Source organism: Azolla caroliniana, unplaced genomic scaffold, assembly GCF_043228905.1.
Source record: "Azolla caroliniana isolate FFs.n. ecotype wild unplaced genomic scaffold, voAzoCaro1.0.p SCAF_8, whole genome shotgun sequence".
NCBI lineage: Eukaryota > Viridiplantae > Streptophyta > Polypodiopsida > Salviniales > Salviniaceae > Azolla > Azolla caroliniana.
The window spans coordinates 14,175,525-14,247,613 of NW_028230443.1; the positions used below are offsets into that span (position 1 = coordinate 14,175,525).

The 72,089-nt window shown below is 42.3% G+C and overlaps 3 protein-coding genes across 5 annotated transcripts; 1 reads left to right on the forward strand and 2 right to left on the reverse strand.

Moving 5' to 3' along the window:
• Positions 1-16,129: 16,129 nt before the first annotated feature.
• On the reverse strand, positions 16,130-19,958 carry LOC147861051 (thaumatin-like protein 1b). 2 transcript variants are annotated; one of them, XM_087323813.1, is made up of 3 exons: positions 19,769-19,924; positions 18,547-19,444; positions 16,130-16,784 (listed from the first exon to the last, which is right to left on the reverse strand). In XM_087323813.1, exons 1-3 carry the CDS (start codon positions 19,836-19,838, stop codon positions 16,676-16,678), a joined length of 1,077 nt encoding a protein of 358 aa, XP_087179939.1. In that variant the 5' UTR covers positions 19,839-19,924; the 3' UTR covers positions 16,130-16,675. The 2 variants fall into 2 exon arrangements, with proteins under 2 accessions (XP_087179939.1, XP_087179940.1); XM_087323814.1 differs by lacking the exon at positions 16,130-16,784 and adding an exon at positions 16,811-18,242 and having other exon boundaries at positions 19,769-19,958.
• A 3,329-nt stretch (positions 19,959-23,287) lies between these two features.
• Positions 23,288-29,463, reverse strand: LOC147861052 (putative mediator of RNA polymerase II transcription subunit 26b). Of its 2 annotated transcripts, none has more exons than XM_087323812.1 (9): positions 28,734-29,463; positions 27,843-27,911; positions 27,673-27,755; positions 27,199-27,266; positions 26,937-27,052; positions 26,805-26,832; positions 24,494-24,735; positions 24,160-24,235; positions 23,288-23,906 (listed from the first exon to the last, which is right to left on the reverse strand). In XM_087323812.1, the coding sequence occupies exons 1-9, from the start codon at positions 29,379-29,381 to the stop codon at positions 23,770-23,772; spliced, it is 1,467 nt and encodes a 488-aa protein (XP_087179938.1). In that variant the 5' UTR covers positions 29,382-29,463; the 3' UTR covers positions 23,288-23,769. The 2 variants fall into 2 exon arrangements, with proteins under 2 accessions (XP_087179938.1, XP_087179937.1); XM_087323811.1 differs by having other exon boundaries at positions 24,494-24,741; positions 28,734-29,462.
• Positions 29,464-57,752: 28,289 nt separating this feature from the next.
• Positions 57,753-62,326, forward strand: LOC147861053 (photosystem II 22 kDa protein, chloroplastic-like). The gene is made up of 4 exons (XM_087323783.1): positions 57,753-57,983; positions 58,389-58,519; positions 61,566-61,850; positions 62,098-62,326. Exons 1-4 carry the CDS (start codon positions 57,809-57,811, stop codon positions 62,149-62,151), a joined length of 645 nt encoding a protein of 214 aa, XP_087179909.1. The 5' UTR covers positions 57,753-57,808; the 3' UTR covers positions 62,152-62,326.
• The last annotated feature ends 9,763 nt before the right edge of the window (positions 62,327-72,089 follow it).

Below are 72,089 nucleotides of genomic sequence, written 5' to 3' on the forward strand. Positions count from 1 at the left end.
GGACGCAGGACCCGGCGACCATCACAACCTTTGCAGAATTAAAAGCAAAATTCTTGCATTTTTTCCACAAGGAGGTCGACCAGACGACAATGGTGGGCCTGTTTTATACGATCCGGCAGGAGGCAGGGGAAAGCATTCCCCAATTCTTCATCCGTTTCCAACGAATGCATAGCCAGCTTGCCCGTGCACCCCCGGAGGAGGAATTACGGACGATATTTCTAAACGCACTCCGGGAACCGTTACGCACGGTGTGTACGGTAATCGACTTTCGAGGATGCACCATCGACCAGGTCATTGACCGGGTCAGAGAAATGGAAAAGACAAGCTCATGGCTTACGCTGGGAACACTGCAACGGGCGTTACCCACCGAGGAAGATCTCCGGTTCCGGCAGGCAATTCAATGCACAATCTGCTTGAATGCCGGACACTCGGCAGTAGAGTGCACCATGCGCACTCAGTGTGTGATTTGTCAATCCAAGAGTCATACAACGGACCGGTGCGAGTACAACCTGTTAAATCGACAAGCACCACCCGTCCGACGGATCGAGCCAAGAAGCAGCCGAGACGAAGATGACGATCGTTGGCAAAGAATGAACCGGTACCCACCGGCACAGGATGTCCGGTACGGGGACAGGCAAGAGAATGATGGCCGGTACGGGAATCGGCGTGATAACTACGACCGGTATGAGCGATCGGACCGTTATCGGGAGCCCAACAGACGACACGAGCAATACGACAGAGACCATTCCCCGGGTTACCGAAGGCACCAGGAGGACTACGGCCGATTTTACGATCTACCACGACCGGACTACCGAAATAAAAATAAGAATAATAAGAAACGTAATTTCAAGAAAGGTGGTCACACTAGGGACCCGGAACAGGGAACCCCAAGGAGCCAACCGGCACAGAACGCACCACTCACTACGGGACCGACTCCGGCTACCAGCAATGCTGAATCCAGCAATACCCGTAAAGAGTACTGCTACTACTGCAGGCAGGAAGGCCACTACAGTAACCAGTGCCCGGTAAAGAGCTACGAGAAACGACCAGCAGTTAATATGGTGGTTCCGGAAGTGGCGGATTTACAGCAAGTAACCACACGGTCGAAAGGCATGGCCAAAGAGTGGGAAACACAAGAGGCCATACGAAAACAGGCGACGGAATGGGTGAAGGAAGCCAATGAAAGGAACGTCGCGGACGCGGAACGGCAAAAGGCGAATACCATAGGGAGTGCCGGCGGTAGCCACCCAGAAAACGAGACATGGCAAGCACTGCAAGAATGCCAGATCACGTTACCATTAGGAAGACTCTTGCAGCTCGTGCCGCGGTTCACAGAAGGACTAAAAACGGTCATGACAGACGGTATAGCCCCACCGGCACCAGTCCTCTTCTCGAATCCAGAGGAGGGACCGACGGTGGTGGACACTAGTAGTCCGGTGATCACAGCTATTGTCAAAGGGCACGAACTTCCCGGCACAGTAATCAATGGAGGTTCCGGAGTGAACGTAATAAGCCTCCGCACGTGTGATGCCTTGGGTATACATGAATGGGAGCCATGTCCGTTCTGGCTACGGATGGCGGATACGAGCTCTGTACGGCCAACGGGCTTAATACGGAAATTGGAAGTCACCATAGGAGGCCACACATTTCACATCTCGGCTGTAGTGCTGCAGCTACAGGCGCAAGGCGCGTACCCACTGTTGCTGGGCAGACCATGGTTGAAAACAGCACACATCAAGCAAAATTGGCGGAAAAATATGATTACCTTCCGGTGCGGAAAAGCCAAGGTCCGGGTTCCGACACAACCACGGACGAGCAACGGTAAGGAATGCACACCGCTGTATGCGGAATGTGTGAACATGCTTGAAGGATTCGCAGACGACGAAGAAGCCCAGTACTTGGAGGAACACCCGAAGATCGTACCACTCTTCGAGATCGACGTAGCTGAAGCCGTAGCCCCATACTTGCCGCAGCGGGACGACACCGAAGCCGAACCAGACAAAGATGCGATTCGGGAATTACGGCAAGCACAGGAAGCGTTGGAACGGGAAATGGCCGTTTCCCAACGGGTAAAAGCATCCCAGCTCGACGAAGTGAACCTAGGAAGCAAGGATGAATCAAAGCCGGTACACATCGCCAAAGAAATGAAGCCGGAAGATAAAGCGGCGATGATCAAACTTCTTATGGAGTTTCGCGACGTATTCGCCTGGTCATACGAGGACATGCGAGGGCTGGACCCTCAATTATATCAGCATCAGATCCACTTAGGCAAGGACGCGAAACCAGTGGCGCAAAGACGATACCGAATGAACCCCAACTACGCCGCCAAAGTGAAGGAGGAAATCGACAAACTCCTAAGAGTGGGCTTCATCCGGCCGGTAAAGAAAGCGACGTGGCTGAGCCCCATCGTCGTCGTCCCAAAGAAGAACGGTAAAATCCGTGTGTGTGTAGATTACAGGAAACTAAATGCCGCCACAATTACGGATGCATTCCCTCTTCCGTTCACGGATGGAGTACTGGATGCCGTCGCCGGCCATGAAGTTTATAGCTTTTTAGACGGCTTCAGCGGATACAATCAAATCCGGATGCACCCCGACGACCAGGAGAAGACAGCGTTCGTCACCGAATGGGGGGTGTTTGTGGCCGAAGTCATGATGTTCGGCCTAAAAACGGCACCAGCAACGTTCCAGCGAATCATCATGGAGATCTTCGGCGAATACATTCCTGCTTTCATGCAAGTTTTCCTGGATGATTTTGCAGTCTATAGCCGGGGAAAAGACCATTTGCAGCACCTACGGTTATGCCTTGAAAAGTGTAGGTTATACCGGCTAAGCTTAAACCCAGCAAAATGCATCTTTGGGGTTTCAAGTGGAATATTGTTGGGACACATTGTAAGTAAGGAGGGCATTGCGGTCGACCCGGACAAAGTAAACGCCATACTAGGGGCACCGGCGCCGAAAACGGCCAAAGCACTAAGCCGATTCTTAGGACAGATCCGGTGGCACAGCCGGATGCTCCGTCACTTGGCTGACTTGGCTACACCATTACACGCCGCGGTACATCGGACACCGTTCCAATGGACGGATACGGAGGATAAGGCATACAATGCCCTGAAGGTACTTTTGTCGCAAGCACCCGTCGTGCAGCCGCCGGATTGGAGCAAGGAATTTCACGTGTTCGTTGACGCGTCCGACATCGCTAATGGCAGCGCCTTAATGCAACTTACGGAGCCTAAATGGTACCAGCCGGTATATTACGCCAGCCGGAAGCTGTCCCAAGCGGAAAAGAACTATTCAACGACAGAACGGGAGGCCCTGGGCATGATCTACAGTGTAACAAAGTTTCGTCATTACCTATTGGGAAGGAAGTTCTCCTTCCATGTGGATCACTCGGCGCTCCTGTACTTAGTGTCCAAGGCGTCCTTGACCGGTAAGTTGGCCCGTTGGACCTTGCTGTTGCAGGAGTTCGAATTCGAGATCTTCCACCGGCCCGGTATCCAGCATGCCGTAGCAGACTACCTGAGCCGGTTAGAGTCCGGAGAAGCAGGCGACGGAGTAGCGGATGAATTCCCGGACGCAGAGTTATTCCGTATCACCCCGGAAACGGCAACGGACGACACGGTGGCATCGGAAGATAGGTGGCTGACAAACATGCACCAGTTCCTAAGCACGAGCCTGCCACCAGAGGAAATGAACCGGGACGAGAGGAAACGACTGGCGGTGCAGAGCCGCAATTTCTGCCTGTTACGGGACACTCTCTACCACAAGGGAGCAGATGGAATATGGAGACGGGCAGTCCGTAGTGACGAGATAGAAGTAATCTTATGGGAAGCACACTGTGGGGTTGCCGGAGGACATTACGCCGGGGAAGCGACGGCAAGGAAAGTATGGCAGAGCGGCTTATGGTGGCCCACGACGTTAAAAGACGCCGTCAAGTATGCTAAGGAATGTGACCTATGCCAACGAATGGGCCAGCCTACGGAGCAAGCACGGATGCCACACCAACCGGTACTTCCACTAGAGCCATTCCAGAAGTGGGGGTTGGATTTTGTCGGACCGTTCAAGCCACCGGCAATGAGAACGGGTAACCGTTATGTCATCGTGGCAACGGATTATTGCACTAAATGGGTGGAGGCTAAGGCCTTGAGAGACAATACCGCGTCATCCACAGCAAAATTCCTGTACGAGAACATTTGGTGCCGATATGGATGTCCGATTGAACTAATCAGTGACCAAGGAGGGCACTTCCTCGGCCAGGTAGTGGAAAGCTTAACAACGTTCTATGCCGTGGTTCATAAACGAAGCACACCGTACTACCCACAAGCGAACGGGTTAGCAGAATCCACCAACAAAACGCTGCAGAACATTCTCCGCAAAATTATCAATGAAAACCGGACGGACTGGGACACAAAGCTCCATAGCGCGCTATGGGCGTACAGAACGGCATACAAAACAAGTATCCGGACAACGCCGTTCCGGTTAGCATTCGGCTTAGAAGCGGTCATGCCGGTGGAATTTCAGGTACCAAGCTTACGGATCCAACTACGGGAACGGCTGAATGAAAAGAAGTCGGAGGAAATGCGGCTAGCAGCACTATGCGAACTGGAGGAGCAACGGCTGGCCAGCATCCTACACATGGAACTGGAGCAACGACGACGGAAAGCGTTCGTTGACCGTCACCGGAAAGGTAATGAGAAGATGTTCGAAATCGGAAAGCCGGTGCTAGTATTCCAAACGAGGATGGGCAAGATGCCGGGTAAACTCCGGTTCAGATGGACAGGCCTGTATTGGCTGACATGGGAATACAACGGGTCCTATCAGATAGGGACACTTGCCGGTAAAGTACTAGGCAAGTGGGTGAACGGATTTCGACTAAAGCCCTATAAAGGACCGATGCCAAAGAACCCGTTTATGCAGCTCACCGGCACTACACCGGGGAACCTGTCCGGGATCGGTACGGATCGGTCCGGAAGAAAAAGACGACGGGGAACCAGTAGCAGAGGCGAAGGAAGACACGGCAACCCGTAAGGAAAACGGTAAGGGTCCAAGGGGACCTACGGATGTGTAAGGTCACACACCGTCATTAAAAAAAAAAAAAAAAAAAAAAAAAAACATTAAAAATCGAGGTATGAACGGACGTGAAAGCAAGGCGCGAAAAGGTACGTAGTGGGCATTTAAGAGCCGCCACGTACTTAATACTAAATCGGTACACGACGTGCGCATGCTCGAAAAAAGGCGCCAAGACGCACAGAGAAAAAGAAGAGCGCATGGAGACCTTCTTTTTTCGCGAGCCAAGAAGCACAGAAGCACCAAGGCAGTGGAAGCTGAGCAAACACGAACCTGCACGCAGAGAACCCCCGCGCTCAGAACGCTCTCTCTCTCGCTCTCACTCTCATCACCACTCTACTTCGCCATCTTCCCTCGACCTTGAAGCAGACATGGAACCACAAACGCTGTCGGAAGCGGCCAGGAAATGGTTCAGGCAACACGGACTGGAGGGGTTCTTCGCCATCATGGAGGCACCGCCGCACAGAGAAGCCGACCGGGTCATCAAGGAGCTTGCCACAGAGGTCATCACCGAGGAAGCGATCCGTGCGCTAACAGGCCTTCCGGAGGGAGGAATCTTTCAGATCGATAACCCAACCTCGGAGCAACTCATCCGATATTTCAGTGAGTACTCTGTTGCCGGCAAAGGCTATCGGACGCAGGGCGGCGAAGATCCGCTATTCAGGGAGATAGCTCGAGTGCTCCATGAGTACGGCCACGTGTACCCCCGACCCCCTGTCATGCCAAAAAATCGGGCAGGGATGATCATAGCCACCTATGAAGGGATCAAGGTGGACTGGCCGGTGTTGATTGCAGACGGTTTGTGCACGGCAATCGACATGGTACGAGGAAAGGACGGCAAGGAGGGCCGGAAGCTGTGGCACGCCGTAGCTCAATGGATAACATTGCTCGTGCCGCCGGTCGAGACCGTCCAGCCAAAGAAGCGGCCAAGAGTATCGGAAGGAAGCACCTCGAAGCCGGCGTACAAACGATAGCAGCTGCTGGCGTCGAAGGCGACGAAAGGGAAGAAACGGGTCCCAGAACCGGAGGAGGTGTCACCGGTTCGACCCGTCAAGATAACCATACGGAGACCGGGACAGAAGGAACCGGAACCCTTGACGGCACAGAAACATGCCGTGACGCAGGAAGAGGAAACGGAGGAGCCAGAAGAGCACCTCCAACGACGGTCAAGAAGTAGGACCGCCGAGACAGGAGGGGAGCGGTCGTACCCGCGAGAGGCAGAAACGCCCCCAACTCAACCTGAGCAAACCACAAGGGAGGAACCGGAACCGGTGCGTAGGGAACCGGTCTTGTCGACTTCTATAGAAGAAGTCATTCCAACGGCTCCGGAGACGGCGAGAACCGGAACTCAACAGCCGGCGAGCCCAGCCAGAACACACGGCGGCCAAGCAGTAGAACCAGAACGGCATATGCAGGCACTCAGGCCAGACAATTCCACAGTGAATGAGCCGACCCGACCAGTACAGCAACAAGGCACCAGTAGCATGTGGCTACGGTGGGTAGGCGAGCAAATCGCCGGAGTGGTCGAGTATATAGAGGCGGAGGAGAGAGCGCACCAGGAACGGTTGCTCGTCACAACCGTAGATCTAGAAACGGCCCGGTCCAAAATCCGGAGCCTTGAACAAGACTTGGACAGGGTCACAAGGGAAATGGCTCAAGTGGCTTTGACAACACAAGTCCAAGCACCGGTGACTCCGGGCAATGTACAGAATAAAGCGGCAGATCAACCTGTACATAGCAATCAGACCCCGGCAACGGAAACCGTTCCGGAGAGAAATGCGGCACAAGCCCAAGAGCTTGCGGATTTAAAGGATGAGCTAGCTGCCCAAGAAGCGCTGAGGAGCCGCGAAAGAGAATTGAAGACGGCAGCGGAGGCAGAACTCAAAAAGACTGCTGAGAATCTACGCCGGGCCGAGGAGAGCTTACGGAAAGGCCACCAAGCGTACGACCGGCTCAAGGAGGAGAAGGAGAAAATGCTGCAAGAGAAGGAGAGACTCCGGAGGAACGCCGAAACAGAAGTAGAGCGCCTGAAGGAGGAACTCCGGCAGGTAAAGGACCGGGAGGACCGGAACCATCGCCAGATCAACGGCAAGCTCAAACAAAAGACGGAGGAATTTGAGCAATTGCACCGGGAGTATAAACGGTGTTGGGATTTTCGGTCCCTCCGGATGGGATGTCCGGAGATGAATGACGGCAAGCCTGGTTGCGGTTACGGAACCGGAGGATGAAGAGAAGACCCCGGCTACGGAGCCGGATGACGAAGACCCGGCTACGGAGCCAGATGATGAAGACCCCGGCTACGGAGCCGGATGACGAAGACCCGGCTACGGAGCCGGATGATGAAGACCTCGGCTACGGAGCCGGATGACGAAGAGAAGACCCCGGCTACGGAGCCGGATGATGAATGTACCCGGAGAGAGATCCGGATGCGGGGACATATTTGTGAATATGTTTGCCAAGGGCCCTTGAGGCTATATTTGTAAATAGCCCGAAAGTCATATGTGTATAAATATGACTTAGGGCAAACAGTTTAAGTTGTTGCTTATTTTTCTTGTTTCACTCAGAGAGAGAAAAGAGAGCAGCCGAGAGAGAGAGAGAGAGAGAGAGAGAGAGAGACGAAGAGGTCGTTGCCTCTGTGTATTACCGCCGCCTGTGGCGAAGACAGTGAGTTCAAGGTTGTTGCCTTGAAGCTTCACCATTGTACATCTCTGTTCATAGTGATAGTTGGAGTTTGAGGACTCCCGTGGTTTTTTCCCATTTAGGGTTTTCCACGTAAAATATCCTGTGTACTCTTCTCTCTATTGTCTTCGTGTACTTTGTATTTCCTATTTTCTGTGAGTTGATCCTATTCCTCGGTTGTGGCCGAGCACCGTGAGCAACAAATTGGTATCAGAGCGACGGTAACACAGAAAATGGAAGGCGGCGGTAGTGGGCCTCCGGGCATGATGGTGTTGAACTCATAGAACTACGCCGACTGGAAGATAAAGATGGAAGACCTTCTCATCGTCCGAGACCTGTACGAACCGATCGACAATGCCGAGATACCCAAGGGGGTAATAGAGTCGGAGTGGAAGCTCCTGAACCGGAAAGCCGTAGCGACGATCCGGCAATATGTCGATGTAAGTGTCCTGCAACATGTGACGAACGATACGAACGCCTATGAGATGTGGAAGAAGCTGTCGGGCCTCTATGAGAGGAAGAATGCGTTGAACCGGACCTCCCTGATGAGGAAGATAGTGAACCTCAAGTACCGGGACGGCGAGAATATGGTGGAACACGTGAGCACGTTCATGGGATTCGTGAACCAGCTTGCGGCGATCAAGTTCCCGTTGGAGGATGCAATGCAAGCCATCATTCTGATGTGTACATTGCCAGAAAGCTGGGAGAACTTGGTGGTGACTCTCAGCACCTCCTGCACCGAAGATAACTTGTCCCTACAAACGGTAAAGACAAGTATTTTGAATGAAGAAGCGCGTCGGAGAGATAAAGAACCGGCCTCCGATCCGAAGATGCTGCTTACCGAATCGGATCGGGGAAGACAACGGAACCGGAGTCCGCAAAGACGGGAGAAGTCGGGGACCCGGTCGCAGTCAAGAGGAAGACCCACATGTTTCCACTGTGGGAAGCCGGGGCACTTCCGGAAGAATTGTCGGTATTACCGAAAGGACAACGGAGCCGACGACACCGATTCGAAGAAGTCACCGGAGCGAAACGGTGCATACCGGGGAGCCACGGACCGGAGAGGTCCGGATCGGCGAGGGCAAGACCGAAAAGGAACGACGGCACTCGCGGCAAGTGAAGAAGAGATAATGCTCATTACCGAAGAGAGGGAGCTGAACCTTGCCAGTGAAGAGATGACCTGGGTGGTCGATTCCGGAGCGTCGTTCCACCTGACCCCGGAGAAGAAATACTTCTCATCCTACACAGCCGGTGAGCATGGCTGTGTCCGGATGGGAAATGAAGGTACATGCCGGATTGCCGGCATAGGAGACGTGTGGCTGATGACATCAACCGGATGCAAGATGCTGCTGAAGGATGTACGACACGTTCCGGAGGTCCGATTGAACCTGATTTCGGCCGGGAGGCTAGACGATGAAGGCTACACGGGTAGCATCCGGAACGGTGTCATGAAGTTCAGCAAAGGGAGCCTGGTAGTGGCTCGGGCCCGGAAGGTCAACACACTGTACCTGATGAATTCTCGGCTATGTCCGGAGGAGCTGAACGTGGCAGCCGATACTGCCGGTGAGCTGTGGCACAAGAGACTGTGTCACATGAGTGAGAAGGGGATGAAGAGGCTTGCAGAAGACAACCTTATTCCAGTGAAGCATGTGCACCTGGAGAAGTGCACCGATTGCCTGGCCGGTAAGCACAACCGGACCTCCTTCCGCTCAAGACCACCGATGAGACGTAGTGTACCATTGGAGTTGGTACACACTGATGTGTGCCAGGTAGAAACGAAGTCACATGGCGGAGCCCAGTACTTCGTAACATTCATAGATGACCATAGCCGGAAGCTGTGGACGGCACCGTTGAAGACAAAGGACCAAGTATTGTCCGTCTTCAAAGAACTCCACGCGAGAGTGGAAAGGGAATCCGGCAGGGAGCTGAAAGCGATACGAGCGGATAACGGAGGGGAATACCGGGGGCAGTTCCAGGAGTACTGTCGCTCGAAGGGAATCCGGCTCGAGTTTACTGTGCCGAAGACGCCGGAACTGAACGGGCTGGCCGAGAGGATGAACCGGACCATAATGGAGAGGGTCCGGAGTATGTTAGCACATGCGAAATTACCCAAGGGACTTTGGGCTGAGGCAATGTCGACGGCGACATATGTGATAAATAGATCACCCTCAGTACCCCTGGATGGAGACACGCCACAGAGAGTGTGGACCGGTAAGGAAGTGTCCTACCGGCATCTGAAGGTGTTCGGGTGTCTCGCATACGTGCATGTGGCAAAGGACCGGAGAGGAAAGTTAGATCCAAAGACCCGGCCATGCATATTCCTCGGTTACGGCGACGACGAGTTCGGCTACCGAGTATGGGACCCGGTCGACAAGAAGATATTCAGGAGTCGAGATATCATCTTCATGGAGGACAAGACACTCGCCAACTGGGAGTCGGAGAAGAAGATGAAGAGCTCCAAGTCGACCAGTGAGAATCAACTCTACGAGGAGCAGTCCCGACCGGCAAGGGACCGGTTAGCACTCGAGGATCCGGCCGAAGACGGTGAAGAAACAGAACCGGCCGAGGAAGATGAAACAGATACCGGAACCGGCCCCGATCCCGAAATGGATTCGGATGAAGAGGAAACGGAGGAGCCGGTTACCGAAGCTCCGGAACGGAGATATCCTCTAAGAGAGAGAAGGGCCCCCCGGAGATTTCCGGAACCAGAACACGTGCTGCTAACCGACGAGGGGGAGCCGGAGAGTCTTGAAGAAGCAAAGCTTGACACCCATAGCCGCAGGTGGTTAAGTGCCATGCAGGAGGAGATGGATTCTCTGCATGAGAATCACACATATGAACTTGTGGAGTTGCCGAAAGGAAAGCGGGCACTTCGAAACAAGTGGGTGTTCAAGCTGAAACCGGGAGATACAAAGCCAGGATCGTGGTGAAGGGGTTCCAGCAGAAGAAGGGCGTCGACTTCGACGAGATATTTGCCCCGGTAGTGAAGATGACCTCCATCCGGACGGTGCTGAGCATAGCGGCAAGCATGGACCTCGAGGTAGAACAGATGGACGTGAAGACGGCATTCCTTCACGGTAACCTCGAAGAAGAGATCTACATGCAACAACCGGAAGGATTCGAGAAGAAAGGGAAGGAGCACCTGGTATGCCGGTTGAAGAAGAGCCTTTACGGACTGAAGCAGGCTCCCCGGCAGTGGTACCGGAAGTTCGACTCCTTCATGACCGACGAAGGGTACCACAAAACGCAGTCCGATCACTGCGTGTTTGTGAAGAAGTTCGAAGGAGGAGACTTTCTAATACTCCTCCTGTACGTGGACGACATGTTGATCGTCGGACGGGACCAGGTCAAGATACGGATGCTGAAGAAGGCTCTTCACCGAACCTTCTCAATGAAGGACCTGGGTCCGGCGAGGCAAATACTAGGCATGCACATCATCCGGGACCGGAAGAAGAAGCAGTTGTGGCTGTCACAGGAGAAGTACGTGACTAAGGTGCTTCACCGGTTCAACATGTCGGAAGCAAGACCGGTCGGGTCAACCCTCCCGGCAAACTGCAAGTTGTCCAGCAAGCAAAGCCCCAAGACAAAGGCTGAGAAGGAGGACATGATGAAAGTTCCATATGCCTCTGCCGTCGGAAGCTTGATGTACGCAATGGTGTGTACAAGACCGGACATTGGATACGCAGTCGGAGTGGTGAGCCGGTATATGAGTAATCCCGGCAAGGAGCATTGGAACGCGGTCAAATGGATACTCCGATACCTGAAAGGCACAACAAACGTGTGCCTTCGATTCGGCTCCGGTAAGCCCGAACTCGACGGCTTTACCGATTCGGATATGTCGGCTGATGCAGATACCAGCCGGTCCACATCAGGGTATGTGATGACGTATGCAGGGGGAGCTGTTTCGTGGCAGTCAAGGCTACAGAAGACGGTTGCACTGTCAACCACGGAGGCGGAGTACATGGCGGCTGTTGAAGCCGGCAAGGAAATAATATGGATGAAGGACTTCATTAGAGAGCTCGGTATCCGGCAGGAGGAGTACCGACTCTACTGCGACAGTCAGAGTGCCATCCACCTTGCGAAGAATGCGGCCTATCACTCCCGGACGAAACACATCCAGCGGAGATACCACTGGATCCGGGAAAGGATAGAAGACAAGGAGTTCGTGCTGACGAAGATCCACACGGACGAGAACGGGTCGGATATGCTGACCAAGGTACTTTCACCCGACAAGCTGGAAGCATGCCAGAAGAGGATCGGATTGGAGAGACATCCCATGCCGAAGTGAAGGGGGAGTTTGTTGGGATTTTCGGTCCCTCCGGATGGGATGTCCGGAGATGAATGACGGCAAGCCTGGTTGCGGTTACGGAACCGGAGCCAGATGATGAAGACCCCGGCTACGGAGCCGGATGACGAAGACCCGGCTATGGAGCCGGATGATGAAGACCTCGGCTACGGAGCCGGATGACGAAGAGAAGACCCCGGCTACGGAGCCGGATGATGAATGTACCCGGAGAGAGATCCGGATGCGGGGACATATTTGTGAATATGTTTGCCAAGGGCCCTTGAGGCTATATTTGTAAATAGCCCGAAAGTCATATGTGTATAAATATGACTTAGGGCAAACAGTTTAAGTTGTTGCTTATTTTTCTTGTTTCACTCAGAGAGAGAAAAGAGAGCAGCCGAGAGAGAGAGAGAGAGAGAGAGAGAGAGACGAAGAGGTCGTTGCCTCTGTGTATTACCGCCGCCTGTGGCGAAGACAGTGAGTTCAAGGTTGTTGCCTTGAAGCTTCACCATTGTACATCTCTGTTCATAGTGATAGTTGGAGTTTGAGGACTCCCGTGGTTTTTTCCCATTTAGGGTTTTCCACGTAAAATATCCTGTGTACTCTTCTCTCTATTGTCTTCGTGTACTTTGTATTTCCTATTTTCTGTGAGTTGATCCTATTCCTCGGTTGTGGCCGAGCACCGTGAACGGTGGGTAGGCGAGCAAATCGCCGGAGTGGTCGAGTATATAGAGGCGGAGGAGAGAGCGCACCAGGAACGGTTGCTCGTCACAACCGTAGATCTAGAAACGGCCCGGTCCAAAATCCGGAGCCTTGAACAAGACTTGGACAGGGTCACAAGGGAAATGGCTCAAGTGGCTTTGACAACACAAGTCCAAGCACCGGTGACTCCGAGCAATGTACAGAATAAAGCGGCAAATCAACCTGTACATAGCAATCAGACCCCGGCAACGGAAACCGTTCCGGAGAGAAATGCGGCACAAGCCCAAGAGCTTGCGGATTTAAAGGATGAGCTAGCTGCCCAAGAAGCGCTGAGGAGCCGCGAAAGAGAATTGAAGACGGCAGCGGAGGCAGAACTCAAAAAGACTGCTGAGAATCTACGCCGGGCCGAGGAGAGCTTACGGAAAGGCCACCAAGCGTACGACCGGCTCAAGGAGGAGAAGGAGAAAATGCTGCAAGAGAAGGAGAGACTCCGGAGGAACGCCGAAACAGAAGTAGAGCGCCTGAAAGAGGAACTCCGGCAAGTAAAGGACCGGGAGGACCGGAACCATCGCCAGATCAACGGCAAGCTCAAACAAAAGACGGAGGAATTTGAGCAATTGCACCGGGAGTATAAACGGTTGCAAACGGAGCACAAGGAACGGACGGATGAGCTCCGGCAAGCAGTTGATCGGACCGCAACCGCATTCGCCAAGGAACAAGCGGAAAACAGAAGACGGTTGGAAGAGGCGGAGAAGGTTCGGACAGAGCTCCTCAGGCAACAGCAGGCGGAAAAAGAAAGAGCGGCGGAGGTACTGCAGAGGCTGCAAACGACATATCAAGGGCAGCTGACGCGCTACAGAGAGCAGGCGGAGGATACGGCAAATCTCATCAAGCAGTTGAAGGAGGAGCGACAAGTGGTGGAAAGCAGAGCACAATGGGAGCAAGTCGCATCCAGGATATCATGCGGGCCTGGTTGAACCAGACCAAGAGCTTGATTGACAACGGCTCCGTCAAATGGTGGAACCAGTGGGCCACGAACGCGGCGGAACTCCAATTGCTCCGGGCCGACGTAGAGAACCGGCGGAAGGAGGGAGATGATTGCTATATGCTGAATTCTGAAGATTTCACCGGCATAAGAGATGAGCTGGCCGAAGACTTTCAAGCCTTGGCAGAGGACCAACTAGAGCAAGTCCGGCAACTTGTAGCTCAGCTGGACGACGACAGGCTGGAGGCGTAGATCCAGTTTGAAAGCTACGAGAGGTCCCGGATCCGGGGAGAGAAAGAACGAGAACCAGTTACGGTCAACCTCAGTGATGAGGAACCCTTACTGGAAGGAGACCGGACCGGAAGCAGTCAAACGGAGATGCCGGAGCCAGAGAGACAAACGGAGCAGCCGGAGTCAGCGAAACAAACGGAGCAGCAGTAGCAAGTAGAGCAGCCGGAGCAGCCTCAGTCCCAACCGCAACCACAGCAGCAGCAGCAAGCACAGCCGCAGCAACCACAACCGGAAGAACAAGTGGAAATTCTTGAACAAAGTATTTTGGACAATTTGGGTGAACAATGAAGGGGCCGAGAAGGGTTCGACGTACAAGGTACTGTCCCACGGGCGTGCCATGTGTTACCGGCCGGCAAGGAGTCCAAAATACGGAGTGAAGGAATTAATTAGATATGGTTGTAAATGAGCATAGTGTGGACGGACGGACTGGAAACGGTATGCCGTTCCAGATCCGGACGGATCCCGAATAGGTGCGAGAGGCACCGTTTTGTACTACGGGCCGGAAACCTATTTAAAGGCCCGGACCCCATTGTAATGACAGCGGATAATTAATAGAGCTTATGATGTTTATACTTCTGTCTTGATTTCCGTTCTGTAATTACTGTTATATCTTACGCGTGCAATTAACCAAAGCATTCTAATCGTGTAACTTACGTAAGTCGGTGTAATCGTCGAATCTTAATCCTATGCCGTAATCACCCTTTGGTGAAGTGTCTCCGTGACACCTTGTGTTAGGCCTTGTCCGGTCAGAGAATAACATGAGTTTGAAGGGGAGTGTTGAGTGACAAGCTCAACATGGGCCGAATCGACTGAAGAAGCCAAGAGTTGGATCAAACGAAGATCAATTAGCTAGGCCCGAATCGGTTGAATAAGTCAAAAGCCAAATCGGTTGCTGGACCTAATCGGTTGGCCGAGTCAAATGGAATCCAACAAGCCTTTAGGGGCCTATTCCTATTTAGTAAATAGGAATATTATAGGTTGTTAGTGTCAAATGCGCATTTAATGAGCATTCAAGTACTTGTCAACCCACTCATCAGGGCTTGTATAAAAAGTGCTCTATAAGCACATTGTATGTAGTTGAGTACAGAGAATATTTTCTAATAGAAGTTTTGTTGTCTTTCTTTCTTTCATTCGTTCTATCTCTCTCTCCCATCTAATTTCTGTGTATACCTAACTGTTGTATCTCCGAATTACCAACTGTGTACTCTATGTCTTGCACAACGCTTCTACACTCATCTTTTACACTATATTTCTCTAGGCACCATATTAGTTTAAAAACATCTAGTTAATATAAATTCAAATTACAAATCACTAGTTTAAAAGTCTATATCGTATTCTTGCTAGGGGCTCCGATAAATAATTATATTTAGAAGCGATTTTGAGGTGCACTTGTGGTGATCATACTTAAGCCCCAAAATGATTCTCCTTAGGAAACAAACTTTGAAATACCTTAGAGTTTTCTTTACTTAACGAAATGCTCCTAAGTTTTTGTTATTTTCCCAAATGACCTTCGTTAATCAATCTTTGCAAAAGTGGTGATGTGTGCCATTTGACGAATCAATTTTTTCTCCATTATAACTACAATATGATCAATGCATCTCCTTTAGGGTTGACCCAATGCCTTTTGTGAAAGTATTAAAAAGTTTATCCCAAAATTTTTAATATTTTCCTAAACAATTTGCATTCTTTTTAGGTTAATTGTACAAGTTGCATGAAAATTGTGAGGTCAATGGCTCTTTGCAATAAAAAAAGGTTGTTGAAGCCATAACTCATAAACCTAGATAATGGTTCTTTGTTTTCATGTAACAAAAATGAAACATACCCTTTTATCTTCTTATAAAAGCATAAAAAATATGTCATGACATTGACATAATAAAGATGCATAATATACAGAAACATCATGGCCTTTGTTGACCACCTTTTGGTTTAGTGGGAAAGTAAAAGGACTCTTCGTTTTTCTCATAATTCTCAAGAAATACATGAGTTGATGCTGAGATGTTAACATAATAAAAGATTAATTGATGCAAGCAATAATTGTGGCCTTTGATGGCCACATTTCGGGTGTCCCGCAAAGGTAGAATAATTGAGGAATCACAATCTCTTGATGGTAAACAGAATTCTAAAAGAGAATGGAATTTATTATATATACATTTACATTTTAGTTATAAAGTGAGGAGTTTTGTGAATGATAGTTGTTCATGTTCAAGGGAAATAGAATAGACCAATATCCCATGAGTTTTACCTTGGGGTTTTGCATGTTTGCTCACCGACAACATTTGGAGGGAAGTACAAAGGTCCTTTTTATAATGCCAAACAAAATGGTAATATATGAAGTCCGAGAAACTTGTTTCAAACATTGATACAATATGTCGTACCAATTGATACAATTTGAAACTCCTTGCATTACAATAATAATCTAATCTGAGACTTTTGAGCGGTTGCAATCGACAATCACCTCAATCACTTCCTCATTATTGATCCTAGTGATGCATAATTATATACATGAAATAGCTTAGTCAACAAGGTACAAGTTGAAAAACTCTGATAGGGTTTGTAGATGTGCAGTTTATTAAAGCTACTCAAAGCGAGTGGCGTCAACAAATGAGCATATCTTGGACGTTTTGAAATAGTTGGAAAATATTTGGGTGAAAGGGGCAAGGTAAGTGTTTAGAGACTGAAAAAGAAGGAAAGGAAGAAACCAAAGAAAGATTGAATGTATACATTGTTGAGGCATGAAGGAAAGGTCTTATGGGGTGCGGCATTTGCATTCATTTGACTGCCAAAAAAGAAGAACCATATTATTGCACTGGTATCATTGGACAAACTGTGTTCAACACTGATATCTACTACTTTGAATGTAGTTGAAAGTTTCCTAAAAGAAGAGCAAAATGTTCCACCACCATGTATTTTGATTCATATCATTGCACCCAAAATAAATTATTGTAAAAGGAACTTAAAAAAAGGAGGGAAAAGGAGATAGATACCTCAATACTCTATGAAAATCACTACAACAATGTGTGGAAAATACTTAGAATCGATAGGGAACAAATTTGTTACCTTACAAGAAGGAAAATACAAGAGAGAGATTCCAAAGATTGGCACTAAACTTTAGCATAATGTATTATTCTGGAATTTCTAGAAAGATAACAACGAGGATGGTTAGACAACAACCGGAAGGGTTAAACTTTGCAATGCAAAAGATAAAGCGATTTGACATTCGACAAAATGACCAAAAGATTACAACATCTCTTTGTTTTCGTGCATGACTAGTGTTTTCAACACAATCCATGTAGCAAAGGACCCACACTTATGTACATGTGTGCTCATACATGGGGGGTATTTTCACGTGAATCACACACGCGCATCTATTCGAATAGAGGGCGAGGTACTACATGATGAGCAGGCATCATGTTCTCATTGCTATATAGATGTGATGCACTCTCGAGCAGATATCATGTTCTCATTGCTATATAGATGTGTTGCACTCTCGATCAGATATCATGTTCTCATTGCTATATAGATGTGCTACACTCTCGATCAGATATCATGTTCTCATTGCTAGATAGATGTGATGCACTCTTGATCAAATATCATGTTCTCATTGCTAGATAGATGTGTTGAACCCTCAATTGTGGGATTCATGAGTAAAGTTGTGGAACATTCACATAAGTTTGAGTCAACAAGCTTCAAAGGTATCTGTGGGACATAGAAAACATTAATAATTTTGTTTGTTGTTTCATAGGGTCCCATCTTTGGGCCTTCGAAGGCCATAACAAAACATATGTATTTGTTTTTAGATTTGGGACAAGTTGAAGATACATTGGCAAACCCTTGGTGACATGGAAGAAGTAGGTACCATCTCTTGTAGTTGTAGTAACCCTAGAGAAAACCTTAACTCTTGTCTATAAACCACAAATGGTGAAATCATACCCATTTAAACCCACACCAGATAGAGAGAGATACAACCTAGAAGGCCAAAAACCCTAAAATGTGTGGATCTAAAACCCTCGTTCCCGATCTTTGGAACGCTAAAACCCTAAAAACCGAATGGAACAGCCGAACGCAGATCACAAATGTGTGGACCTAAAACCCTAGCTGCCGCCTGCCTGCTTGCCTATCGTTGGAACGCTGAAACCTTAAAAACCGAATGGAGCGCGTAATAATAAGTTGCATCAATGAGAGAGATTATGTCATGTTCAAACGGGTGATCGGAAGTAAGACTGAAACTGCAACCCTAAGAAAAAGAAAGCTATGGGAAGTAAGACAGAAACTGCAACCCTAAGAAAAAGAAAGCTATCGGAAGTAAGACTGAAATTGCAACGTCAAGAAAAGAAAGCTAATGCAATGATTCCTGCAACCCTAAGAAAAGGAAGCTAGTGCCATGGCTCCTGCAGCCCTAAGAAAAAGGAAGCTAGTGCCATGAATCCTGCAACCCTAAGAAAAAGGAAGCTAGTGCCATGATTCCTGCAACCCTAAGAAAAGGAAGAAAAGGAGAATCAAAGCCAATGTGTGTATGTAATGCATAAGAAGAATGGTACCTTAGGGAGGAGGGGGGGCAGAAGACGATGGAGTAGTTGACGATGGCGGCGGCGGAGGAGGAGGAGGAGGAGGAGGAGTAAGGAGAGCAAGTGAAGGTGCTGGTGGGGTCATCGAAGGCGTAGCTGTAGGCGGCAGGGCAGGCGCGCTTGAAAGCCTGCGCGTATGGCGATGGCGTGCAGGTGCTAGGGCTGGCGTAAGCGCCGGCGCAGCAGAAGGCGTCGGTCCCGAAGGCGAGGCAGGCGCTCTTGCAGCCGACCACCCGAGGAGGAGGAGGAGGAGGAGGAGCTGCTTCTGCTGCTGATTCCACCACCTCCACCACGTGCTGCTGCAGCTGGCTAGGGCAGGCCAGGTTCAGGTTAGTGCTGCACCCCGCCACGCCGCAGGTGTAGGAATCGGAATCATCGGAGGAGATGGAAGTGGAGGAGGAGGAGGAGGAGGAGGCGGCGTTAATGGGGACGATGGAGATGGGGAGGTTGAAGCCATCGACGAGACTGACATCGTAGAAGTCTTTGCTGCCGCCGGGGCCTGAAGCCAGGGTGAGCTCCGCCAAAGTGGCGGGCGGAGATGCGCCCATTCCTCCGCATTGGAGGCGGCCGCCGCCACAGTCTCCGGTCTGGCAGGCGGTGGCGGCGTCGGGAGGCGGCGCCGCCAAAGACGAAGTAGTAGTAGTAGTAGTATTGTTAGGGCAGCCGGTACGGCCCCAGAGTCGGCCGGACCAGCCTGCCGGCGCCTCTACGTCGCGAGAGTGGCCGGCGGGGAGCGCGAATCCCCCGCCCGCGAGCAGAGGCTGCCCCGCGTTTGGAAGCAGCCCAGGCCAGACCGTGTAGCCACACCTGTTCTCAATCCTCAGCCTCCTCTCTCCTCCTCCTCCGCCAGTGCCGCCCGCCCATTTCACACCTGACAAGTCAACGCCTCCCATCTTTTAAACCACCCCATGACCACACACACCTCTCTAATGAGACGCGCTAATTGCGTCGAATTACTGGCATGCTAATCACGCCACTCATTTTTTATCACCCGCTAATCGCCTCAAATTAATTAAGAGGACGCTAATCACGTAGTTAAAAGGACACAGCACGAATTGTATCTCTCTCTCTCTCAAAAACAAGAGATACATATAGATAGATAGATAGATTCACATGGGAATTTATTTTTAAGGGCTTCTTTTAAACCACCCCCACCCCGTCTTTACATATTTTATCCACTCACTCACTCACTCACCGCCATGTAAGGAGGACAAGGAGGTGATGATGATTAGCAGGATGATTAGCGCGCCTGCCCCCCTAAGCATATCCGGTTGATCTGAGATTTGGAGCCTTGAACCTTGGGATTAGCGTGTGGATTAGGCCGAGAAGCCAGGAGCATATATTTGTAATTATGAAATAATTGGTTACAAAAGGGTTACAAATCTCTCTAGATGTAAAAAAGAGTGTCAAAAGTTCTTTTTCTTTTGGGGGTGTAAAGCTTTCCTTATTGTGGTGTTTGTTGTTAAAAGGACCGACCCACATACGCACACACGACATGACACGAGAAGTAAGAAGATTGTTGATGGAAACCCGAAGAAACATGTACACACCTACCGGAATTAGACATCATAGCATCTTTCCTTCAAGAACAGACTGACCCGGTAGCTTCCTTGAAGAGTCGATATGCATTTCACTTATCGAGACGAGAAAATTGATCAAGTGGTTCCTTCTTCTATGTGGGCAATCATGAAACATAAAGAAATCATGGGATTTCACCATACAGCAGGTAAATCGTTAATTAAGCTTTATACGTCGTGTTTGGGATCAAATTCAAACTTTAAGAGCAACCTCACCAATAGAGTAACGTAAGTGGCTTCAAAAAAATCTTATCGAGGCAACACCAATAGGATATTCACAGTGACAACAAACATTTGATTTGCGGTTTTACCATTGTCACTTCTAAATTCTAAACATGAATGATAGCTTCCTTGCCTTGGTAACTATATCAATAACGTCATATTATCAAATAGAGCTTTCAAGGACACGGATGAAATCATCACCCAATTCTTGAGCCATCAATAGTTGTCCTTACAGAGATGTAAACTCCAACAATTTCCCCAATTCCTAGTCCACTTATGTAGTGTAGCATGAATTGAGCGAGTATAGGAATGGGCTCAATAGGAATCCACATCATGTTGACCCAAATATCAAAGCCACCACCAATAAGTTGTGACATCCTTGCACCCAACTCATTTGAAGCATAAGATTGGCACAACCAACTCATGTGCTCATATTCCTTCTCGAAGGCTAGTTGTATCATTACATTTTCTTGTTTTGATTCCTTACACAATCATTTGTATATCCACAGACTTATGAAGGATCACTTTGCAGTAAGTCCATACAATGTATGTTGGACAATGGAAGTTAGTGCCACATAAAGTCATAGATTTCCACTACCATAAGGACACAATAGAAGCAAGTTCCAATAGAAACTTAATAAAACCAACTTGATTCCAATTTCCTACCATTAATACCATTGCATTGACCTTCTACTTAATGACATTGGAGACAAAATTCCAATTTGTTAGGCGCACGCACGCACGCACTCACATACACACATGTTCTTTCCTTAAGCACAAAAGATACCTAATGACAAGTATAAGTTGCATGTGATCACTCCACTACACCAATAAAGGAGTGATTCTTATAAAGATCTTTTTAGGTCCCATGGATCATATTATCTAGCCTCCCCACGATGTTAAAATATCATTGTTATCATCTAAATCTGTGTATGTGTGTTTATTGGTGTAGTAGAATTGTACCCTAGGCGTAAACTATGTTTCTATTAATATATACACTTGAGCTTAAATCTCTCGAATTTTAATCATCTACAAGATGACACACCGAAATGTAAGGATTGAGGGACATTATCTATAGCAAGAGTGATCATTGATCACAAGCCTCACACAACCCCGCCTGACCCCATTTTGTTCACTCCATCCTATAGGTAGATACTCTTTCGTATGCAACCTATGAGAAGAAACAAACAAAACAATCGAGCATATCTATATATACACCAAGGCATGTCCATTTAATTACAAGAGAAGCTAGAGAGAGAGAGAGAGAGAGAGAGAGAGAGAAAGAGAGAGAGAATGTGCATATTGAGACTTTTGAGTGACCTTTTTATTCATTTTCTTGTTTGTTTTTGTATTCTTATTCTTCTTTCATCATCATACATTATTATTGATTCGAGGGTTTCAGGATCATATATAACATGCTAACTTTAATGTACACCATTTTGTCGTCATTGCAAACAATGTGCCCTTAACGCGGTTTAAATAATAGTAGGGTCATATGAGTCGACCTCTCTTCCCAAGTGGGCGTGCAAATGTATATATCCCACTCATGGTAACCAATCGATCATCCACATCTTATCTGATTGGGTTGTTACTTTGACAGAAATTTATCTCATACCTATATATGGCGCTGAATTAGGATTCATGAGCATTCCAAGTTGTCTCATAATTAATACTTCGATGATTTATGTATGTTAATGTGCCAATGCTCTCATAACTATACTCTTGCTAGATTATATTCCATGAAGCATCTCCACATCATACTGATATAGTTTATTCAAATTTATCTTCAAAGTCTTGCCACTTGAGTTTCAAGTCTCTCCTCATATCCAAATCATCTCGTTTCTTAGTGACTCCATTAAGTCCACATCTAGATACCTCTCAACATCTTCATGTACAAACTAAACTACATATCCTCTATCTAGCTATTACCTTGGTTCTTAAGAATTTACCCAACATTAGGCAAACAACCTTTTCCTTTGCTTGGTGTTGGGGTGTAAGATAAGGTGGAGAGATCCAAAGCTGGGTCCACCACCACATTTTCAATCAGATTATCTCATTGGATTCTTTTAAAATCTTTCGATGAACATGACACAATATTCATACAATGACATTTCGATAAAGGTCTGAAATCATTCAAATCTGATCATGATCAGTCAAACTCTAAACTGACTATTTAGCACGATAAAGACTCCCATGTACAAAAAGTTCAAAATTGAACTTTAAAAAAACAACTCTATCCAAAATGTTCCGAGTATTTAATTACCGAGGATCAACACTCCTTGACAATCATTTCCAAAACACTTCATTTCTCAAATCATGATACATGAAAAATCCACAATTTAGTGGTGCATTAACAAAGACGTACAATTTGAATCTCAATAAACATGCTCAACAGGATCATTCTGGAGGTTTCTTCATGAAGCAAAGTATGTTCAAATACCTTCTTTGAGCCCCCAAATCTATGAACTAAATAAACACCCTCCAAGACAAGTAACAATACTCGTAGAACATTGAGAAGATAGCTTGGTAAGAGATCACACAAAATGCAAACATAATGATAGTAAGAGATAAAGCACCCAGCAATGATATCAAATAAGCCAATGGATTCTCTGCATTTTTACAAGTTAAAAGAAAAAGAATTGGTGTGCATCTCCTGAAAGCAATACAAAAGTGAATTGCATTTGTACCATGACATGTTAGAGATGTCAATTCCAATCATATATTGAAGAAGGAATATATATTGTATTTATGGACAAATATCTAACAATTTGTGGTTTACCGCGCAGTTACTAAATAATGCTTACACAAATTCGCTTTTGTCGGTTAGCAGACATTCATGGTTAGGGGTTACTCGGTTAAATTCCTACATAAACATTTCTTTGTTTGTTACATGACATTAAGGGTTTAGGGCAATATCCATTAAATTCCTATAAGAATTCCCTTTTTGCTTGTTACATGACAGTTGTTCATTCATGCTTTCTGAATAATGAACTTATTTAAGGTCACATTGAATGACCTCACACAAAATCAATGACATTATCAATTTGCAATCCATTGTTTGCAGAGAGCCCTTGCAATAGGCACCATTCCTCTGTTGCTTGAAATAAATCGCAAAGTGCTGAAAAACGATATAAATCCCGCAAAGCTTCTTCTTATATACTTTTCTCATGTAAAATGTTGTTAGACCATCGACTTTCAATGGCAAAGCTCTACAAGAGTTCTAACGAATAGAGTGAAAGGACATATAAGCATCGGGCCAAGACCATTGGTCGTGATTTGGTTAATATACAATTGTTTGCTCCCTTCAATATTTTCAATCATCCACAATCAGTAAATATGGCTGGCTACTTTCACTTGTTATTATTACTCTTTTCTACATGGATTGTTATGTCTTTTATCATCGGCGTCCATGTGATTGTGATCGATGATGTGACAGTGGTTTTCCACGGATGAATTGAGGGGCCTTGGCACGCTTTGGCCCGCCCATGGGAAGCTCTTCTAAACCCATCACTTGTATAGTGCGTTGTCGTTTAGCTGCGTCCAGCACCCCCAATCGTATTATTTTCAACTTAAAAATATTCTCAAATGAACAAAAACGGAATGGTACTCAAAATGCAATCGGCTCAGAATTTGTGAGAAAATCATATTGCGAAAAGCTATGAAGTAAAGAGTGAAAAATGGCTATAAGTAAAGAATGTCCATGCTCCTTGGTATATAAACAAACATATTCGGATGCATATATTCGGTGCAATTTGCATATGAACTAGATTATTAACAATATATTTACCATTTTCGGCTTGCTGATAATTCTCTTGCAACTTCTTCTTTGCCGCAACGAGCCGTTGATCCAAGTCCGAAGGATTCTTTTGAAAAGAGGCGAACAAAATATGAGAAAGGTGGCTTCAACAGCTCCACAGTAGAACCAAACCATAAATGATGCATTGTGCTAGAAAGAGCTAAACCATGCATTGTAACGGAACAAAATACAGCACTCAAATTTTAAAATCTATACCATGCATGGACAGTGAATCCCAGAATCCTACACCCTGCACCATGTATTGTGCTAGAAAGAGCTAAACCGAAACCCTAAATTGCAATGGAAAGAGCATATTTAGACATACCAAGCATGGCCGGGATGCCTTGGGAGGAGTGACAACTTGCTTCTCTGTAGGTGGAGCTTTTCTCTCTTGCTTTTCGCGAGATTGTCTCCGATCATCAGAGGAACCATTTGTCATCTTACTATCATCTTTCTCTCTCTTACTATTAGCATTCCCTGAGCTATCACGGCGTCCATCGTGGATCCCAGGGATATGACCATTAGACTTCTTTAGTGATTGAGGTTGTGCGTTTGGATTTCCAGAACCTGTTGCTATTTTACCATTTTCCCTTATGTTAGGACTAACTAGAAATATAAATAAAGACTTGATTAACCAGATTCACTTGAACTCAAGAAAGGGATAAATTGACAGATTAACTTGAAATCTTAATAATGCCTTTAAGGAATCGGATTAACTAGAAATTGATAATATAGAATCAACAAATTGGATTCTAGAGGTAAATCAAGATTACAAAAAAGTACTATATCAGAAACTGAAGGTCTAAATTTCTTTTCCACTGCCTAATATGGACAGCAAATCTATAGAAAGGGGGAAACCTCGTAGATAGTTTTATGAAAGGACATTATTAGACAGATTATGATTGATGAGGACGCATTCGGTAATGTAATGTGCATGACACCACATGACCTCATTTAGTTTGAATATGGGTATGTGCTTATCAGATATAAATTTAAAACTTAGCATGAACCTTACCAGACATGGCATCGATATCCACCTGTAGATATCAAGGGCTACATTGGATAAAGGATTTTACACCTTGTGTTATACATTTATCACTTCCAAGATATCATTACCTTTTCGGGGTTAGTAATAGGGAAGAAGGGAACGGGAAGCAGCATCATGTGCTGTATATTCATCTCCATCCTAGTATATAATAGTGGTATTAGATCCAGTTCAAGAATATTGGCATCAGAAATACGAGGTCAAATTGCATCTTTCGAATAGCATCGTGCAGGACTAGGCATATGAAAACATAGACTAACACATTGATATTGAGTGGATAGTACTGCCATGAACAGGTCTGGGGTTAGATTGATATTGACATGGGTAATTTTTGAAACCAAAAGCTAGTTAGCACCCAAAATGCTTGCTTTACAAAAGCCAGCTAGCGATAACCTATAGCTAGATAGCATAGGTTATAGGATAGAACCATTCTCATGGTTCTATCCTATAACTTATGCACGCATCCAACAATGTTACACCTTGAATCTCAAGCCACTGAGGTGCCACTTCTTCATCGCTAGCATGGTACAAGATGGGATATTGAAGAAAAGGAAAGCCTGTACCATGGTACAGTCCCAATGCACATGACACTTTCACATCACTCTTTGCATGTGCTTTAAAATGGAGAACTTTATAATCTTCCACCCATATGGACACCTTGAGGCTCACAAACAAGAACCTAGGATCATGATGATTTTGAAGCATGTTCTTTGTAAGAGCATGTTAATCATCAAAAACAATTCGCAGCTACCTTGAAGGAAAAAGACCTGTGGAGATAAGAAACTACACAAATCTTGTGGTTTCACCCTCTGGGAACACCTATGCCCAAGTTATATGGGTCATTTCTGGAACATGAAATCACATGGCTTGAGCTAATAGAGGCAAGATTCAAGAACAACTTATCTAGATTGGATCACATTTTTACTCTCTGAGCTGTCATCAACAAAAAGCTAAAATATAGGGGACTGGGAAGTCTATCTAGTGAAGAACTGTGAGCTTAAGCAAAGCCTTTGACAGAATATAAAAAGCTAAATTTATTGCAACTTCAAACACAGTAGCATTTCAGATCAGAGATGATATGTTACTAGCATCATAGCACTATATATGAATGCATCAAAGGGAGGGGAAAGAGCACAAAGAGACTTTTCAGATGAGATTACAAACACCATGTGCATGTAACAAGTCTGCCTTGCACTCTTTCAGCTTTACATCGACGAGTTAGTGGTTTACATTACATGAGGTCGGGGGATTAGAGTCACATTAGACAAGACACTGATCACCATTCCAGCTTCTCCTGAGACATTGGGTCTCTACCATGATTGTGCCTGTAGCCGAGTTTAGAAATCTGGACTTAGCACGGTCGCATATCAGAAGCAGAGTTTCTCTAGCTTTTGGGATATATTTTCTGAAGTATGTTTACGGCATCCAAAGGAGAAACTCCACATACATAGAAATTAGTCAAGTTTGTTTACATGTATAAAAATTTCATAGAAAAAAGTATTTCACTAACAAAAAACATAAGGGCAATCAACAGCAACTTAAAGCAGAGAAGGGAACCATGTCTATAGAGTTATTGCTCAATTCAACTTACAGGTTTCATCATCCATAAAGTCGAATAGCTTCAACACCAGAGGTATACATAAGAAAAGAAAAAACATTTAGACACCATTTTGTATATTGCGTCAGCTTGTGTCTCATATAAAAAGAGATAAAAGAGTATAACCTGATACATCTCTAAAGAGGCAGTTCGTCCGGCCAATAGAGCACCTTCATCCATTGGTGGAGAAGGAAGTCCATCCTCATCATCATTGAGAGGTGATTCAATTGACAATGGCCTCCCTGGAAGCAAATAAGGAACATAATTAAGAAATTCACCTCAAATCCAATGTCAAAGTATCAAAGAGCTAATATATTGTTTGTTACTATAAAATTATGCAAACAAATAAGGAAATATCAAGAAGTGTATATATATAATGCTTCCATACCAGCCTTTGCAGCTGCAGTAACATCTTGCACACTTTTGTACCAATGCTCCGCAGTGTCCTTCCACTCACTACATAACATATGGCATATTAATGAAAACTATAGACCATTATCTTCCCTGACTGTTCAGAAATTATATGCAAATTTCTTATGTCACTCACTGACACAAAGGACCTTTGTTTGTATGGTAAAACATTAGATTTATCTAGTAGAATTGGGAATGGTCCAGATGCCTATCGAATGCCTTGAGACAATGATATTCGAGGGTCTAGAAGAATTGGGAAAGGTCTAGAATTCTTTGAATATTTTGGAACAATGATATTTGTTGGCTCTAGGACCTTCTAGCTTTTTAAACTTTTTTTCCTTCGTCCTCTGTAAGTTTTTATAACTCCTGACGTCTATGAAGAAATAGCATTCTTGGGCCACAGAGTCCCTTTCAGATGTTGTTACAACACATTCCAAGAACTCAATCATACCTCACAAGCTTTTTGGCTAGAGCTCGGACCCTTCCAGATGAATGCTTCCGAAGAGTATTCACTGTTTTTCCAATCTCAGTCTCCTGAACCCAAAAACTTCTATAAGAAAAAAAATGTATGTGACCACGTTCAAGAGAATCAAGCATCACATTTAATTGTTTGAATCTAACCTTCAATACATCAAATGATAGTTGCATGAGTTCCAACCTCTGCAATGAATCGAAAACCTCTGCTTCAGACTGCAATCAACAATCAATCAAAAAACAATATAAGTGTGTTCAAATTCCTATGAAGTTACTAGAGAATGAAATAATCAATCAAAGTTGAAAACAAAGTGGCAAACTTATCAAACAGAGGATGACACAATCAATCATCAGAGAACAAAAAAGACATCAAATTCTCATTAAACAACTATGAAGTGAATGAAACAATCAAGAAAGAACACAATTTGACCAATGTCATATCAAAAACCTTCAAACATGATGAACAACAATCAATCAAAGCAGGATGAAGATAAGTCAAAAAGTCTTATCAGTAACTATGAAGAAGATGAAACAATCCATCAAATAAAGAGTAAAAAGAACATGAACGAAATCACACCTTCAAATCCTTCGAACTATTAAGACAATCAATCAAAGAACTGCACAAATCAATCAAAGTCTTTATCAAACAACTGGAGCAAAAACAAAGTTGATAAATGCAAATATTTCGACTTTGGACTACTCACATGATAATGTAACTAAGAAGTACACAATGTGATCAATGTTTTATCTTTAAACTAGAGTAAAAGCAAAGTGGATAAAAGGAACATGCTTCTTCTCTGAATTTATACTCCTTCAATCAATAAAAGAAGAGGAGAAATTGACCAAAGTCGTGATCAAACAAGTAATGGTAAAAACTCATTGGAGAAGATCATATAAAAAAAACATCCAATTACTCGTGAGCAATAACAGACTAATCAATACCTAATGTAAAACAAAACCTTCAGAGTGCTGGTGCAATAAATCAATCAAAGAAGAACGCAAAGTGATGCAAGTTTCTTTGTAAGAAGCAACACATACCTTATAAGAGTCCAAAAGGCTTTCTTTGATCTCGACTAAATCACATTTTAAGAGAATTTCCTCTTCCATTTCATCAGTGAGGGCCTCAGCTTCATCATATTTACCCTTTCTAAGCCTATCATCATGATCATCATTATCACCATCAACAACAACATCATCAACAAAGTCATTACTATCATCATTATCGACATCAACATCATCGTCGTCGTCATCATCATCATCATCCACATAATCAACAGCATCATCATTTCCATGAATCTTAGTAAATAGACCACTCCTCTTATCTTCTTTTTCTTCATACATAGCTTTCCTTTTGCTTCTATCTCCCTCCATGGCCTTCTTTGTTCCTTTTTCTCCCTCTGGAACTTTCTCTTTCCCTTTTTCTGCCCCTGTAGCCACTTTCTTCCCTTTCTCTCCCTCCCTCACCATTTTCTTGGCTTTCTCTACCTCTACAGCTTTCCTTTTGCTGTTTTCTTGCTCCATAGCAACACAGAGCTTCTCAGGGGAATAAAGCTTTTGGGCAAATCTGTCTCTATGTGAAGGGAAATCATCGGGATGGTCAAAATAAGCAATAGCTAGAGCTCTCTCACAGATTGTCCAGAGGTCTTTCTCAGGAATCTGATCAAAATAGTCACGCCATTTCTCCATGGAAAGCTCGATCGAGCCCTCTTAAACAAGGGAGGAGCAGGAAGGAAGCAAGGGGGGATCTCTCAGAAGGGAGGCCTCTCTGTTTCTTAAGACATATATGTATGTATGTATGTATGTATGTATGTATGTATGTATGTAATGATATTAATAGCTCCTCTGTTTCTTAGAGACAAGACATACATACATACATAGATAATATGTAGCTCTAGCTCTCAATGAAGAAGGGATCTACTGAAAGGATACTTCCTTCCTTTCCGTCACTAATTTTCTTCACATATGAAGGCCTCTGTTCACACCACACCACCCCACAGCCCCACAGCACGCACGCGCACCTCTTCCGTTGCTTCGGATTTCCGATGCTCCTTCTCTCGATCGGACACACATGACATGTCACTCTGGGATCGGTTTAGAAACCATCTTGCCTCTCATGGTGAGCATTGCCAGCTTTCTGTCCGGTCCTACCATATATATAAATCTTCTAGCTCGCAACAACTTTCAAACCAAGGTCCCGTTGCATCGAAGCAAACAAGTAAGACAGGGATTCCTCCATTAGTGTCTCGTTCACTACAGATTCCCCTAACCAGCTCCCCACCCCTCTCGGACGTGAGAGTTGAGGAACCGAATCTTCTGATAATGATTGCTAGCCAACTAGGGATCTACGCATCCTCAATGTTCTAATATGTTTGTGTTGTTGCATGCAACAACCCTCATAAAGACATTGGGGTTATAGTCTAATATGTATGTGTGCATGTGAGAAATTGAATATATATCTATTACATTTTCTTGTCTTCAATAATGATATGTTATCTATTCTAGTGAACATAAGTGAGCTTGAACGAACCTTGTCAAGAATACGTGAGTATTTTTTTATTTGTTTGAAAAAAAAAATTACATTATTATGCCCCTAGATTATGGGAGTCTCAAAACACCCGAAAACACGGTTGGGACAAAAAGATGATTTATATTATAAGAAAGAGATACAAGATTCTGACAGTCCCAATGTTGGGACAAACCAAATGATATGAGGAGCTAGAGAGTGTTCAAGATTACAAAAGGTGTCAGTAGAACTCAGAAACCAGGAATCATAAAAATTTAGGAGAGGCTCCTCCTTATATAGGCCAAGATATGGCCGTTGGACTAATCGTTGGGACTAATTGATGGGTAGTCCATTGGGACTACCCTTTGGGACTAGTTGTCCCAACCTAGGGCAGCACCCCTTTTGGGATAGGAACTAGGATTGTGTCTAGCTCCTTGAGTGAGTCCCAACTCAATTTGGGGCCACTTGCCAGTTGGGAGTTTTTGAACGCACCACAACATGCTACAACTCAATGCAAAAACATGTTGCTTTTATACCTCATATAGGAGGGTTTAGACACCCCCATGTGTTATTGTTTATAGGTCTACGAGATTATGTCATTGAAATTCCAAATTTAAAATATATAAATGCAAAGGGAAAAATATGTTGTTGAATGTTGATCAACTAGGTGATAGGATACTTATCATTGGATTTATTAAGTTCTTTATTAAGTTAGATCTTTTGGCTCCTCGAGTGTCCTCATCTTAAACCTTGGGTGACTTTCGTCTAATAATCATTCCTAGGTTAGATTCATGGAGTCCTTATTTTGTAGTTTCTACCATACTCGTAAGTTGTGGCAATATACTTGTAAAAACCTAAAGAGCATAGAAAGCACAACATCCCAAAAACAACTAATATCATTTTTACATTTTGGGTTGGATTCACAATGCCCTTGTCTATTGTCTTACTTAGGTTGGATTCATGTCAACATGGAGAAACTTTATGGAAATTTTGGGTACTATTATAAGACCATAACATCACGTGTTACCTATAGTTTCATTAATAAATTTCTTTAGATATATGATAAGGGAAAAACAAAAGTGTAAGAGTGCTCTTATCCTCATAAAACCTTAGCATCACGTGTTGTGTCAAGCTTCATTACTAAATCTCTTTAGAGATATAATAAGAGCAAAAACAAAACGTGGGAGTGTGTTATAGGCATAATCTTATGGAGTAATTTTATAATTAATTTTAATGGGTTAAGAGTAAGATAGTTCGGAAACCAGTTATCCTAGGAACTAGGACAAACCCATAAGGATTAATTATAATTGGTCTAAGTGAAAGCATGGGAATGGGAACAATTAGTTGTGTCTTTGACAGAACTAATTAGCTATGCAAAAAGCTAAATGTAATTTAGTTGTTTGGCAATTTTAGGGATTATGAAAATGTGATCTCAATAATGTTGGAACTAAATGTGTACAATAAATGGTTATATTAAAAAGGTTTAACTATATTTAACAAATTCGTAGGTGTATTCAATGTCCCATTATGCAGGATCAATCACATTGGCAACATGTTTGGTATTATTACTCACTCATCATTCCTCTACAACTTTTCTTCCTTCATACATGTTCCTATCCACCTGTGTGAGTATTGTTGCTACAATCACTCCTTACTGCCTCTGTTTGCTCCTCCATTGTAATCGCCCAATATTACCTTTGTATGTATCATTTTTGTGATTGATCATTCTTGCCTCTACAAGTATTGTCGTTGACATGAATAATGGTCATGCCAAAGCTCAAACCCTCGACCTTGACACTCATCTTATAACACCTTACCCATTGGTTCATTTAGATTATGTGATAATAATTTATGTCATTATTAAGCAATGTATGCATACACCATTATAGAACATTCTGGAACATTTCAGGAAACTCATGCAAGGATGACACGTGACATTGCTTGCTCTTGCATGCGGCATCACCTGCTCCTATAAATTGAAGCCTTGCACTATTTTCAAGTCATTCTGGTTCAACACTAGTCTCAAGCCCTCTAGCCTACATTATCATTCATTCTCTTAATTCTCTACCCTAGTTGTAACATTCTCTCTTTATAATAATAAATATCACCATTCTGCTTCGACTAAACATCTCTATCTTTTTCTCTTGTTTGCATGTTGACAATTAGTTGTAACATTCTCTCTTTATAATAATAAATATCTCTATTCCACTTCTTCTAAACACCTTTATCCTTTTCTCTTGTCCGCGTGCTGACAATTGTTGCCTATAGTCATCGCGGCCACTATCCATATTTCTGCCTCAAGTACTGTCATTACACTCGCTCACTTACCACTTATGCAAGTACCACTATTGAAATGACTCCTTACACGACTCTACTAATACCACCATTGAAATTGCTAACTTACCGCCTCTACAAGTCCCACTACTGAAATCTCTCTTTACCACCATTGTGATCGCTCCTCACAATTACCCTCTTGCACGTGGTATAGTCATTTACATCTCATTCTTCTTTTTAAGTAGCTAATCAGGAATTTTCAATGGAAGAGGAATCATAGTGTTTATCAATAGCCCTCATGAATCCGAAATAAAGGGGTATGACTATTAGTACACAACAAGCGATAAGAAAGTATTGGGGAAAAAAAAGGAAACATCAACAAATTTTAAAGGGTAAGGTCGACACTTCAACTAAAGGTGAGGATAATATTGGTTGTGATGTAGATTTGAATATCACTGAGAATGGAAGAAATGAAACTAAAATCAAAGAAAGAGAGATTGTGTGTTGAGAATCAAGCTCAACATAGTGCAACATGTGAACACACCTTTTGAGAATCTATCATTACTCAAAGGTTAAGAGTCACACCATTACTCTCTACACATTAACTATGTGTCATAGAATCATATTTTATGACACATAACTAATGAGTTACATATTCCCCATGACTATGAGTCTTCACATTCCCCAAGAGAGAGTGGTTGTTGTAGTTAGTTAATGAAGAGAGAGGGTGACTATATAAAGCACCCTCCTCATACTTCACATTTAGTCGGTTATGACTCTTTGTAATGCTACATTTTGTATTTCCTATTCTACTTGTGAATATACACCTTCTTTTTTAGTATTCATTTTTCTATCTATCTTGTGTTCTCTTTTCTCTCCTCTAATTCCTCTCACACATACACATAACACATATCTCTTTCGCTACACAAGAATCATACCCGATTCTTTACATGGTATTAGAGCGGTTTGGTAGCTCGATCTAGCCCATCTGCGTGTGTTGTGTTCTACGCCGATGTTCGAGAAGAACCGGTGTATCGCTATCGTAGTGCGACTATATAGCTCGTGTTCAAAAGAGAAGGAAAAGAAGAAAGAAAGCTTCATCGACAATGAATACTCAAATGGGGAGCGTTCTCCCTAGCGAGAAGCTAGATCGAAACAACTTTGCATCTTGGGAGTACAAGATGCACCAATACCTTGTCGGCCAAGGCTATTGGGGTTATATCAAAGGAGCACAAGAAAACCGATCCGGCCCGAAAGACGTCGACTATGCAACATGGGAGCAAGAGGCAAGCCGAGTGATGTATTGCTTAGCGACATGTGTTCACGACCACATGCTCGGGTACATTCGAGAAGCCGAGACGCCAAAGGAAGCGTGGGAGAATCTACGAAAGATTTTCGCCGCCAACACAATCGCAAGAAAGCTTCAACTCCACCAAGAGTTAAACAACATTGAACAATATTGAACAAAGGGATATGTCCATCACAAGCTACACCCTGAAGATCAAGGAGCTTTGCGACTCACTCGACTCGATAAGCGTCAATGTGGACGATGATGAGATGGTGCAAATATGCCTTGCCCTCCTTCGATCTTCAATCCATGTTGTTGGTCGAAGAAAACCATGTTCGAACAAGGAGCAATGCCTCAGAAGGCCACATGCTCTACACGTTATTGCGAAAATGCGACAAGGATACGTGAACTTGAGGCAATACCCCAAGGCCTTTGATTAGAGGATATCAGATTCGTGTGTTTATACTTTTAAGAATTAACAAAAATCAGAAAGTTTGATAAATTTCATTAAGAAAGGAAAAGAAAAATTACAATCTATCCCAAGATTGGGATTACAAAAGTTTAGGTTTAAAGAGATTAATAGATAAGGAAAATTAGGGTTTTTTTAGAGATATCTTCCATAAGGAAAATTAGGGTTTATATGAGAGACAACTTCCGTAAGGAAAATTAGGGTTTTTGAGAGATAGTTTCCATAAGGAAAATTAGGCTTTATGGCTTCCATCAGAAAATTAGGGTTTTTTCCCCCAAAAGATGGCTTTGATCCCCTAAGGCCCATTAGGATCTATGGATTATCGAGAGATAGCTTTTCTCCTCCCTTCTCGCACTTGCATGAAGGAACTCCAGTTTCCATCTTGAGTCCACATGACCTTTACTGTATATAAAGTTTGACTTTAGTTGAATGCGTTCACATAACCTTTACTTTACTTTTTAGTTGGGCCACATGATAAACCCTAAACCCTAACCTTTACTTTAGTTTACTTTACTTTGGCCGCATGATCTGTCCGTCTTGACCGTCGCCCATCCGATCCGGTCCAGTTCCATTGGCAAACCCATTACAAGTAGTTAAGTCACATCCATCGATCCGAATAATTTAGCCCAAATCACCTTGAACATTCTATGCTTCACACATATACATAGGTTCTGGCTCTCCACTTATAGACTATGAGATCCAATGTTATCCTATCTACATGGGATATCTCACAGTTTTGTTTTCCTCTTCTTCTCAAACTTCACACTCATATAACTTAATACTTAGTTATTCGTTTCATGTATAATAAAATGCGTTTGGAAGCTCTTGAAGACGTCGATCTTTCCATATCAAACTATTTTAAGCTAATCTTAAATAATTATTTTACTATTTTTCATATCGTGTGTGAAGAACCACACAACAACGCATTCGAACAGAGGAAGAGGACGCGATTGAGAAAGAGGCTGATTTGGCCAAGGACGAGGCGGACGAGGTTCGACTTATGAAAACAACTCGCAATTTCAGCATCAAGATAGAAACTATCGAGGAACCTTCGGAAGAAAGGGGAGTTTCCATTCCAGTCCAAGCCGACAAAACTCGGTCGAATGTGAATATTGCGGAAAAATCGGTCACCACGAAGAATAGTGTCGTAAGAAGATACGTGAGTTAGCTTCCACAAGTCGACAACTCACCAATGATGCCACCAACTCCGATTATGGAGGAATGTTTGTGATGAAACATAGAACAAATTTTATGTCGGCTTCTACTTCAAATAACGCATCTAGTCCGGAAGACGTATGGTTCGTCGACTCCGGTGCCTCGAACCATATGACGTTTTCGTAAAGATTTTCGCCCACGGTGTGAAAATTGCATAGAATATACAAAATCGAGTGTGGTTCTTCACACACAATATGGAAAAATAATAATGAAGATATTATTTTATATCTTGGTACGAAAAGATGGATGTCTTCAAGAGCTTTTAAATGCATTTTACTACATATGAAATGGACAAATTAGTGTCAAGTTACGTGAATGTGAAGTTTGAGAAAAAAAAGAGAAAAACAAAATTGTGAGATATCCCACATAGATAGGACAACATTAGGATGTAAGAGTATATAACTAGAGGCATATCTCTTTATATTTCATTTAAGTGCTAGGAGCATAGAAGGGTTGGGTTGTATAACTTGGATGAATGGATGTAGCCAAGATATTCATATAGTGTTTTGGACAACGACGGAACCGGAACCAAACGGACGGACGACGACGGAGTTGAAATCGGACTGGATAGATCGAATCACCGGGTCGGATGCGGACCAGATAGACGGATCGATCAAATAGGTTGATCGCGACGATTTCGGTGTGATATTCATATAGTGTTTTGGACAACGACGGAGTCGAAACCGGACCGGATAGATCGGATCACCGGGTCGGATGCGGACCAGATGGACCGGATAGACGGATCGATCGAATAGGTTGATCGCGACGATTTCGGTGTCAAACGAACAAAATATCTAGATTAAAAAACCTAGTAAAAGTTTGTATATAAACGAATGCAAGCAAAGCTTGAGCCTTGCACCTCCAAGATAGGAGGCAATAGACTTACCATTAAGCTTAATCATTTCCTTAGAATTTTTTTTCTATCATTATACTTTTACATGTAAATTTTCATATTAGAGCTTGATTGAGTGACATGGTTATCATGCATCACATGTAATGCATGAGCGCCAAATGGCAAACATGCATTCCATGCATTGTATGCATGTCTTGTACCCTCACATGCATCATATGCATGGGGGCGTCTATAAAAGAGTGGATGGAGAAGAAAAATGGGAGCAATGTATTAATCAAGAAATTAAAAGTAAGAAATTCGTTATCCAATTGATGTATCAATCTTGTTCTTCAAATATAAAGTCAAGAGTTCAATCTTAATCTCTCTCAATCTAAAGTCAAGTGTTCTATCTTATCTCAATCTCTCTCTCTTTCAATCTCTCTTAATTGCTTTCTCACTAAAGCTAGTGCAAACTTTGAGTCCTTCCGGTCCAAAACCCCGGTGGTTCCGCCTCACGATCCGCGCGTAGTGACGGATCTTCACGACGTAATAAAGTGGTGAACCCGACGTGAAAGAGGCGGCAGGAAGGATCAAATCGAGGATCAACCGATACTTGGAGATGGCATCCTCTAGCAATCAAGTGAGAGAGTTCGAAAGGATGATGTTGATCATCGAACAAATGATGAGATCTCGAGACAACGATGCGAGTGTGGAGAAGGTCGTCGACCGTGTTGTGGAGCTCGAGGGTCAATTTGACGGAAGGAACATTACGAAGTTCCTTGATGCATATAGAAGGGAGATGAATCAGAGGGACGTGTCCAAAGCGCGTCAAATCACAAGTTTCAAGAGAGTGGTCGCCAATAACATCCAAAGACGCGTCATCGAGCTTCAAGAAGGGAAGACAACGTGGTTGGAGTTCGAGAAAGCGATATTAGTGGAGTTCGCGACGGAAGATTTGTTGATGATGACTCAACATGCCTTGATGAAGTGGATAGAAAAGAAGAATAAGAGGATGAGCGCTTTGAGGGTGTACAACGAGTTTGACCAAATGTTTTGTCGTCTCCTTGCTATAGACCAAGTGTTGCTTGAGGAGGACAAAACTTTGTACTTCCTAAAGGTTGTGGATATGAAGGATAGAGGAGAACTGGGTACTCTCCTCGAAGATGATACCCAAGCGAACGGGCTTGTGGCGGACTGGGTTGCGGTGAAGCGAGCATGCAATAGGCTCGACAAGCGTCGTCAGTGGGTTGATGACACCGACTTGGCGGGATCGACTGTCGCGGAGAAAACAAGACAACCGAAAGTAGTTGAGCCGCCCAAACAAAGCAGCCCAGAAGAAAAGAAGATTGATGAAGACATCATCGAAGAGCTAGCGAAGAAGTTCGAGATGGTCACGCTAGCCAACATGAATCGTCGGGGCCCCAAAGGAAAAGAACCCTTTACATGTGTGTGGTGCGATAGCATGGACCACATGAGAAGGGATTGCGCGAGCCTTCGAGAGGCCATCCAACAAAATATCATATACATGGATGACAACATGATCTGCTCGACTGAAACTCGAAGACCCCTACGGGTGAATTTCGGAAGAGGGGCAATGAATAAATCTATGGAAGATGTTGGTGTGACTCATGTGGATGCGATGCACTATGCTGCATCGGCTAGAATTAGAGTCGGAAAAGATAAAAATGAAGCTGCTAGAATGGGAACAAAGGTCCTTTCTTCGTTGAACCGTTTGGTGTTCCCACTCACGTCCTATAGATCCTCACCTCGTCGATGCTTGCCACTCCGAATACGCACGATCCATAACACTTATCATATCTAAACTAGCTAAGCTTTTTTTTATAACATGCCCCCTAGTAGCTATTTCATTTCTATGAAGGATCTCGAAATTCCGAGTGGAGAAATAAGTAGTCCAAGAACGTTCTTCCAGGATCGATTCTCATAATTGAACAAGTCTCGCAATCTTGATGAGGTCGGTCTCTCAGCCACAGGCCTAGCAAGAAAAAGATTGGGATAGGTAAAAAAAGCCCCCCCCCCCCCCCTCCGGAATCAGACAAGAGTGTTTCCCCTCATCCAGCTCGAATAACTTTATCTAAACGCAAAAATTTGTTTGAGGGTAATTTAAAGTTTTGTTTCACAGTATGATGGGTTGTTGGGATGACATAGCGCTCCCACCCCATCAATTCATCTATGGATGCAAAAATAGTTATTCGTTACTCAAGCTTCAACTGGCCTTTCTTGAGTAGTCTTGAATCCCTTTGTACGTGCCATCTACACCCCCAAAGGGAGGTTGGTTCCCCTCACTCTCTTTGGTTCAATCATGGATTGGAGAGATTTTTCTTGTCCCTAATACGATTATTACTATTCTTTGAATTTCCACTCCACCTCGATGATTACCAATTCATTTGAGAAACCTCTGCAATGATTGGATTTCTATAACCATATCTATTCTTTAAACCAGCTTTAATAAAAAGAAACCTAAAAAAAAAGGATTTGAATCGGTCTTTGATCACCGAATCGAGATTGTCAAATTAGACTTGTCTTAACGAAGCCTGATTGAAGGATTAATCCTGAAAGAGAACCTTTAGTATGTACATAATGTCAGGAGCAGTACTAAGACTGAGAAGTATTGTCACGAACAGTACTAAAACAGAGAAGGAATTAGTACTAAAAGATGAGGATTAGTACTAAGGGAGGTGTAGAACTCTCGAGAGAAGGAGAGAGAGAGAGAGAGAGAGAGAGAGAGAGAGAGAGAGAGAGAGAGAGGATAACAAAAGATATATATTATGTTAAGGGAATATACAATAGTAGCTAGGAGGCTTAAGACTGGCGTTGAACCGATTTGGTTCGAAATAATGCCTTGTACCTCCTTTTATAGTGTTCTCAGGAGCACTCCTGAAGTCTCTAGAATGTTCCAGAGAAATTTGGAATATAGATCAATTTTCTATAGTAAAACCTGAATGAAAATAATATCTTTCGTAGTACAACATATAGTCTAATGGCCAAGAGTTCAACCCATGTAACATAAGGTCATGGGTTCGAGTCTTGTCATATCATGACACTATCCCCCCATTAAAATGATGAGTGTCATGAGTCGTTTTGGATTGAGTGCCCGGTTTGTTTAGATATTGACAATGGAAGTCTTCAAGAAGAGCACGAGCATTACTCACATTCTCTATTGGTTCCCAAGTATGCTTGTTGGGATTGTATCCTAGCCAATCAACTAAATAGTAGAGCTTGTTGCGAACAATCTTGGAATCGAGGATGGTGGCAACCTCGTACTCAAGTTCATCTTCAAGCTCAATCGACGGTGGAGGTTGTTTAATACGACCTGGGATGGTGCTGTCTTGATAGGGTTTGAGGAGAGAACTATGAAACACCGGATGTATCCGAAGTTGTAAAGGTATATCGAGATGAAAAGCGACATCATTAATTTTTTCGATAATACGGAAAAGACCTAATTGCCGGTAATCCAACTTCTTGCATGGGCGAGTAGTATTGATGTGTCGTCGTAGTAGCCACACCCGATCTCCAATGTCAAAAGTGGATGGAAGCCGATGACAATCCACGTAAACCTTGTGTGTTTGTTGAGCTTGTTGTAGATGAGTAGATAAATCCTCTTGTATCTTACGTAGCCGCTCCAAACGATCCTCTGCACAAGGATTTGTGGGTAACTCTAGGAACTCTAGGGTTTCAAATACACACCACCGGGGGTGATAGCTCGTGTAAGCATAAAATGGTGTCACCTTTGTCGATGAGTGGACAGAGTTATTATACACAAATTCGGCGAAGTGGAGAATATCCGCCCAGTCATCTTGATGATAGCTTAAAAAGCACCGAAGATACTGCTCGAGCGTTTGATTTGTTCGTTCTATTGGGCCGTTTGTTTGCGGGTGGTAGCTGGAGGGGAGGTTACAAGTGACCTTAAGCATTTTAAAGAGGTGCTTCCAGAACTTTGAGACGAACTGGGGTCCACAATCGCTGATGATACTATCGGGAAGGCCATGATGCCAACATACTTCATGCATGACAATTTCGGCGGTTTCTTCACTGGAGATTTCCTTAGTACATGGTAGGAAATGGGCCATCTTCGTATATTGATCTACTACTACTAAGATCGCATCGAATCCCTTAGAGACCGGAAGATCTGTGATGAAATCTAGGGCAATGGATTGCCATGGCTTGCTTGGAATTGTTAATAGTTCTAATAAACCATATGGATGATGCCTTGGCATTTGCTCTGCAACATGTATCACAAGTCTGAACAAAATCTTCGAAAAATTGTCACATATGGGGCCACCAAAAGGATCGTTGTACTAAATCTAGTGTTTTGGTACTACCAAAATGCCCAGTTGTATATGTGTCATGAAAGTTTTGGACTACTTGAAGGCGACAAGTACCATTAGGAACATACAAGAGTTCCTTAAAGAATGGTCCCCTCTCTCTCACCGGCCTATGGCTCCCCTCCTCTACCACCCCCGCAGCACGTCGGAGTACTCCAAGATGTGAGGCTCATGGCAATTGGCTCGAGCGAAAACATCTGTCTTCAAGTCCATACGTATGGTATCGATCACGTGGGAATCAAGGGCACCTGCCGCAAGACCCTGCATTACTTGCAGTCGTTCCAGTACCAAGATTACTTGCTTTTGGTTGTCGAAAACCAACTCGCCGGGATGTGGTGCTAGATACGAAATGTCGTGATAATGCATCTGCCTTCCCTTGTTGCTTCCCCGAACGATATGTAATTTTGAAGTCGAAACGAGTGAGGAATTGGGCCCACTGAGCTTGATGTCGATTCCACACACAAGCATTCTAAAAGTAGGCAAGGTTTTTGTGATCACTGAATACGATGACTTGATCAGAAGACCCCTCTAGAAAATGCCTCCATTGCGTAAAAGAGTCCACTATTGCTAATAACTCCTTATCATGAATTTCATAGTTGATTTCCGTGGCGTCAAACTTGCGTGAATGGAAAGCCATAGGATGTAGCTTTTCATCATCGCCTTGTTGAGACAGAATGTTACCCAAGGAGAAAGCTGACGCGTCTGCTTCAATGATGAATGGTTTTTCTGGATCAACATGAGCTAAAATAGGAGCTGATGTAAATGCCTTCTTAAGACTCTCAAAAGCAATGTCCGCTTCTTCAAACCAAACAAACGATTTTCCCTTCCTGGTAAGTTGTGTGAGAGGCAAAACAAGCTTTCAGTAATCCTGTATGAACTTGCGGTAAAAATTGGCAAAGCCTAAAAAGCATTACACATCTCGCAACGAACGCGGAGTCTGCCACTCTACCACCGTTTTGACCTTAGCTGGATCCATGGAGATGCCTTCCGAGGAAATGACATAGCCCAAAAATTCTACCTGGTTACACCCGAAACTACATTTTTCCAATTTTGCATAAAGACCATGTTCTCGAAGTCGTTTTAGTACTAATAGTACATGAGAATCATGCTCTTCTTGGGTCTTCGATTAAACTAGTAGATCATCCAAATAGATGATCAAAAAATCATCCAAGAGATCTCGGAATATATCATTTGCCATGTGCTGGAAGACTGTTGGCGCATTAGTGAGGCCGAATGGCATGATTGTATACTCGAAGTGCCCATATCTGGTGCGAAACGCAGTCTTCCATTCATCTCCTGGTCGGATCCGTATGAGGTTATACGCTCCTTGTAGGTCGATCTTTGTGAAGAACCTTGCACCATTGATCCGTTCTAAAAGACTTGAGATAAGAGGAAGTGCATACCTATTCATGATGGTGACTTTATTCAACCCTTGGTAATCTATGACGAGACGAAGAGATCCATCCTTTTTCTTGACGAAGAAAATGGGTGCGCTGGCTAGAGATTTCTAATGTCAAATGAAACCATTTGCCAAATTCTCCTCTATATAGGCTCAAAGGACTTCTAGCTCGGTTGGTGACAAATTGTAGATCGGTCCCCATGGTGGCTCTTTTCCCGGTTGTAAATCGATGGGGCAATCATACGGTCGATGGTGAGGAAGTGTATTAGCTTGTACTTTATCGAACACATCGGCATAATGACGATACTTCTTTGGAAGTTGAACAGAAGACTCCGCTTTATTGATACTGGAGGGGTTTAAGAGAAACATTTCTTCCTTGCATCCTTCCTCACGTAACTGATGTAGCGAAATGGTTGCAATCTTATGAGTAGATCCTCGGGTTTGTCGACACCGTATTTCTCTTGTTCTCCAATCTATGGCTAGGTTATGTAATTCAAACCATGGTAATCCCAAAACAATGGGATGTTCTGGGATACTAATTATATTAAATGATACTACACACGCTAAGTTATCTAGGACAATATTAACGGGTTTTGACTCTTCTATAATATTCCCGGAAGCAATGGGACGACCATCAATGACTACTATAGAGGCTGGACATGGGAATTTCTTTAGGGATATCTGATGAGCTTGGGCAAAATTCCTATCCATGAAGCAAGAGTTGGCTCCGGAATCTAAAAGTGCTAAGACATGTACTGGATGAATACATTTAGTACTAACCATTACTTGAGCTAAGAACACATAGCTAACTTGCTTAGAGGAAATGGAACCACTAATGGGCTGCACAAATCTAGGGCTGTCCAACCAAACAGCTCCTATTTTGGCTCGACTTAATTGTTTAACTCTTCTTTTAGTTGACTAAGAATTTCAAATTTGTTTGAAAGGCTTGGGCTATTAGGACTATCAGACAAACCTAGAGGAATAGACTTGGGTTTAGTACTATTAGTACTAGCGGTTATTTGATTTACCTGCCTTTTCGGCTGATGGGGGCAGTTCACTACAATATGCACCGGTCCACCGCAATAAAGACATAATCAATTTTCCCTACGTCGCTGCTTTTCTTCTTTCGATAGTGGTCCGCGGCGACGTGTGGTGTCGATTTCCATTGGAGTCGGAGTATTTGTTAGAGACATATTGAATGACTCCCTTGGGAAAGGCTTTGCTACGATTGAAGCGTAGGTGGGCTCCGATCTTGTCCGTGGCATTTGGAACTGACGTTTTGAACGTCGTTCGAAGAGGCGATTATCGAATCGCACTGCACGACTGATTGCTTCTATCAATGACTTTGGCTCCTCAGGGAAAGTTAAGAGTAAATCTTTAACATCATTATGTAGGCCAAAACGAAATTGCTCCATTAGTGCCTGGTCATCCCAGGGAATATCGGTGGCGAGAAGACGGAAATCCGCAACATAAGCCGAGGCCGGCCACTCACCTTGGCGCAATCTTCAAATTTTGTTGATTGTTGTTCTAACACTGTCGGTATCTCCAAAAGAGGCTTTAAACTCAGAAATAAACTCTTCGAAATTATTTAACAAGGGAGAGCTTTTTTCTAACAGGGGGGCGAACCATGCCAAAGTCATGCCACTAAGTAGAGTGCCTACTAGTCCCACTCGTGATGCATCGGTGGGATATCGAGAAGGATGCATTTGAATGACTAATCATACCTGATTAAGGAATCCTCTAAACTGCGATCGCGTTCCATCGAATTTCATGGGAAGGTCGATCTTGGGTTCTTTATGAATCCCTTACATATTGGGTCCTTGTTGTTGCATCGCTACTAAGGTTGCTTCGAGTTGTTGCACGCGTACCACTAGTTCCCCATGTTGTTGTTGCGTATGTTGTTTTTCTAAGGAGATTTGTTGAAGATCCCCCAACAACCATTGATTTTCTTGTTCCAAAGCAAGGAACTTCAAGCATTGCAGCTCTGAGAAAACGGATTGATAATCTTGAGCGCTAACAATGGCCATAGTATGAGAGAAAAGAGGAATAAGATATTAGTATGAAGGGAGGCAGAAGTAAGAAGATAAAGGAAGAGAAGGAAGTAGAGAAAAATCGGTTCAAACTGTTAGGAGCAGTACTAAAACAGAGAAGTACCGTAAGGAACAGTACTAAAACATAGAAGGAATTAGTACTAAAAGATGAGGATTAGTACTAAGTGTTAAGTAATTAGGTAATTAACTAGGGTTAATTAGAGACTAATTATATGGTTACGTTAAGCAGCGGAAGATTAGTATGATATGCGCGTGAGAGTGTGTGAGAGGAAGAGAGAGAGAGAGAGAGAGAGAGAGAGAGGAGAGAGAGAGAGAGAGAGAGAGAGAGAGAGAGAGAGAGAGAGAGAGAGAGAGAGAGAGAGAGAGAGAGAGAGAGAGAGAGAGAGAGAGAGAGGAAGTTACACTTGAACACAAAGATAAATGGGGGATGATTGACTATATTGAAAAGTGTCATCAACATACAAAAATACCCACAATGAGGTATATATACAACCCATGTGCAAGGGTGCACATGTGTGGGTAGAACATAGGTACTTATATGTAAGTCCTACATTAAATGTACTAAGGAGTGGAGGATCTAGAATATCCTACTTAAGTACAAGGTCCTATTTAAAGGCTTAAGGTCAACACATTAACTAGATTCGATCTAGGTAACTACTAAGTTACATGTGTTGACTAACTAGATTAAACTAGTTGAGCTTGATATCTCAACACGCCCCCTCAAGCTCAAGTGTGAGGCGTCCAACGTCCGGTTTAGCTTCCTTCAGCTTCGTCGGCATCGGTGCAGCTTGCGGCTTTCTTCGGGGTGTTGCGCGGCTTTCTTCGCATCTTCGCGGCTTCGTTGCGCGTTTCTCCGCGTCTTCGCGGCCTCGTTGCTTTCTCCACGGCTCTGTTGCGCGGCTTTCTTCGCGGCTTATTCTCCCCCTAAAGCCTGTAACGAAGGCTTGGATCCTCGGGCTCTTGTTTGGCCACTACCTTCATCGCGAGGGCATAATGATGGGCCATATACTCGTTATAGGCGTAACGAGTGACTTGGGTTTTCGCTCATGATGAGCGGCGGAGTTTCTCGTTTGTCGATGTGAGCGCCTTCTTTACTCCGGGTGTCCTCATGATGGGTACACCGAACTCACTGTCTAATGAGCGAGCCGAATCATCTGAATCACGGTCGTCGGGGTGGACCTCGACTTTGTATTCGGCCATCTTACCTTTGCCTTTGTCCGATGTCGGACTTGGCCGCGATGTGTTTTCATCGCATGGAGGCTCTTGTGGGCCAATTAGCTCGGTAGAGCTTGGATTGTCCTTCGGTGGAGGACTTGGCCGAGTTTCGTCGTCCGAGTTGGCGTTCAACTCTTCCTCGATCGGGTCGGATGGAGTCGCATCGGGCTTATAACAAGATGTCGATTCGTCAAAAACGACGTCGCGACTTATCCGCACCACTTAGGTCGAAGGGTTGAAGCACTTGTATGCCTTTTTCGCGGACAAGTATCCTATGAGGATACATTCTTCTGACTTCGCGTCGGGCTTCTCTCGACTTTCGTTCGGGATGCGTACATTCGCAATGCTTCCGAACACCTTGAGGTGCGAGAGGATGGGCTTTCTTCCAACGAAGATCTCGTATGGAATAAGCTCGTGCACGCTATTTGTGGTGCATCGATTCATGAGATAGACAGCCGTGGATGCCGCTTCCGCCCAATAGAAGTTCGGCATGTGCTTCTCACGCATCATGGCGCGTGCTACCTCGAGTATTTGCCGATTCTTTCTCTCGGCTACTCCGTTTTGTTGGGGAGTGTGTCGGCATGAGAATTCGCTACGAATGCCTTCACCTTGGAGGTAAGAGGTGAACTCGTCGGAGAAGTACTCCTTTCCTCCGTCCGATCGTAGGCATCGAATGTGCCGACCGGTTTCTTTCTCCACTTGGCTTTTGAGCCTTTGAAAGTGGGAGAGCACTTCGCTCTTCTTCTTCATCGGGTATATCCACGCATAGCGCGAGTGGTCGTCGATGAAGGTGACGTAGTAGCGGCATCCGCCGACCGTCGGCGTTTGAGCTGGTTCCCATACATCCGAGTGTATGACATCGAGGAGGCCTTTGCTTGTGGAGCTCTCCTTCGGGAATGGGAGTCGATGTTGTTTGCCGAGTTGGCATGCTTCACACACTCGGTCGACTCGTTTCGATTCGAAGGCCGGGAGTCCGATTACGACTCCCTTTGACTGCATTCTGCGAAGCCGTTGGAGGTTTACGTGGCCGATTTGCTTGTGCCACAACTCGATGTTTGTCTCGGTCTTGAGACCTTTGGCGTACATGGCCGATTTTACCTCTTTTGAGTCGAGGATAAACAAGCGACCATCTCTCCGTCCCTTGGCTATGAGTCGGCCGTCTTTCTCGATGAAGCAACCTTCATTGTTGAAGCGGACTTGCATGCCTTGCTCCACGATTTGGCCGATTGAGACCAAATTCTTTGTTATTGTGGGCACGTGCAAGACATTCTTGATGCAAGTTTGCTCGCCTTCTTTCCCGAATGGGACATCGCTGATGTGCCGAATGGGATGTGGAGTGTCGTCTCCGGTCTCTATGTAGCCGGGTCGATCCGGCGTTCGCAAGTCACGAAACCACTCTTGGTGTGACGTCATGTGGTGCGAGGCGCCGGAGTCTATGAACCACGCGTGTTCGGAGTTGGAAGTGCTTGCGGAGTTTGCGGGATCGGAGGCCATTATATAGTTCGCTCTATGCCTCATCACGAAGAGTCCGCTGTAGTCCGCGTATTCCGCGTTCGCGGCGTAATTTGTGAGTTGCCGGCTTATTGAGGCCGACTCGCTTCGTCTTTTTCAGCACTCCTCTTCGCGATGGCCGATTTTGCCGCAATAGTTGCACATAGGTGGTGTCGTTCGCCAACCTTGTTCGGCGTGGAAGCTCCCCCTTCTTGTGAAGGTTCCTTGATGGCTTCCGCTTCCTTGCCGAAATTGTGAATTCCCTTCGTGGGATAGGTCAAATTGACCTCTTCCGCGTCGACCTCGTCTATGGGCACCATCCGTATCGGAGAAGAGCATTTGTCCTTCCGATGTGTTGGTCTTTGGATGAACGTGGTTTTCTTCGACCAATAGCATTGATTGGAGGTTGAAGAACGAGGGAGGGGTATCTCTCGCCAAGATTGCCGTTCTCAACGGGTTGAATCGTTGTGCGAGGCCACCCAAGCATACTTGCACCATCTCGTCCTCGTCGATGTTGACGTTGATGGAGCCAAGCGAGTCGCAAATGCTCTTGATCTTGGCGGTGTAGTCCGTCACGGACATTTCTTTTTGTCGTATGTTGTTCAACTCTTGCTGGAGTTGAAGCTTGCGCGCGGATGTGTTCGCGGCGAAAATCTTCTTGAGATTTTCCCACGCCTCTTTGGGCGTCTTGGCGTCACGAATGTGGCTAAGCATGTGGTCGTTTACACATGTTGCCAAGCAATACATTACCCGACTCACGCCTTGCTCCCACGTTGGGTAGTTGGCGTGTGTGGTTTCAGGTTTGTTTTCTTGTGCGCCGTTGATGTAGCTCCAATACCCTTGGCCGACAAGGTATTGATTCATCTTGTACTCCCAAGATGAATAGTTGCTTCGGTCTAGCTTTTCGCTAGGGAGTGAGCTTCCCATTTGTTTGTTCATGTTGATTGTTGTGTCTTCCGTTTTGTTTTTCTTCTCTTGGTCGCGTACACGTCCTTCATAGCGGCACTACGGTAGCGGATAGCGAATAGCCGAGATTTGTCGTCGGCGTCTCGAACACACAATCACGAATAAGCGGTGGGCTTAGTGGATTTCCTAAACCACGCGCTCTGATACCATGTTAAGTAATTAGGTAATTAACTAGGGTTAATTAGAGGCTAATTATATGGTTACGTTAAGCAGCGGAAGATTAGTATGATATGCGCGTGAGAGTGTGTGAGAGGAAGAGAGAGAGAGAGAGAGGAAGTTACACTTGAACACAAAGATAAATGGGGGATGATTGACTATATTGAAAAGTGTCATCACCATACAAAAATACCCACAATGAGGTATATATACAACCCATGTGCAAGGGTGCACATGTGTGGGTAGAACATAGGTACTTATGTGTAAGTCCTATATTAAATGTACCAAGGAGTGGAGGATCTAGAATATCCTACTTAAGTACAAGGTCCTATTTAAAGGCTTAAGGTCAACACATTAACTAGATTCGATCTAGGTAACTACTAAGTTACATGTGTTGACTAACTAGATTAAACTAGTTGAGCTTGATATCTCAACACTAAGGAAGGTGTAGAACTCTCCAGAGCAGGAGAGAGTGAGTGAGAGAGTGAGAGAGAGAGAGAGAGAATGAGGATAACAAAAGATATATATTATGTTAAGGGAATATATAATAGTAGTTAGGAGGCTTAAGACTGGCGTTGAACTGATTTGGTTCGAAACAATGCCTTGTGCCTCCTTTTATAGTGTTCTCAGGAGTACTCTTGAATTTTCTAGAATGTTCCAAAGAAATCTGGAATATACATCAATTTTCTATTGTAAAACCTAAATGAAAATAAAATTTTTTGTATTATAATATATAGTCTAATGGTCAAGAGCTCGACCCATGTAACATAAGGTCATGGGTTCGAGTCTTGCCATATCAAGACACATAGTACTTTAAATTCCGAGTTACAAAATTCTTCTCGATTGTGAGAAATATGGTGGAAGTGGAGGCATCCCATCATCATATGAGATGACAGGCTGGGGTTCAATTTTTGGTGATCGAAATATACGATCGAGTCACGCATCACAATACACTAGGCTTTCTATTGGGGGTTTAGGGTTTAGGGTTGAGGTTTGTTATGTATACCATAATAGATTTGTTATGTAACTGGGACTCACTATCAAAATTACATAAATTGAGTTTCTATTTTTGGGGTAGTATACTATCCCAAACTTCTAGTGGTAAATTATATTTGTAAATAGAAATCTATCCAATTATTCCAATTATGGGCATCCAAGGCAAAAAAAAATTTGGATAATCCCCAACCCTCTACGAATTCTATTATGCTTGAGTTGATAAAACCTCATACGAAATCTTCATATGTTGGGGTGATATCAACAAAAAATTTGCAGTCCAAACATTCAATAGATGGATAAAACAATTCTTGATTGAAAGGCTCTCTTCAGGTTTGGGGAAAGCCCCTGGACTTTCTCCATCACTTGAAGAAAAAGTATTTTTTCCGCCTACATACTTAGGATGTAGCAGCATGGGCCCCAATTGTGGCTCGTGCCGAAAAGTACTTATATCTCCTCTCGTCCCAGATCCCGCTCAATGGCGAAACCTTGTTGCGTTTTCTCACACAAAAGAGTCACAAACAATATATTTTTTTCCGTTTAGGATCGTTTATCTGATACTCATCCTTTTATTCCTCTCAGTGGATCCTACAGTTTATATTATGATGATATATTGCATAGAATATGAGAGTGTTGATAAGTAATTAGCTACATCTGAGAGTGCCCATAGCTAACTAGCTATCACAAAATATCAATATCAAGATTTGAACTTGTAACCTTTAAACAAGGGTCTCACACTCTAACCATTACACCAACTTATTTTACTTTTATATTATTATTATTCAAGAATTACGGGGCACTAGACATCATAGATGACTGTCAAATGACATGCATGGATTTACGCCAAGTGGCACACAACATGTATGCCATATGGCGATCATGCACAATCCTATGTACGCTATATAAGTGGAAGATATGCTTAGTGTTGAATCATTCCAATTCAAACTGTCACGACCCAAACTTCGAAGAAAATGTCGATTTGGAAGAAAAGAAGATAATAACAAACAGGAAGACAATAACAGGACAAGAAGACAATAATTTCTATTACAGGAAACCAAGATGACAAGGTTGCTGAAGACTAGTGTTGGACCAGAACAATATCTTCGTTGCTTTATCAATTATCAACAAGATGATTTGGTGGATTTCTTACATATAGCAGAATTTGCTTACAATAATTCAATCCATTCTTCTACGGGATTCACTCAAGTCTTTACAAACACAAGATATCATCCTCGTTGGATGATGCTTGAATATCCAAAAGTCTCAAACAATCTCGTCGTAAAGGAACGTCTAGAACAACTCAAAGAAGTTCAAGCCAACCTTTCTGATAATTTGCTTCATGCTCAAGCTAAATACAAGAAGGTGGCAGATAAACATCGCTTAAATTCTATACTTGAGGACCCTAAGTTTAAAGTTGGTGATCGGGTATGGTTATTGTGTTGTAATGTGAAAACTACTAAACCATGTGACAAATTGGATTTCCAACGTCTACTAGGTCCATTTGTAATCTCTGATCAAGTCAACGATGTTGCATTTCGTCTAGACTTGCCTTCACATATGCGTCTTCATCCAGCATTTCATGTTTCATTGTTAGAACCATGGACATCAAGTTCTATCCCAAATCGGGTTATTCCACCACCACCTCCAGTTCAACTTGCGGAAGGACCAAAATATGAGGTAAAAGCTATTTTGAACTCCAAGGTCATCCGCAATAAGTTATATTATTTGATAGATTGGCTTGGATACACACTTGAGGATCGAACATGGGAACCCGCAGCGAATGTCACTAATGCCTCTGAACTTTCATCGTCGTTATCCCCATAAACCAAAACCCAGCTCATGCATTGTAACTCATGGAACTCGTCATGAAAGGAGAGGATGATGTCACAAAATGTCAATATCAAGATTTGAACTTGTAACCTTTAAACAAGGGTCTCACACTCTAACAATTACACCAACTTATTTTAATTAACAAATAAATTTTCATATTATTATTATTCAAGAATTATGGGGCACTAGACACAATAGATGACTATCAAATGGCATGCATGGATGTACGCCAAGTGGCACACAACATGTATGCCAAATGGCGATCATGCACAATCCTATGTACACTAGATAAGTGGAAGATCTACTTAGTGTTGAACCATTCCAGTCCAACAGCAGTCTTCAACAACCTTGTCATCTTGGTTTCCGATAATAGAAATTCTTGTCTTCTCATTTGTTATTATTCTTTTCTTCCGAATCGACATCGTCTTCAAAGCTTGGATCATGACACTAGTTACACCAGGTAGTGGCCATAGCTAACTATCTACATATGGTAGTGGCCATAACTAATTAGCTACATTAGGTAATGGGTATAGCTAATTAGCGACATTAACTAGTGGCATAGCTAATTAGTTACATCAAGTACTGGTCATAGCTAATTAACTACATCAAATAGTGGTCATAGCTAATTACCTACATCAACTAGTGTTCATAGCTAGTTAGCTACATCAGAGAGTGGCCATAAGGAGGATGGTGTGGCTTGACATGTGTGTGGAGGAAATTGTAGCCCAAGTTTTGTGGAATGTTCAACTATGAACATGTTGACACTACCAACATTGTGGAGAGACATTGGCAATTTATCAAATATACCGCCTTGAGAGGAAGAATAAACTGATCAATTACTAATCTTCTGCATGTCTTACTCGGGGACAATGAAATTGGCACTTGCATCATAGGGATTGTCGTCAAATGGTACAAGCAACGACAAGAAATATGTGAGAGTGGTAAATTTGCACCCCGTGCAAATTGTAAGGATCAAAGGTCAAGACTTAAAGAGGCTGAAAGGATACTCGAAAGGTATGAAACTAATACTACCACAATGCATATTGTGGACTAGGCCCGATATTGGTTTAAAATATTGAGCTTGACGACTCCCACTCTATGGTATAATGTATCGCTCCAATGCTCATATTGTGATTGCCAAGACCTTACGAGTAAATGTAAGCATATACTCGGCATCCAGATGATTATTGAGAGGCACATGCCACATCTATGTGGGTAACGTTGCCTTTTATAGATCACACGGCCCAAATGCGAACAGACCATCGTGCATAAATAGAAGTGGAGACAGAGGTAGAACCAGTCGAGGAGACAATCCCTGCAACATCAGAGATGGAATCAAGGGGAGTCGAAATTACAAACGATCGAGGCAACTATTCAATGTCTCAAGCAAGGGTTACAATCCTTTGACCACACAACTATTTGGGAATGTATGCAAATTTTTGAAGACTTACAATTTTGAGTGACTAATTTGAGTAGGGTGACAAAATTGAGTTGGGGGACCACATTTGGTTGGGCGACCATATTTAGACTTCCTACAACTAGATGGGCAACTGATCTGTGATAGTTGAGCGACTAGATGTAGGAGTTAGGTGACTACTAACAACTTTTCATTTGGCGCATTTTTTTTATCCAAATCGGGTGGTGCAGATTGTATGTGCTCTCAATTGAGTGACCTGCACCGTCCATGTTGGCCATTCCCACGCCAAGCTTATTTATGATTTAGCTGCAATATGGATAGAGACTATTTGTGGATGCATGTTATGTATGTATGTGCACCTTAAGCATGTATGTATGTACAACGTGTCTAAATACCTCCAAAAATTGAAGAGGGCAAGTGAGGGAATCGTGGAGAGGGACGGTGCAGGTCACTTAGCCGAGGGCAAGTTCGATCTGCACCGTCCGATGTGGAAAAAAAAACGTGTGAAGAAGTTGTCACTTATTGGGGAGCCCGACTAGGAGCCCCGCTTACTAATCAAGAGCCCGACTAAGAGCCCGACTGTCTAACAACCTCTGTCACTAGGAGCTCGACTCTATCAAAAGGAACCCCACTCATTATTAATGAGCACTGACTATAAAATCCCTAAATCACTCATTTTGAATCTATTTTGAAAAGAGAGTTTTAGGGTATTTGGAGGGAAGAATTAGACAGGAGCACCACTTTCCACCAAAATCTGAGAGGAGCACCACTTTCCGCCAGTGAGCACTTCCCAACCACCTACATTCGATCTACAAAACGAAGTCAATAATAGGTATGTATTTTCATGGTTATTTTTATTTTTTACATCGTTTAGGGTTTCTTTTCATTTACATTTGATCGCATGGTTCCATATTCTAACATGGTGAGAGACTTAGTTGTTCCATTTTTCAAATGTATCATATAAATGCATTGTTATAATTTCACCATCAATATGAAGAAATGTTGAATTAGAAACAACATTTTTGTATTTTCTTTGAACCCATTTTCATTGTTTTTCACCACACGAAACTAAGCTCAAATCAACACAAAATATGTTTGCTCAAGCATTGATTATCTCACGTACTTAGTTACAACGCAAGGTACGATTATCTTGAGCACTTATGTATTCATGTTTACATAAGTAGGAATGCAATTATTTCAAGCACACAGATGTGGATACGCATCATATGTTTGTTATTGTCCTATTGGATGACGACAATGATAATATTATGTAGTAGAGATTAGTTAAGCATTGTAAGCATAGATATAATCACCATGAGGACATGCCATTATAGCCAATGAATACCATGTATGTATGTGTGCCTGCATATTCTAAATGTTTGAATTCTTCCACGTGATCCTTCGAAATATGGAAGTCATGTTTGAATATGGAACCATTTGTTTCTCATATGCCATATTCTAAATGTTTGAATTCTTCCACTCTACATCGGTAACTTATTAAGAGGACGAGCTTCTCAAATATGGTTCTAGACATACAATAGGCTTTGTAATCAAAGTAGGTTTTGAAAACATTTTAATATGCAGTGTATTTGAATCACCATGAATAACATGTTTGTGTGGTGTCTCTAATTTCATGGGCTTCTTTTGTATCCCTTTTTCTTCTTGCTTCTCATATGCCATATTCGAAATGCTATTGGAGACACCTTGCATGTTCCACATTTCTCCATTGAATATTTCATATGTTATTATATATGAACTTGTTTCCTCCCAATTATTTAGCTATATCGATAAAAATTTGTTGCATGCATCTGATGATTTCTTAGTGTGCTTGGATTGTGAAATTTGAACTTGAATGCAATGGACATATTGGTGGTTATTGAAAATGGCATGTGGTTTGTACAGATTGCTAGTCGATCCAAGACCTTCATAGACTTTGATGCGGATTGGGTGAAACAATACCCTATGAAGGGTGGTATGGCCTGAATCATTTCTCAACTATATATTGTGTATAAATAGTGATGTTTGTATGCTAACTTGAATAATGGTTTAGGGTTTTTGTAAGAAAGGGTGTTAGGTGCCCCAAATCCAATGATATGGATAGGATAGTGAAAACATCATTATTGAAAAGCATATGAATGACTCGAACATGGATACGAACCCCATACACGACATGGGGCCATTTGTTGAAGATGTCAAACTAAATGGTGAGTTGATGTACATTCTTGTAATCATTATTGAAGAAAGTATATATTGGGTTTTTCTAATGCAAATGTCACACCAATGTTGTAGTGGACCCCATGTCCCTCTTCAAGTGTGGAAGAGACTCAACAGGTATCAAATGTCACACATGACATATTGTTGGAGATTCATGTAGAAAAGAGGTACGATGGTTTTGTAAGAAAGCTGAGATGGAGGCCCACTTACAGAAGGCACATGGCATTCGTGTAATACTGCCTCGGGGGTTGAAGATAGAGGAAGAAGAGCAATCGACCTCCATGAAGAGCACAACCACCTCATTCTTTAGCAACTACGGAAGACAACTATCGATAAGGCGTTTTTTGGATCCGGAGCTAAAGTACAATAAATCACGCCAATCGTACATGAGGAAGTTGAAGGCAAGAGCGATTAAACTCTTCAGAGCCACTCCGGACACACTTCGAACACCCAACAAGGCTGATTTTGTAATATTCTTGGCCATATCAATATGGTTAATTTTGTAATATCAAATCAATATACAAATCTCATTTTGGTTGTATATGACTCAATGTGGAATGCCATGGCTTGATGAGTTTGAGATAATGGATTAAGCCTTCTATTTTTGAAGCTTTTAGATTCATACCTATATAAACTCTATATGCAAGTAAAAGCCTATTTCTTGGTTGGGGGTCTTCTTGGTTGCATACGCCCTAGTAAGTCAATAATGAAGAAGATAGGCAATGTGAACACTGCACTAAGGTACACAAAGTAATCGACAATAATGTTATATGGGGCGTTGAAGATTATGTTCGAAATCCTCAAAAATCAATTAATGGTATATATCACTTGGAAGCTTAACTGATTTCAACATTCCAATTTTTCCAATGAGGAGCCCGGTTCATATCAAAAGAGGGAGCCCCACTCATTAATAGGCAAGTGCCCAACTACGTGAACTGATGATGTTACAACGATCATACTAACGATCACACTAAATTGATTCACCGAAGTCACTAGCATGCACTAAGAGGTGAACTCATTCACTAAGAGTTGAAATCATTCACTTCATTCAGAGTCTATTAATCACTCACACTGATTTCATTCACCGTAATGATTAATCGAATCATAGAAATCATTCACGAACAGTTGGCATTCTCAATCATTCACTAAGAGTTGAAATCATTCTCGAAGTGTTGAAATTATCCTCGAACTACATCATTGAAGAAACTCAAATCATCCACTTCATTCATGTGCATTATCGATCACATTGAATTCATTTGAACTTCAATCATTGGTATTCATTTGAATTCATTCACTTTATTCATTGGCATAATCGCTCACATTCACTTCATTCACCTCAATCACTGGCATTCTCGATCACATTGTATTAGCTCACTTCAATCACCGTAGTAATCGACCACAACCATCTATGGAGAGCACAATGCATCATGGTGTCTTTGCCATGTCGGAAGATGAATTGGAGGATACATCGTGGTCGTCCAGTGCATCGTTTGTATCTGAGGTCTCGGGGTTTTGTATCCATGTTTATCCTTTTGTTGGAAGTTAAAAGCTTCTTTTCAGGTTCATTTTTGACATGGTGGTGGCAATAACGTCGGCAACTATCGGTGAAGTCATATCTTCTTATGTTGGCTCATGATCCATAGGTAGAGTATTCATGGTATAAAGTCAAATAATAAAGAAAAAGCCCAAATTATGAGAGTTAACTTTACTTGGAACATGAGTGAGTTGCATATTAATGTGACAATCAAACATAGCCCAAATGGTAAGAACTAACTTTACTTGAACAAAAGTGTTAAGGGCTTGATGCGGATTGGAAGGATCATAGGGTAAAAGATCTACAATTGCAAAAGACGAGAATTCATCATGTTGTAACTTGTAGATGCGAAACTATCATATAATAATTGTGGAAGCTAAGTAGCCATCTAGGGAGAAGTAGTGGTGCTTGCCATTCTATTTTTATTTGGCAAATGAGCTCTTGAAAGTTGTAAAAAGAAGTGAGCTCATTATCAACTATAAAAAGGAGTGAGCAAATCACAAAGATGCATGGGGGCCCTATGATGACACCATTGTTAATTCTTTGGTTAACGGAACATGTCATGAGGAGACCATTCTTTGGCTTGTATTTCCACAAATAAGCTAGTATTTGCTTCCAATATTGTTTGAGCTACAAAATCACCTTCCAAGCAAAGTCATGGATATGTGTATTCAAGCTATTTTGAAGTAGGCAAGCATTAAATAAATAACTCTTTTGACTTTCTATAAAGACCTATTTGGTTATATCATGTTGCCAAAATAGTTCAAGGGCATTCCACCTAAAATTCTCGCATGCATTCTTTGCTAAAAAATCAATGATAGAAATTTTGATTGCACTATCATAGCAATCCATGCATGCATAGGCCACTTTACAAATCTCCGATACATCAACTTTTCATCTTTTCAAGTTGTCAACTTGGTTGATCTTTGGCAAGAATATTGCACATTAGAGGATATCTAAGATGGAGAACAATCTTATTTGGAATGTCATCGGTGAATTATGAAAAGGAGCATCTTAAGAGTTATAGAAAAACAAATGTTCAATTCGGAAACTAAAGCATAAGTCCACTTGCATCAATCAAAGTTTGCAAATGTCTAGTTATAAACTTATATACTAGGGCACAAAGGTACGGTCAACAACATATGGTTAAGTGTTTGATGATGACAATTTTACACCTTTTAGACTATTATGGCACCATGAACACATTTAGTAATTAAGGTGTTGAATTCAATACCACTATTACGACCCCTTAAAGGTAAATGAAGAGTAAAGTGACTACATACCCTAAACCAAATGTTGAAACCCTAAAAAAGAAAGAAATCGAAGAAGAAGAAAACTAAAAAGAAAGAAATCAAAGAAGAGAAGGATTTGAACCATAGACGTAACATATCTTAGACAAAACCATAACCACTACCCTATTCACTCTTGTGTTATAGTTTTATTCTTTATTACTTTTACTTTTTGAGAGTTGGGCTCCTACCCAAAGTTCGCCGGGCTCCTCGTGGCAGAGGTTGTCAGGCAGCAGGGCTCCTTGTGACAGAGTCGAGCTCATGGTGACAGAGGCTGTCAGAGAGTCGAGCTCTTGGTGACAGTCGCTATCAGCTTTTCATCCACATTGGATGGTGGAGATCGCACACGCCATCAACGGTGCGACCTGCACCGTCCGCGCCCGCGATTCCCTCACTTTCCCTCTTTAATTTTTGGCAGTAGTTAGTCACGAGCATGTATGTATGTATGTTATGTATGTATGTTATGCTATGTATGTATGTATGTTATGTATGTATGTTATGTATGTATGTATGTATGTATGTATGTATGTATGTATGTATGTATGTATGTATGTGCATCATCATCATCATCATCATCATGAATCTCTATCTCTCCACCAAAGGTTAGGTTTCGTTATCCTCTGCAGCCTTCGCCATGGCTTCTTCCATGCTGCTGCACAGCAGCTTCTCCAGGCCAGACTCCATCGCCTCTGCCTCCTCCAGCTTCTTATCGACCTCTTATCATCATTCCCTGCGATCCATATCTGGCCATTGTCATTATCACCACCATCAACATCGACCTCGCCTTTTTCTGTCTCGCCGACTGATCGGTAAGTATTTGAACGTTCTCGTATTTAGGTTCCTCTGAATTCTAGATAATCTTTGGTTTTTGTCATCTCTATTTGTTTTCTATTTGGTATTGTTTTATGGTCTCTGATCTGGGATTGATTTGGATCTCTCCTTTCTAATCTTAGATTTTTGTGATTTCTGATCTTAGTATATTTTTTTCCTAATTGCTAGGTCTTTTTTCTTATTTCTATTGCTGTGTGATTCCTAGCATTTTTTGTGGTCACATTACATTTTTAGTTGATCTGATGATTCACTTTGAACTCCATGGAGACATTAAGACGGTTGTTCTTTCTTTCTAGATTTTTTTCCTGGTTCCCAGGGTTTGTTTTTCTTCTTGTTGATAAGGTTCTTTTCCGATCCTCAATCATCTTTCATTCATTATGTAGTTCATGCGTCAGCGAGCCCTGAAGGTGGGGAGCCAGATGCAAAGTTTGGTCTTGGGGGTCCAGGAACATGGTTTGGTTTTGGTAAGAAACAGGAAAAAGAAGTGGGAAGGCTAGCTATGCTCGGGTTTACAGTAATGCCACCTTCCCTTCCATCATGCTTTTTATAAGAAAAATCCCATTGGAGGGTTTTGTTTCTCGTTTTCATTTTATTTTTGAGTGTCAATCGAGCTAGATTCAGTACATGTCAAAACATACATAATAATAATGCAGAACTACAATTTGAATAAAACAAAACGGCCTTTTGTGAAGGCAATGTGTTACCATCACTGTTGTCATTTCCATCTGCAATCTAAATTCTACAATTTATTTACTTTTAGTTTTGTTTATGAGTAGTGAGTTGCAAGTGTGTGACAGACATACCTGTCACTGAGATAGATGTTGGCATCAAATTAAGGGGGGGAATGAGAGAAAGAGGTCCGCTGTATAAGCTCTTAAATATTGATGTAGAAAACCAACCATGTGCTGACACAATTTGGATAGTTATTATTCTGAGCCATAGCTTGTGCAACTGAATTTATGAAGTCAAATTAGGTCTCAAGTGACTCCCATTATCAACTGCAGGGCCCCTTGCACGAATATAATCTGAGCCTTGATGAGGATCAGATTTGTCAAGCAATAATCTCAATGATCTGGCAATGATATGGCGCACATGTGCCATGTATTTCGTTGTCAGCATTCCGTTGCTTGCTCATGGTGATTATCTGGCATGCTTTCAGTGAAGATGTGGGACTATGGGGCAAGTCAGTGATATTCGTTTTCCGTTGCATTCCCTGCTGTAAATATACGGGTTGATTATCTATGCATTTGAAGCTTGAACAATGTTTGGCCAAATTGTTGTGGGTCAGACTTCTCATTGTCTGTCAAATGGTGGGGAAATTCACATAGAGGGTGGCATAGAGGGAAATTCACATAGAGGATACATCATGTGAGAAGTTCAGGAAATGATCTTTGTAGTTGGCAGTCTTTGTCAGAAGAGACTTCCTCATTGTCATCAAAGTCTTTTGGGTATAGAGCTGCCATAGTTATTGAAATGATCTTTGTTGTTGGCAGTCTTTGTGGGAAGAGACTTCCTTGTTGTGATCAAAGTCTTTTGGGTATTGAGCTGCCATAGATTGCCAAATACCCTTGATCTGCTCATTCCGTTTATCATTTTGGAGAGTTATATGGTATTAGAAAGCTGGCAAGTTCTTGATGTCAAGGACATTGTTGTGGAACCACTTCATTATATGTGAATGCTGCAATCCTTCATTTGTTTTGTTATCACCATTTCCTTTGATATTTCATACCTGTATGTGTAATTCTTACAGGTGGTATAGTTAAGATCTGGTTGATGAGGTTCACAGTCTAAAATAATGCTTCTACCATTATGTGAGGAGCATTCAATTCAGAGGGAGAGAGAGAAAGAGTCAATTGGGCTCTCTGGAAATCAATATCTACCGTGTGGTTTTCTATAAGTGGAATGCCGACATCTCCATTTGAATGGATGTTTGGTTGTGTGCAATCGAGAATGCCTTCTCCATATTTTGAGATAGTCGGTTAGTATCTAAGGAATTGAGGATTATGGCATAATTGGCGGATGTGGAATGCCTTTGTTTTTTATGCTCAATATGGGGTTGAAGACACATTCAACGATTAAAAGGCAAACTGGTATGGCAGTTTTCCTTTTTGGAAACTTCTGGGAGGTTGTCATGGGAGGAATTGGGGATCTGTAGGCTGTCAAGGCATCATTTCTGTCATTTTCCTTGGCCTTTATCACATGGTACTACATAGCCTCATAAGGAATTTTCTAGATATAAATGAGGTATGTCATGAGAATTCTCATTGATTTGGTGGTGAGCTGATAGGATATCATAGTCCATCTATTATTGTAATTTGACTTTTGTAAATAATACATTACTATTTACAAAAAACAAGTCAATTGGGCCGTAGGTGAGATAGTATTGTCACTTGTTTGAAGACCCTAAGGTCATTTGCCCAATACACTGTGTGGCATGTAGTTTAGGAAATGTGGTATATGGTGCAACAAAGTGTGTGGAAGTAAGGATTTGAACCCATGACCTGGAGATGGTAGTTTAAATAGCTCTGCACTAGTGTGGTGGCCATTACGACAAAAATAACTTATAAGAAAATGAGAGAGAAAGAAATACGAAAGGGAAGATATTTTAACATATCTTAAGAGGGCAAAATGGCCTAGAAGACCGAATAAGATATTACATCTTAAAATGTTGTCTTGTCTTTGAGAACAACCTAAAATAAATATAGCTACACCTAGGTTACTAAAGAATCTAGTTGTTTAAGCACTAAGGTTCTAAAGTTTGATTGATTGAAACTTCAGCCTTCTAAAAAATCTCCAACATGGCTTTTCCAAAATGGGTATATCTCCAAAGCGAGGAAGCACCTTGATGACAGGTGATTATTGCGTTTAGTTTCCGATAACAAGGATGAGAGTGCCATGGTCTAGGCATCGTCGCGTAATTGCAGGGCATATTGCAATCTCCTAATCTATTATAACCTCTTTCAGGTGTCCTGGTCGAGACCCCACTTGTGTAGCCTTTAATTGACTCATAACATGGAGTGCAATGAAACCAAAGAAAGTTGTGAGGGTTCTTTGTTGATGGATTGTTGTGGTTGTATTATTACCCTTCAACTTCTTTGTGTCTAGCGTGTTCAGTCCCAAGCACTGTTGGTCTATGTATTCCATTACCTGGCGTAATGGACCAAAACCAATTTTCTTTCATTATCCAATTTAAGGATATCAGTTTAGATCATGCCATCCAACTGGAACCATTCTTGTATTTCATCATACCAACATTGATTATGTCCATGTTCACAGAAAGTTGTTTGGATGCAACGAGAGAGACTGACTTGCTTTGAGAATTTTGAAAATACTATGGTAATGTTGGGAGTTTCATGATAAATGAGGTGTATGTTCTTAAATTTCTCTTTTTCAACTATATAAGGAAGTAAAGAATTCATCCCAAAGATAATATTGTGTTTGAAGTTTGAACTTTTTATTTGGTGAATAGTTCCATTGAATCATCATCCTTTAGTAAACTGAGCTATGAATGGGATAGCTCCTTTGAATCATTATCATGGATAGTTTCCATTGTATTTCAGGCAGGTATTGTGATGGAGGTGCTAACGGGGAAAGGCATCCTCGCTCAACTAGGTATCGATCCGGTTGCTGTCAAGTATCCTTTCCTTGCGGGTCTTGGTTTCCTTCTTATTGGTGGTCTCCTCGGGGGCTATGTCGTTATAAACAATCCTCCTGATTTTTCGAAGGTGCCCGCTAATGAGGGAGATGGTTCGCCTCGGGATCCTTTGAAAACTTATGACCCACAGAACATTGACCCATTGACTACATGGACACGAGGAGGAGTTGTCAACCGCCCAACTGGACAAGTAAGTATATATTGGGGTAATGTAAGTTTTTTGGATAGATATGCAAACATGAATTCATATGTAACTTACGGACATGCATGTAGAAAGAATGCACATATACATGCATAAACTAATGTACTTTTGGGAGCATCTACATCTGCACATGAATTTCATCGCTACTTAAACATGTGTGCACATAGATAGGGCTTTGGACATACAAATAATCTACAAATGAAGCCTAAACCCTCCAAACTTGTTTTTATAACAGAAGGGTCGTGAACCATATGTGTCGGACTTGGACTTGCCTCCAAAGAAGGACTAGCATCCTTCTTTTCAAGATGGAAGACCATCTTTTAACATATCCACAGATGGTTTTTGCATGTCTGGATTGTCTGTACCACATCATTGGAAGTGTATAATGTGTATGTATTATCCTATGATCAAGAATAGAGAAAAGATCTACAATTGATCCTTATGCAAAGCTCTTTATTTCTTCATATGCTATGGTTTGGTTGTGCTCATTATCAAGGATTGAAAAAGATCCTTCAAATTATAAGAAAAAGTATAAATATACAAATTATTTTTTTCCTTCCAAACATAGATATTTAGTGGTCACTACACTTGAAATCACAACATGGAAATGGAGAGAAATGGAGAGAAATGGAGAATAATGTCATAGATTACAATGATGATTTCATAAGGGGTAATTTACCAATATTAATATCATAAGGATTAAGTTACTAATACTACTACCATGAGAAGCATGTCACTAATATTGGAATAGCAACAATAAGAATGTGATGTTTCATTGTTGTGTGAAATTATTAAGTCGATAGATGGTGACATCATTTAATATCTAAGAAAAACATGTATGCAATCTCTATGTGCATGTTGAATTGTTCTTTGTTGAGTTAGTACTTACAGAGCAATGTCTCTCATAATATGCAATCATTGTTTTAATGTTTTGATCTCAGTCTCACTACATGTAAAATTTGGTGTTTATGAATAACAAATAAATTTGGTTTCCAAAAATCTCAAATGAATATGTTACATGTATATAATGAATTACTAGTTGGTCAATGCTACAAGTAATCATTGTTGCCAAACATTATTAACCCAAATCAGTTGGATAATTTTCAACCTCGTCACCAAACTTATGGTCACATGCCTTGGGTTTCCATGTTATATAAGAGTAAACAATTTTGCCACAAATTATTGCTTATAGATTTATGAAGGTACAAATTCATAGTATATAAACAAGAGGGTATGATTCTAAATATTCTCCTTTAGGTTTTGGTTTGGAGCAATGTATTTTAGCGTCATGCTAATTTAAAAACAACATTACTGATTTGCTTCTCAGAAGTCTCCTTACAACTTCGTAGTGCTAACAAATTCTCTATGCAACATTGAAGTTTTAAATATGTAGTTTATTAAATCATGCCAGTTTTGTATCCTAATGTAATGGAGTAATTTAACCTACCAACCTATGAAAGTGCATCCATGAGTATTATGTGTTGCACGAGAATCAAGAACTCAATTGTAGTTATAGTTGTCAAGTGAAATATGTATAGTTTATGGGATGTATATCATAATGATACAATAGCCTCATTTGAATCTTATCAATCTCAATTTTATTTTTAGGTGACTTCAAAACATTTTTGAACCATTAATTGTTGGGTTACATCCAAAAGTAAAACCTACTAATTTCTATCGTTCATCCATCTAGAAGATTGGGCAGTGTTGCTTTCAATTCGCCCTACAAAGTAACCAAATACCAACAAATCTTTGGTAAAGTTACCCTACAACTCTTGAAGGGGAACAATAACCTTTTAATAATCTTCTTTATTCTCGTTCAACACTAATATTTTTAATGAAGTTAGATTGTACGATAATTGATAGGGGTAGCTTTCACATGCCCCAAGGCAAATCAACTTAGTATTATGCCTCTAGGATTATAACAATGTTGTAAATTAGGCTTGTGCATGGTACTTACCCCTGAATAACAATAGTTTTCTATGATATTCGGCGACAAACATAAGTTTTAGGATTTGTTATTTTTTCCAAATGATGGGTCAATAGTATATCCTCATTTACAACCTCATGAAAGCCATCATTTGTAAAGTAGCATAGAAACTTTCTTTTTTTGCTTTGTCCTTGGCCATGGATGAGTAATAGTTTTTGGCAAGATTGATTGGTACAATACAGTTTAGGCAACCATACTTTGTTCTTAGCTAGGGATCAACAGTCTCACCCTTAGTATGAGCCCACCTTGAGATTATCATGATTCCAAAAACTCCAAAGTCTTTGATTTGTTTTGACTCAACAAATTATACAAGATCTAGTGACTCATTTTAGTTATTTTAGAACAACCATCCTCCATTGGCTATAATGATTACTGAAGATCAAACTCAACTATGTCTAATGCGTGAGTACACATGTGGTGGGCTAAGAGCATGTCATCACTTAGCGTTCATGGTGTTAGCTTACATACAATTATTAGATTCAATATATATTTATTTAACATATAAAATAGTTATCCTACTAGTATTAACAATCCTTTGAGGCAGAAAGGTGTTGAGTGTGAAACCCACTCTTTGCCTTTGAAAATATAATTAAAAAACATATGCATTACTTGCTTTGAGGTGGTTTCCCATTGTGTGCCATTGGCAACAGAACACTGTACTCAAAGACTTTATGCCTCATATTACTATGTCTTTCTTAGATGATATTCCCATTAAAGGTTATGAGGAGAGGTTTAAAAATAATGAGCTGGATGAAAATGGTTGCTGAAAATTTGTCAAATACCATATTAAGGGTTGCAAAAAGATTCTCTCAATATTAGAGGAGGTTCACTAACTCAATGTGGCACAAAATCAATATATGGGGTGTAGGAAATTCTAGTGGTAGGATATTATATGTTTGTTCATACAACAGAAAGCTAACTCCAAAAAAGGTTGACATCATTCAAAACATGAAAGAAGAAAAGTGGATTTTTTGGAGCTTGTGTCTTTTATTGCAAGTGGATTCCACACTATACCCATATTTCTGACATGCTATACCAATATTTATAGAAAGGGCAAGCATTTGTGTGGATAAAAGAACACTCAAATAAATACATTTGACCATTGATTCTTACAGTTGACTCTTATCTAATTTTGATTGGTGGAAGGTTGGAAGTATACTTGATTAGGTTTGGGGAAAGGTTCTTAGTAGATGCCAAAGGATATATGGTGAGATTAAAAGAGAACTTTGGGGTAAAATAATTGTTGTAACTTGACTCATAGGGATTATTTAATTGGAGTTGAAGTGGTGATAATGAAATGGATTTCTTGCTTGTCTTAGAAATAATTGCAAATTGTGATATTCCTAATTAGGCTAGGTGCATCTACATCACGTCAAATCAACCTAGAAATATGGCACATCTTTGGGGATATGACTTGGTGGCGCACATGTTATCAAGAGCCAAAATATGAAGAAGAGGAAGAAGTGTCAATATTAGATGATGAAGAAGAGGAGTGGAAATGCTCTTGCCACAAGCATAACACAAGGATAGGGCAAAGAAAAGGAGTTTTGAGAAGAAGAATATGATGACGAAAGAAATCAAGGATATTGGAAACTACCTAAAAGCATCATGGAAAGAAGGGAGGTTCTTTGAGAGAAACTTCCTAAATCCAAGATATTTTTGGAAACATGCAAACCATAAAAGCAAGAAATCCATAAAGGGTTAAATTTTGTGACCTACAAAAACAAGAGCAAATTCTTAAGGAATTACATGATAGGGAATGGACATGCCATCTAGGAGTTTGGGTGACCTTTAGTAAAACCAAAGAAGTACATTGGTGTTCGGGGTTCTGTCAACAATGTAAAGAAGTATGTCAATGCATGTCTAAATTGCCAATTTTATTTAAATATTAAATATAGGGATTAGATACATCTGACCCATTCACCAAGAATACATAAAAAATGGCTAGTGGAAATGCCAATGGGGCCAAGCCAAAATAAGTACTTGGTACTTGCTAGAGAAGACTACATTAGCTATCTACTAGTTCATGCTAGGAGATATAGTTTGTAATATTGGTATGTTGGGAAAATAGTGGTTGGCAAAGGTGAACTTGACTCAAAACAAGCTTAGGAGTTATTTGACATGGTGTCATAGATAGCTGGAGTAGAGCAAAAAGGAGGCAAGGAATGTGAAACAAGAGACAATATATTGAGAGAGAAGGAATGCATTGTACTTATGATTCCACAATTGGTGTTGTTCACCTTGATTAGGATCAAGATGAACAATTGTATTTATGCATGTTCTTGCTCTAGAAATTTGTAGAACTTTCCAAAGATTTTAAAAATGCATGCTCCTAAAGATTTTGGAACTCAGAATTTCTCGAATGACAAAACTTTGAATGTGCAAGTATCACGATCACATGAGGTGTGGGGATGCATTGCTTATGACACTTGGTTATGGCATTGGAGGTTGAAGGCTTGATTCTTTTATGTGATATAGGGCAGGGATTTGATTATCTCTAATGACGACATACAACCCAAAGTCAAATGGCAAGGTAGAAAGGGCGCAAAAACCAATTATCAAGGCCTTATCTAAGGCATGCACGAAACAAGCTAGGGTTGTTTTTACCCTGCTTTCTAGGCAAACACGACCACCCACATCTCAATGACAAGATACATGTTAATTGAGATTATGATTGGATAAAAATTGGTCATGTCAATTGAAGAAAAAATTGAGTCTTGGTTAGTTCTTCCTTCGGAGTCTGAGATGAGTAGGGCGCATTTACTAGTAGCTCGAATTTGACAACTTGAACATAGGCTTGAGGATGTAGGGAGAGTAGCAAAAAAATTTGAAGACTAAAAACAAAACCAAATTTGATAAGGTGAAAAGACTATGGTCAAAGACGAATCCTTCTAAAAGGGCAGTAATAGGAAGTTTAGCGAGAAGGTGGTTATACCATATGAAGTGGATAGGGTAACTAACAAAGGCACCTACTACCTCATTGAACTAGATAGGATAGATATAAAGGTTCCTATCATAGCAAAAAGGATAATGTTGTTCAAATGACGAGAAGCTACAGAACCTGAGTTTGAAGAACAAGAACCGAATGGATAAGATATACATTTGATAGATTAAAGTGCAGAAGTTTATGGGAGGTGGATGTTGTGAAGCAATTGCTTCACAATATGAAAACACAATTAAATAATATTGAATTTTTTCTTTAAGTCTCACGTGTGAGGCTTGAACCCATAACCTCACATATCAACCACCAACTATAAACCATAAGGCAAATATTTCTCTAAATCCATATTCTAGTTATGTCTTATGCATTTATGCATACATGGCGAGTTCGATGAGTAACATGGCTTTCATACATCACACATTAACACATGTGCACCGAGTGGCGATTGCACATCGCATGCAATCACACATCACATGTACTCTTATTTGAACACCCATTAGGAGAAGAAATCCAAGCATCTAGATGGGAGGGAAACACATTCATCTATCAATCAAGCTAGCTAGCTAGCTCATTGGGAAAGGTTTCTGAACTCTTAAGATCCAACCCAAGGGGTTCAAGTCAAAGTTTGGCAAAGATAAGGTGTCATCCTTATGGAGGAATATTGAAACTATGGTAAATAAAATCTTATATTCCTAATTATAATACAACATATTTTTACCATATACAATATCTATTTTGCTTCATTAATTGTACCATAGTACATAAAATTCATGTTCCTCTAGCATAACATTCGTTTTCCTACGTTGGAAAACGAATGCAAATGTTATTCAAACATTCTTGTGTTTTTTCCCCATTTTTTTAATGTTTTTTTTTCATTTTTTAGGCTTATTTACCTCATAATAAATAGTTGATCCAAAAGTATGGTATTTATCATTCTTTGAGGGTGTTTTTTTTACGTGAATGATTGAAACATTCGCGAATACGAATGCACGTATGGTACGTATGGTTCATACTATGAATCGTACATTATCTCTATATGTTGTCTTTAGGCATGTCTCTCCCTTTATTCTACGAACTCTTCTCATTCGTAACCTAGTGGTTCCAACACACCAATCATGAAATCTACGCCAATGAGGCTAATGAACATAACCTTGGGTTCACCCAACTCTAAGAGCGGGTTTTTCCTCATGTTGAGGCTTGAGAAGTTAGAGTTTCTAAACCATTAACCTCCGCCATGATGCCACTACTATGGGATCTAAGGATAAGGAGGTTAATGTTGTGTTGTTGCAACAAATCCTCACCCTTAAGGTCCAAGTCCCTCTACAAGAAGTGTGTGAGGTGGCTAGAATCCTTGGTCTAGAATACCACAACCTTGGTTATATATATTATTCAAAGACATAGAGCTCGCTATTGAGTTAAACCCAAAGTTGTGGCAAGACATGCTTTGACCGATGAAAGGTGAGCTCCATGCTAGGTATGCTAACCTTGTCATGAATGCACCAACCAACATCAGGTGTTTGATTAATATGATGATGAACCTAAAGAGATGGAAACCTTAGAAGACCACTTTGAAAGTGGTGATACTACCTTCAACCTTAAACTCTCGATAACTTTGAATGACACAACCATGTCCACCATAATCGACATCAAGGCTAGGGTTAGCGTTATCGACTACAAGCTCTAGCAAAAATGGGGTAGCCCTAGTCATTCTTGCTTAAGGACAAGCCTTCTACATGGGATGCATTCCTTAATCAACCTCTTCTTGCAAATTCTCTATTTCGGGATAATGCAGGAAAAGTGTTGAACCTTAGAACTCGCCTTGCATGGGGTAAATTGGATAATGGACTAGCTGCATCTGTAAGAACTTAGACTCAATTTCAGCAGATGCCACAAGCAGATCGTCTTGGTAGTTACAATCTATTCATGGTGCCAAGATAATGATTGTTAGCATTTCAACAACATATTCTTTGTTTTCTACAACCTTCCAACCCATGCAAGAACATCTGTGGTTTGGATTATAAATTACACATTGTTGGTTGTCAAGGGTGTCTCACCTAATGGGTGTGTTTCTTATTTTGAGGTTCTGGATAACAACAGATTGCAACCTTATACCTTTGATTGCAGTGATCTACAACATGTCATGAACACATGACCATTATGGCGTCACCCGGACTTGAACCTCGAACCTTGTAATCCATACTTGAAAACCTCAACCATTAAGATAGCTTATTGTTATATGAAACAATAAAAGCTACTTCCTGTATTACATTGATTATTGTAAAACCTCTAGATTATTCTAGAATGTTTTAGAATGTCCTAGAGCATTCTAGGTCTAGAACATTCTAGAACATTCTAGAAATCTCTAAGCTATTCTATAGGAACCTATAAATAAGGGCATACATGTATTCTCAAATCAATTCGAATCAACACCAATCTTTAGCTCTCATTACATATATTGTATCCATTCTCTTTCTTTCTCTTTCTTATACATCCATTCTTCTCTTAGTATTTCGTTCCTTTTTGCTCGTGTTCTATAATATCCTTCTTCCATCACTCTATCTTTTATCCTTGGTTCTGACAGTTTGATTAGAATTCTCTCTCTCTCTCTCTCTCTCTCTCTCTCTCTCTCTCTCTCTCTCTCTCTCTCTCTCTCTCTCTTATCCTCATTTGTAACCATCCTGAAACCATGGCTGCCATTAACTCAGAAGAATATCTCACCCTTGTTGTTGAAATGGAGAACCTTAAATCCAAGTTCGCATCTCTTGAAGTAGAGAATCAACGTCTACTTGTGGATCTACAAAAGGTTACTATAGAGAAGCAACAACAACAAGAGGAGTTCACGCGACGGGTGCAACAATTAGAGTCCACAATCGTAGTGTTACAACAACAAAGAGTTGAAGGTCAAGGACTTATCAAGGAGCCCAAAATTAGCCTCCTAGCTAAATTTGATGGGTCGAGGGTGCATTTTCGAGGTTCTTGAATCAAGTACGGTTGGTGATTCAAATGCATCCCGCGCGTTATCCAACAGATGCATCACGAGTCGGGCTAGTGGGCACCTTATTGACTGGCATAGCATTGTCGTGGTTTGCTCCATTGCTAGAGACCAATTCTCCTCTACTAAATAATTTCGAGGAATTTATCAAGGAATTGAAGGCTTGTTTCGGAGATATTGATGGGGCGAGAACAACTATCAACAAGATTCGTACACTTCATCAAGGTGATCAACCAACTTCGACATATGCTGCCAATTTCCGTCTCATCGCAAGCGATATTCCTTGGGATGAACAAGCCCTAATGGAGCAATTCCATTCAGGCCTTCGTAGTGATGTCAAAGACTTACTTCTTACCTTCCCCGAGGATCCAAGGTGACTTACAGAAGCTATTAGTCGAGCAATATGGTGTGATAATCGTTTTTTTGAGCGTCGATGTGAGCGACAACAACAAATAACAAGATCAAGATTCACACCAACTTATGCATCAGTAACGGCGCAATTGTCCCCAAGGCAAATGTATAGCCTTGCTCCAACTCCAAGGCAAATACATAGTCTAGTCCCAATGGATAGTCCAGCACCCATGGAGATCAATATGACTCAACGACGAGGACCATTATCAGACGAAGAGAAGCAACATCGTTGAGCAAACCATCTATGCTTATATTGCGGAGGTCTAAGACATATAGCCATTCATTGCTCCCGTAGGCCAAGACGTCAGGTAAATCAAAATCACTATGACAATAAAAATGAGTCCAACATTTTAGAAGTAGTTAGTGAATCTAATATTACGAATAATCCACCCTTGTCCAATAAATTTGAAGTCCTAAGCCAATTAGAAGAGGAGTCAAACGAATAGGTCCGGCCAAAATAGGAGCCATTTGGTTGGACAACCCTAGATATGTACAACCTAGTGTGGGTTCCATTTCTTCCAAGCATGTTAGTAGAGTCTTCTCAGCCCTAGTACAAGTTAGGACACCCAGTTGTCAACTTCAACCGATGCACCATATCCTTCTCATCAAATTTCCGCCATCACATTGCAACAATTGTGCCAAGTGGGAGGCAAGGAGGACCTTTTCTTATTTGTAGTATCAATGACACCTTCTAGTGTCACTCAAGGGAATTCAGACATCCAAATTCCCAAAAAATATCAAGACTATGCTGATGTTTTCGACAAAGTCAAAGCTAGTGTTCTTCCAAAGCATCGGCCGTACGACTATCCTATTGATCTCCAACCAGGAAAAGAGCCACCGTGGGGTTCGATTTACAATTTATCACCCACTGAGCTTGAGGTTCTTCAAGAATACATCGAGGAAAATCTTGCACATGGGTTTATTCGACATTCAAAGTCTCCATCTGGTGCTCCTATCTTTTTTGTGAAGAAAAAGGACGGCTCCCTTCGTTTGGTCGTGGACTATCGAGGCTTAAATAAAGTCACCATAAGGAATAGGTATGCTTTACCTTTAATCTCCAATCTCTTAGAACGCATTGGTGGGGCAAAGCATTTTACCAAAATTGATCTAAGGGGTGCATATAATCTTGTTCGAATGCGGCCGGGAGATGAGTGGAAAACAACATTTCGTACTCGGTATGGTCATTTCGAGTATACAGTCATGCCTTTCGGGCTCACAAATACACCTGCAGTATTCCAACATATGGAAAATGACATCTTCCGGGATTTCTTGGATATTTTTCTAATCATCTACCTAGATGATCTATTGATTTACTCTAAAACACAGGGGGAGCATGATATACATGTGCGGCAAGTACTTGAACGCCTAAGGAAGTATGCTCTTTATGCCAAACTTGAGAAATGCAGTTTTGATTGCAAACAAGTCGAATTTTTGGGATACACTATTTCATCCCAGGGTGTTTTCATGAACCCTGCAAAAGTCCAAACAATATTGGAATGGAAACCCCCATGCTCAGTTCGAGATGTCCAGTGTTTCCTCGGATTTGCGAACTTCTATCGCAAATTCATACATAATTATTCAAGCATTGTGTTGCCCCTTACTCAACTCACCAAGAAAAATCAAGCATTTTTTTGGAGTATCGAAGCGGACAAGGCTTTTACGCAGCTGAAAGAGGCATTCACATCAGCACCCATCCTAGCACATATTGATCCTGAAAAGCCATTTACTATTGAGGCAGATGCATCAGACTTTGCATTGGGGAGTATCCTATCGCAACCAGGCGAGGACGGGCAGACACATCTAGTCGCGTTTCACTCGAGAAAATTTACTGTTTCGGAGATAAACTATGAGGTGCATGACAAGGAGTTACTAGTTGTGGTCGACTCATTCGAG

Excerpts from the sequence above, each read along its gene's own strand:
- LOC147861051 (XM_087323813.1), bottom strand. The coding sequence starts at position 19,838 with ATGCTTAGGGGGGCAGGCGCGCTAATCATCCTGCTAATCATCATCACC. Across the intron at positions 19,445-19,768 it reads CTTGTCCTCCTTACATGGCG|GTGTGAAATGGGCGGGCGGC; the intron begins GTGAGTGAGTGA and ends TTGACTTGTCAG. Across the intron at positions 16,785-18,546 it reads TGCCCCCCCTCCTCCCTAAG|TCAAATGAATGCAAATGCCG; the intron begins GTACCATTCTTC and ends CTTTTTTGGCAG.
- LOC147861052 (XM_087323811.1), bottom strand. The coding sequence starts at position 29,381 with ATGGAGAAATGGCGTGACTATTTTGATCAGATTCCTGAGAAAGACCTC. Across the intron at positions 24,236-24,493 it reads AGGCATCCCGGCCATGCTTG|AATCCTTCGGACTTGGATCA; the intron begins GTATGTCTAAAT and ends TCTTTTCAAAAG. Across the intron at positions 23,907-24,159 it reads TTATCAGCAAGCCGAAAATG|CTAAACGACAACGCACTATA; the intron begins GTAAATATATTG and ends TGCTGGACGCAG.
- LOC147861053 (XM_087323783.1), top strand. The coding sequence starts at position 57,809 with ATGGCTTCTTCCATGCTGCTGCACAGCAGCTTCTCCAGGCCAGACTCC. Across the intron at positions 57,984-58,388 it reads TCTGTCTCGCCGACTGATCG|TTCATGCGTCAGCGAGCCCT; the intron begins GTAAGTATTTGA and ends TTCATTATGTAG. Across the intron at positions 61,851-62,097 it reads TCAACCGCCCAACTGGACAA|AAGGGTCGTGAACCATATGT; the intron begins GTAAGTATATAT and ends TTTTTATAACAG.